Raw genomic sequence first — 72,089 nt, 5'->3', positions numbered from 1 at the left:
AAATAAATAATAAATAAATAAATAAAACCTGTATTCAAAGGTGCTTTTGGTCCTTTCCATCATTTCATGATCCTCCTAAAAGACACCGTATTCTAGGATTTTTTCCATGCTTGTGAAATTTCCAGATACTGCATCAGCGTTAAGCAATTAACTGTGGAAATAAGTGAATAGTCATAGTTAAAGACACAATTGACAAAGAAATTCGGTTATTTCTGTGGCCTGAAATAACTTAACCATAACTATGTTTGATAGCATATACTTGGATGTATTAGAATTTTAGACATTCCATTCAGCTTGGAACATGTATTAATAACATTCACTAAAATGTAACCTAAAGAGGATTAAACATTATTTTTTATTTTGACAATGCTTCTCATGTAACTTAACATGTCAAATAATCCTGTTTACCTCCCTTTGGGGATGCTTCAGGGGCCCTCTGTTGCATCCCAAAGTTAGAGGTCAGGAAAGATCATTTTGAAACTGAAATTTGATTTTATGAAGCATGTCAAACATGTTAAAACTTTAAAACACTTGCTATTATAAAATAGAATTCCAGGCCACCACAGGTCTTTCATTTAGTCAAAATGGTTACCTGAAATTTTTAAAAAGGCAAAAACATGTACTCATTGATAGAGGGAAGACTTAACTTTCCAAACAATCTGTCTCTTTTTTTTTCCTTCTTTTTCCTGTGGTTTATTCAAAAGGCAAACAAAAATCTTTCATCATTCTTTAATATTCTATGAAAATCTTGTTCAAGAGAGAAAGCCAAATTTCACCTTTGCATTAGTGTACTATTAGTGTCAACCCCAATTTTTAATAGCATCTTATAGACAAATCTATCCTATTTTAATCAGTTTGACCGTAAGGTGAGATTCTCATAAACCTTTAATAACCCTTTATAAATTTTTATTAAAGAGATCAGTGCTCTAAGAGAACCCTGTTGTGCTTTTATTGCAATGTTCAATTTATGGAAAAACTGAATAATACCCCTTTAAATTTAGCCAATATGTTCACACACAGAATTTCTTTTACAAGATTAATTTTTCACAAACTTTCCACAACTTGCTCAAACCTTCAGCTTTATCCTTTGTAACTTAAAACAATCCCTTAGCCCTTTAATCTAGGCAAACAATAAAACAAACAACAAAAAGAAAACACACACATTCCCATACTTTCTTATTATCTTTCGTCAAAAGCACATTTCACCTGCTTGTAAAATTTTTTTTTACAATTTTTGCATGTAAAACTGTTTTTTCAGTGTCTTAATTACATGTTGCAATGTTAACTCTTAGTGATTTTTATTTCTGGTGAAAAACCTGCTAAGTAAGTGGATTTTAATGATGTACTAGGTGTGAAGCCTGGGGCCCAAGACAGATAAGTCTGACTGTTTTTTAGCATAGCCAGGGGCTTGGCTAACTCCACATGTCTCCAGACCTTACCTGGAATCTAATGGCTCCAAAGCAGGTAAGTTGAACAACTTTCAAAAGTTAAAGAAGCAGTTTATTACCTTAAAGAATTTAGCAAACCTAATATCTGACCTACCTAATTTAGACCAACTATCTTTATTTTACCAATAGTCTTTAAAACTCTTTATTTCCCAAAGCTTACTACAGTCACATAAAGTAAAAGACATTACAGTTTTTATTTTTCTGAAACAAAATTTGATTTAAGTGCTTATTATTGTTAAGCCAATTAACCCGAGCTCTTTTATTTATGAATGTCACACACACAACACATATAAATACACAGAAAAACAGAAGATGCAGTATTGGTAAGATTTTTCATTTGCCAGTTTTCAAGTTTCTTAATTGGATTACTGGCTTCAGAGTGGAGTCCTCGGAAAAGCAGGGCTAGGAAGACAGAGTTTCTAGGGTCTCATAAGCAGGCACATCCTGAAGGCAAAAGAGATCCCCCAAAATTAAGGGTCTTGTTTTTATACCAGATCCTGGATCCTTCCCCACACCCAAAAAAGAGGGAATCAACCCACGTCCCATGGGAGTCATCTCTCAGTGGGGATGAGGTGAATGGGGACATAGCCATATCTTCTAGGCCAAGAGCATGCTTCTCTGATCCAAATGTGCAAAGAGCCATGTATTGCCCCATAAGTGCCATTAACTATCCCCAAAAGTACATTTAGCATTTAGCTTTAATTCCTGGGGTTTCATGAGGAAAACAGAGATTTTTCCCAAAACAGTTGTGTGGCACTTCCTGTTTTCCCCAAGGAGTCCCAGGCTTTCTGAAGTTATCTTAGGTCCTCTCGTGTGTGCATCAAGCATGGCAAGGAGACAAATAAAGTAAAACAATTCAAATGACCGAAAAGAAATTAAAAAAAAAAAGTTTTTCTAAAAAAACCAAGATCCAAGAATAGAAAAAAAACCATGAAGGCCTTTCAAATATACCTATAGCTTGAATATCTGCTTTTAATGAAACTGACTTGTAACCAAATATCTTATTTCCGGACTCTAGCCAGAACAAACAAAAAATATTTCTGACTTTTGAACTTACCAAAGGTAACCCCCCACGTGCTCAGAGAAAGGAAAATTCAAGATGGGAAGTCAGAAGTTGTTCATAAAGAGGAAGAGAATCAATAAATGGCAAAAGTCACAGAGATAATGAACCAGAAAGGACTCATTCCCTAAACCAGGAATTGAGCCCTGGCCACCACTGTGAAAAGATAAAGCCTGAGGCACCAAGCTACAGCATTGGGCAGTTTCCATTGCTTTTCCCAGAAGGAGCTGAAAGCAGTCACTTCTGAGCTTGCAAAAGTGATTAAGATAATTTTAACTGATTAAGATAATTTTTAGAACTAACTATGATATGAACCCCAAAATTCCTGTTTCCTGAATGGCAGAGACCAAGAGAAAGTACCACCATGTAGTTACAGGGTGAAGCTCCCAAGGACGTAAAACAAGATGGGAGGGAAATCTCAATGAGTTTTTTTTTTTTGTTTCAGGCACCTGCAGCAAAGTGCGTACCTGACCAGTTTGCTGGGCTGGCTTGAACAGTGAGCCTATGGGGGTCCTAGGCCCGCAGTCTATCCTAAGGACCTCTTTTTATGACAGAACAACACAGAAAGACAAATTCTTAGCACAAAGTACACCAGATTCACTACAGCTTAAGACTACCCTCATGAATCCTTTTTCTTATTAATTAAAACTTTGCAGAGGAGACAGTGATTTTTTTACCATTCCTACAACTGGTTTGCAAAGAAACAGAGAGGCCAGAAGTCTGACTGCTAAGAAATCCTTACCATTTTTGTTTGCATGCCACGTTTCTGGGTTCCCTTTCCTTGAGCGGCCCTAGTGACCCTGCTGGCTTCACCACAGTCCTGGGGGTCAAACCGCAATACAAAGGAAAATCATCTTTTTTGGTTTCATGGACCCACAGGCAGAAGCCTCTCAATTTTGTATGACGCCACATGAGGGATTGCATGGGGGAACCGAATTAATGTTTTCCATTCTGGCCAGAGTAAAATACATGTGGCAAAACATGGACATTAGCCACTCTGCCTAGTACCAAATATCAAACTGGCAACGTTCAAACTTGCCCCCAGTTGGGCCCTGTCTGTCATCTTTGATCCACTCAGAGTCAGGTGTAATGATTTTCTGACCATCAAACAAAACTTAATAAATTTAAAAGAATAGAAATCATACAAAGTTGTTTTCTGACCATAAAAATACACTAAATATTAATAACATAAAATTATCTTAAACACTTCAAATATTTGGAAAATTAAATAATACGTTTCTAAAAATCACCATGGGTCAAAGAGGGTGTCTTAAGGGTTATCTAAAAAATATTTTGAATTAAATGAAAGTAAAAAATACAAGATATCAAAATGTGTGTGATGCAGCTAAAGCAGTACTTAAGTGAAAATATATAGCAGTAAATGCTTATATAAGAAAAGAAGAAAAATCTCAAGTCAGTAACTTAAGCTTCCAGCTTAAGAAACAAGAGAAAAAAAGGAACAAATTAAACTTAAAGCAAGTAGAAGGAAGGAAATAAATATTAGGACAAAAATAAATAAAATTGAAAACCAAAAAATAATGGGAAAAAATAAATGGAACCAAAAGCTTAAAAAAATCAATAGTATTAATAAACCTGTTTCCAGGCCAAGAGAAAAAAAGAGAGAAGATGCAAATTTTAGTATCAGAAACAGAAGAAAGAATATTATTACTAATACTGAGACATCAAAGAGAGAATGGGGAATGCTACAAACAGCCCTATATATATAAATTCAACAACTTAGATGAAATAGGCAAACCTCTTAAAAGAAACAAACTACCGAAACTCACTCAAGAAGAGATAGATCAATTGAATGGTCCTACATCTAATGAATGTGCTGTATAGTTAAAAATCTTTAAAAACATACAAACTAAGGCCCTTGTGGTTTCACTGGTGAATCCTACTGATATTTAAGGACAAAATAATACCAATCCTACAAAATCTTTTTCAGAAAATAGAAAAGGAGGGGACACATTCCACTTACATGAGATCAGCATTGCCATGATGCTGAAACCAGGCAAAAACATTACAAGTGAAAAACAAGCAAAAACTATAGACAATAGCCCTCAAAAATACAAATACAAGCATTTTCAACAATATGTTAGCAAATAAAATCCAGCAATGTATAATAAGAATAATATATCACCACCAAGTGGGATTAATCCTAGGAATGCAAGGCTGGCTCAATATTTGAAAATCAATTACTATCTCTTTACTATATTAACAGACTAAAAAGTAAAAGTATGTAATCAATAGGTGGAGAAAAAGCATTTGACAAAACTTAGCATTAATTAATGATTAAAATTCTCAGCAAACTAGAAGTAGAAGAAAACATCCTTAATCTAGGAAAAGAAATCTTAAAAAATCTACAGCAAACATCATGCTGTTCATCCTGCTTAGTAGTGAGAAACTGAATGCTTTCCTCCTAAGATCAGAAACCCAGCATGGATGACCTCTCTTATTAGTACTATTCAGTGTCATAATGGAAGTTCTAATTAGTTTGACAGAGCAAGAAAAAGAAATAAAATGCATACAGAATAAGAAAAAAATAAAACTATATTCACAGATTATATTTGTTTTTGTGGGGAAAAGAGTGACTTTATTTTAAATGCTAATCTGCCATGCGACTTCTGACTCACCCCAAGTCCAGGAATGCTGCCAAAATGTCTTGCTGATGTATTACTTTTTATTTAGAAATGCCTATTTATTGTAAGTTTTTCTCCAAAACCTCCCTTGATGCTGTTACAGAAATCTTAGGCCCTGATGCTCATAGCCACCTACATATTCCTTCCAGAGCACATATACTTTTCCCTCAAGATATATGCCCTGGATCTCGAGGGTTGCAGTGCAGAGATCTATTTGTCTTGTGGCCACCCAAGACCATGCTGCTGTCTGTAAGTTCCCTCTAATAAGTCACTCAATATCAATGAACTAGGTTTGTCTGCCTCCTTTTTTGGTTTCTTGCCTTTTTTGGCATTTGGGGGTCACTTTTTATATATACCCTTTCACAGAACAACTGTCTATGTAGAAATTCTAAAGAATACACAAAAAGCTCATAAAACTAATACATTCATTTAGTAAGGTCACAGAATACAAGGATGTTATACAAAAACCAATAATATTTCCATATTTCAGCAAAGAAGAAGTAAAAATTAAAATTTAAAAATACATTCACAATAGTACCCAAATGAATAAATTACATATGACTCACAAGATATGTGCAGAATCTGTATATTGTAAATTACAAAACACTGATGAAAAACAATATAAGAAAATCTAAATAGATATGGAGATATACTATGTTTATGAATTGAAAGTCTCAATATTAAGATGTCAGTTCTTCCCAATGTGTTCTGTAGAGTCAGAACAATCCCAATCAAATTCCAGCATGATTTTGTAGATATTGACTAACTGCTTCTAAAATCTCTATAGAAAAGCCAAGAAACTGAAATGATCAAAAATTCTGGAAAACAAAAAAGTCAGAGGACTCATATTATACAATTTCAAAACTTACTCTAGAGAGCTTCAGTAATCAAGACAGCATGATGTTGGAGAAAATATAAACATAGATTAATAGAACAGCATATGAAAAATAGAGACAGGTTCACAAAAATATAGTCAACTGAGTTTTTGGCAAAAATGCGAAGGCAATTCAATGGAGAAAAGATAGACTTTTCAACAAAGGTACTGAAATAATTGGACATTCACATGCAAAAAAACAAACGAAATAAACCTTAACAGATACCTGATACATTCCACAAAAATTAACTGAAAATGAATTGTAAACCTATATGTAAAATGTAAAACCATAAAACTTTGAGAATAAACTACAGGAAAAATCCGTATAACTTTGGGTTTGGTGATGAGCTTTTAAATTAATCACTAAAGGCATAATTTATAAAACAAAAATATGGCCACCTGAAATTTATCAAAATTAAAGATTTATTTCTCCATGAAAGACACCATTAAGAGAATGAGCAGGGTGTGGTGGCATGTGCCTATAGTCCTAGCTACTCGGGAGGCTGAGAAGAAAGGATTGCTTGAGCCCAGAAGTTTAAAAAGTTGTATGTCCAATGATCTGGCCTATGTATAGCCACTGCATTCTAGCCTGGGCAACATAGCCAGATCCCAGATCTTTTCTGAAAGAAAATTTTAGAAATTTTAAAAGAAGAGAATGAAAAGATAAGCTACAGAGCTACAGACTAGGAGAAAATGCATGCAAATGATAAATTTGATAAAGTACCAGAATACAAAAATAATTCCTAAAACTCAACAGTGGGAAGACAACCTAATAAAAAATAGGCAAAAGATTTGAATTAACATTTCACTAAAGAAGACATATGGATTTCAAATAAGCATGCATAAAATCACAATGAGATGTCACTACACACCCATGAGAATATGAGAATGAAAAAATTTTTTCAATTCAACAATATTAAAAGGTGACAAAGAAGTAGAGTAACAGAGATCTTCAATCATTGCTGATGGGAATGCAAAATGATATAGCCACCTTGGAAAACAATTTGGAAGAATTTTGTAAAATTAAATGTAGAACCAGAATTGACATCTTCCAGTAATTTGCCAAAATGATGAACACAAATGGAAAGAGGAGAGGCACCTGATACATGTTCTCTAGGCCTTTTAGAAAACATGGAGTTGTTCTTTTGGCCACATACATGCGAATCTACAAGAAAGGTGATATTGTAGTCATCAAGAGGATGGGTGCTGTTCAAAAATGAATGCCCCACAAGTGTCACCATGGAAAAACTGGAAGAGTCTACAGTGTTACCTAGCATACTGTTGGCATTGCTGTAAACAAACAAGTTAAGGGCATGATTCTTGCCAAGATAATTAATGTGCATATTGAGCATATTAAGTACGCTAAGTGCCGAGACAGCTTCTTGAAACAAGTGAAGGAAAATGATCAGAAAAAGATGGATCTCAAGGAGAAAGTCACCTGAGTGCAATTAAAGCAGCAGCCTGCTCCATCCAGAGAAACACACTTTGTGAGAACCAATAGGAAGGAGCCTGTCTGCTAGAACTTATTTCCTATGAATTCATGCCATAATAGGTGTAAAAAAATTACCTCTAGATTGTAAAAACATTTCTCTTCATTGAGTAGAAGTGTGGTGGCCCCTCCCCCAGAGTAATATTTAAAGCAAAAATAAATGAATAAATATACACTTATACAGCCCAACAAACCTACTTCTAGATATTCACTCAAGTGATTGAAAATTTCTATTGTTACCAAAATCTGTATTTAAGTATTTATAGAAGTTTTATTCATAATTGCCAAAAAATTGGAAACAATGAAGAGGTGAATGGATAAATAAGCCATGTTATAGCCGAACAATGGAATATTATTCAGCCACAAAAAAACAAACTATAGATTTATACAACAATGTGTATGTATCTTAAATGCATTCTGCTAAGTGAAAGAAATCAGACCCAAAAGGTTATACATCGTATGATCGAATTTATAGGACATTCTAGAAAAGGCAAAACTCTGGTGATAGAAAACATAAGTGGTTGCCATGGAAGGGAGGAGGGGGATGGGTTGAATAAAGGTTGTCGTGAAAGGGAATTTTCAGTATGATAGAACTGTTCTCTATGGTGTTGGCGTTATGGATATATTACTCTATGCATCTGTCAAAAATCTACAGAACTATATACCACAAACAATGAGCTTTATACAATTTTTGAGAAAATCAATCAGTATATTTGTGGATCATAGAATAGAATGCAGATCTATGAGAAATGAATTTAACTGCAAAGCAAACACAACCTAATTTCACTGAAGGGGATAGGTAAAGAGCCGACCATGGTGATTTTTAAGAAAACATTGTTTTGACTCAATACTGTAAGACTAAAGACAAGAAGAACTACACATAAACACTGCACTAAAGATTTTTTTCCCACACAGAGTAGGAGTTAGCAATTTTGAAGCTATTAGGTTGGTGCAAAGGTAATTGCGGTATAATGGCAAAAAGCACAATTACCTTTGTAACAACCTAATTTTTTACATTGTACAAATAAGAACATAAATTGTAGATAATGGGAGCTAGGTTTCTCACTTCTAGAGAAAGAAGCTAAAAATTAGGATGAGGGAAGGTTAGAATGACCCCTATAATGTTGGATTACAGTTGGGAATGCCTAGATGAATTCATGTTTTTATGTATATAGATAAAATCTGATACAGTTATGGATATGTAAAACAATTGGAAAACAATTTGGCAGTTTCATATAAAATTAAATATATAGACATATTTTTTATAAGGCTTATACTGCATATAATTTATACTACATACATTTCTCTATGGACCAGTTCCCTGATTCCCTGCCCCAACTCACACAAACCCTACCTCTGCCCAGTCCAAGCACTTTTATTTTTACGAAATATATTTTGGGGCATGCAGCAAACATGAGGATGGCATGACGCCTGGAGTAAATATCCTACATACATGAATTAGTATATATACATTTATTTCCTAGCTCTGTCCATTGAGGGGAGCATAGAAGCATTAACACCCTAGTAACAATGAGAAGGCTAGTGCCTTGATCTTGATTTCTCTTCTTTTCTTTTTTTGGTAGGGTGGGGGACAGGGTCTCACTCTGTTGCCTAGGCTGCAGTGCAGTGGCATGATCTTGACACACTGCAGCCTTGACCTCTTGGGCTCAGGCAATCCTCCCACCTCAGCCTCCTGAGTAGTTGGGACTACAGCTACTGTGCACATCACCACACCCAGCTAATTTTTGTAGAAATGGGTGTATTAGCCAAGGTTCTCTAGAGGAACAGAATTATACATATATATGAGTTATACACATATATACATACATATATATACAATTATATATATATGAGTTTATTAAATATTAACTCACATGATCACAAGGTCCCACAATAGGCTGTCTGCAGGCTAAGGAGCAAGGAAAGCCAGTCTGAGTTCCAAAGCTGAAGAACTTGGATGTTCGGGGGCAGGAAGCATCCAGCCTGGGAGAAAGATGTAGGCTGGGAGGCTAGGCTAGTTTAGCCTTTTCACGTTTTTCTGCCTGCTTTATATTTGCTGGCAGCTGATTAGATGGTGCCCACCAGATTAAGGGTGGGTCTGTGTTTTCCAGCCCACTGACTCAAATGTTAATCTCTGTTGGTGACACCCTCACAGACATACCCAAGATCAATACTTTGCATCCTTCAATTGAATCAAGTTGATACTCAGTATTAACCATCACAAGGGGGTTTTGCCCCATTGCCTAGGTTGGTCTCGAACTCCTGGGCTCAAAAGATGTGCCTGCCTTCGCCTTCCAAAGTGCTGGGTTTACAGGTGTGAGCCATGCTACTGTGCCTGGTGGTCCTGGCCCTTGATTTCTAAACAACATTTTCCAATGAAAGGAAGAAGAGCTCAATAGCAAAATAACTGCTTCTAGAGCTGGAGCAGGGAAAATACAAGCTAGTTTAGTTGGTACTGCTATACCAATGCTAATTTCTTAGTTTTGACAAGTGGACCATGGTTATGTAAGATGTTAACATTAGGGGAACATTAGGGGAACATTAGGGGAAGCTGGGTGAAGTATATATAGGAGTGCTCTACTATTTTTGCAGGTCTTCTATAAATCTAAAGTTATTTCAAAATAAAGAATTATTTAAAACATGGGGGAGAAGAGAAAATGTATTCTAGCTAATGGGAACTACGTGAGCGAAGCAAAGAAATAAGAAAACCCCTGGTTTGTGATTGGGGAGCTAGCTGCTGGGAGGGAGGGGTGAGCAGACAGATATAGAGAAGTTATTTAAGCCAACATATTTCAAGCATAAATTTTGATGTTTGGAAAGGCAGGATTGAGACCACGTGGTCCTTATATGTGTAGGGACCATATGATGCATCATCTGAACTGAAGTACGTTTCAGAATGAAAGGGCATGTCAGAAGACAGGTGGCCAGGACAACAAGCATTAACTAGGACTGTCCTAGCAAACTAAATGTGTGGTCACCCTGCGCATATGCGAGGGGCTTGAACTTGATTTTGAGAGCAGTGTTTTCCATTATGCATATTTAAAAGTTTTACAGACAAGTTCCACCGTCAAATACACTCATAAAATACCAGGTAAAAGAAATTTATACATGTTTCTTTTCTGAACCACTTCTCAGTGCCTTTAATTTACAAATATGTTCTGTGAATCTTCAAGAATGTAATATAATATGTTTCCCAAACATTTCTTTGTAGACCAAGTCCCTGATTCCTTACTTCAACCCACATAATTCCCCGGCTCTCCCCAATTTAATCATTTTGGGTTTTTTTCTTAAGATTTACAGTTCAGGGAATGCTGCAATCATGGAAATGGCATGAAGCCTGGAGCAAAATTCTCAGATTGGAGCTTCAAATATTCAGTGGTGGCTTTGACAATAATAAAGTTGAGTAGACCCGGGGATAGAAGATCCAACAAGGAGGCTATTGCAGTGGATCAGGATGTCAACTGTGACGGACAGAGAGAAGAGGGCACATACGAATAACACTTAGGAGGTAAAATTAGAAACGAAAATACCAGTCACCAGGAGGTAAAATTAGAAACAAATATACCAGTCACCATGCTATAATGCTCCATGTAAGATTTCCATGGGATACCTGTTTATTACCTCCATGTTCAAAAGCTAGGGCAAAATCGATCCTGTACTTGGCATATGACTAGGCACTTGTGTGATCTTAAACAGAAAACAAGTTAGACTGTAGAGAGACATGGAAGGTGCTTAAAAATAAGGTACAACTGCACTAACTCTTGTTTATTAAGTATTAATTTAAGCTTCCTTTTAATCTAGCACAGATTTTTTAAACTAGTTGTGGTTTTCCCATTGTATTATAAATAAAAAACAAACTTTCATAAGTCAGTTTGTACTTCTCACTTACCAATAAGTCCCTGTCTTGCTCTATTCACCTTTTTGCGTCTTTTACTTCTTTGGCTTTCCCAGAGAATCATACAGTGGTCATGTAAAAAATATTTTTAGTTTAGTAACTATTAAATGAACCAGCAATTATCTCCTTCTATTCCCTGGAATTGCTATCCCAGACACTGGAGATACAGCAGTGGACAGTTCTCCATCCTAGGAGGTATTTATATTAATAAGGACACAACAAGAATGCAGATAACATTCTCCACTCAAGAACTTCTGGTTTCCTTCAAAATCTCTCCAAGAAGGCTCAAATCTCCAAATTACTATTTCTGAAAATCCAAATTACAAACCTTCAGTCGCAGGTAACTTCTGCACATGGAAAGGATTTATTTGAGGAGATGTGACATTATCACTCATCAAATTAGGAGACTTTTAAAGCCCTACCAGGTTCAAGACACCTGGCTGAATTTAACTTGGTAGCAGCCAGATTCACAGATGAAATATTATAAGTGTCAGGAACTCTTTGTAATTCATTTATCCTAATACTTCTAAATTTTGCAAGGTTGTCTAGACATATTTATTTTTTTCCATTTAAATACCAAAGGATGAAATCTTATTCTTAAGTTTTCAAAAGACCTGGAAGGAATCCATTCATAACATATTTTAAAGCAAGAAATTGCAATAAGCCCAGAATGAGGGCTCAGACAGCTAAGTTTTGGTCCCAGCATAGTCAGTAACTATCAGGGCAACTTGAAGAGGCCAGTTAATCTCAGGTTCTTCTGTAGTGCATTGTACCTTCCCCTCCCAGAGCCCAGAGGTCTATCAAAGATAATATGAATGGTATTTGGAAAGTGCACTAAACCTCACACAGATGTAAGATCCTTTCATGAGTTCCTTCAACGACTGAAATGTCTCTTCCTACGTTCACCAGCCACTTCCTAATTCTCAAGTACAATGCACTACTTTCAGTTCTTTATTTACTTGAACTTTCTGTGACAGATGACATGATGGACCATTCCCTCTTTTTTCCCTTCATTCTCTAGTTTGCCTTTTCCTGGTTTATTTCCTATCTTGTGGGTTACTCCTTTTCTGGGTTATTCTTTCTCTGTCCATCTCTCTTAAACAGATAACATTCCACAGTTAGTGTTGGTGAGTTTCAACCAGAATTCTATACTAGGTTTTGCTTTTTTCCACCTAAGTGCATCTGGACTTTTGATATCACATATCCGGGTAATCATTTTAGAAAATAGTGTTTCCTTAATATAGGCGAAGGCTAAGCCAATCTATCTTCTAATTAATTTGGTGAGGGCTTTCTTTCATTTGTAGCAATTGATGCTTTTCATCTAACAATTATATTATATTTGCATATTTATCATTGGAACAGTCTCTGCTTGTTTTAAACCCTGTGAAAACTACGCCCTGCTTTTCAGGAATGCTTCGAATGACTTGTACGTACTAGGAAAACTTGTTTACTAAGTGAGGACCCAGAGATGACTCTTCACTTATTCCTTCATTGTTCCCGCTAGGATTGTGTATTCGCCTTTGCATTTTTCGATAGAGCTGTGAACGCGATCTACTGCAGTTAAAGGTTAGCAAACAAGATAGGCAGGAGCTAAAGGGGCGGGGTGAAGACCTGCGTGCAAGAAGGCTTCACCAGATAAAGAAGACAACTGTCCTCCATTCTGTCCTCTGCTTTTTTGCACGCAGGCTAAGAGGCGTTCACCATCTCTACGTCAGGCTTCAAAGAACAGCTCCCTTGCAATTTTGCTGATACTCCCATTCCTTAGCTTGGAACCGAAGGGGCGGTGAGGGCCGCTGTCACTCAGCCCCGCGGGCCAATAGAAAAGGGGTGAACCCCGCCTTCTTCCTTGAATTGTGCTGCGGGCATGCGCATTGGGCGTCCCCACGCCACCGCCCATCAGCTGAGAATTGCAGCTGAAGGCTCGGGGGTCGGTGGGTGACGGTGGTCGGAGGTGTAGGAGGGAGCCACCGAGGTCCAGGTAAGAGGACCCTGGGGAGGGGGGTTTCCTGGCCGTGCGACAGGGAGGCGCGGTGCCCCTGCGGCGCCGCTCCTCCTTGTTTGTGCGCGTGGTCAGGTGGCCGCCGCCCTGCGCTCTGCAGCAGGCACTCGGTAGGTGAGGAAGGGCCGGACTGCCCCGGCTCCCGGAGCGCCTGCGGCTCCCCATACCCCCAGGCCGGGTGCAGGGGCGCGGCGCGTTCCGCATTCCTGGAGTGCGCGGCTGTGGTTAGGTGGGCCTGGCCAGCCACGCACCCGCCGCGGTCCCATGGGCAGCGCTCCCGAGGCGCACGGCGTGGCCGGCGCCAGACCCGGCTGGGGCCCAGCTCAGGAATCCAGACACGACCAAATGACCTCTTCCTCTTTTCAACTCATGGATTGAAAAACACACTTTAAACTTCCCGAATATAGAGGAACTGAAAAATGTATGGCTGTAGCAGACAAACCGTGTATGTTTGTTTATTCAGTGGCTCGTAGTATTTGTTTTATTTGGCTTGATGACTTAACATACTTTCTTTGACATTCTTAGTATACACGTTTAATTAATTTACATAAAAACCTTTAAACATACATAAAGTATTTCTAGTATTTCCTCCACCTTGTTTTTTAGTTACTTACTTTCTTTAAATTCAGACAAAGAAAAAAAAGTTGCATTTCTGATCAAATGCTGTGTGTTTTTTTCCCACAAATTTCTCACATTTGCTTGACTCTTATCTATATACGTTAATTTTTGTTTACCTCAGATCGTTGTATTCTAACTATAATTATATATAGTATATAAAACTTGCCCAGAATCTGGAAGAAAAGAAAGTAATTATGAAATGCTGTGCTATTTAATAATGTTGGAAGTGAGCGTTTCTTCTGCAGGTTCTCTGAGCACACCTGGGCAGAGGCTGATAATGGTGTTAAACTGTGTTTGTGATGTGGCCAGGCCTTATAGGCCACTTTGAGAAGTTGGCCTCAGACTTGTGACTAGTTAAGAATTATGCTCTTAACTTCACAGTGTCTGCAGAGGTTAATATGATACCATATTAAGTCATTAACATCATCATTTTTCCTCGGATATGTTACTTATGTTGCTCTTGATAACAAAATCAATTCTCATTTTGATTATGACCCCAAACTTTAAGTGCTGATGATTGAAAAGTAAATTATAGAAAATATCCACAGTAAGTCTGAGTAAAGTTTACTGTGATTCCATTTAATTTGCAAGTTTCGTGTGTGAAAGTTTGAAAAAAATAATCCTTGATATTGTGAACTAAAACCAAGTAGTACAAGAGTTCAGTGATGGAAGATCTAAGGCCAAAGAATGCAGTTAATGTAGTTTGTGCAGAGGATACTTATGTAGACAGTTCCTTGAGCATTTAGTATGCACCAGGCACTGTAGATTACACAGAATGACAAGGTCATCTATCCCCTGTTTATATTCCAGAAGTAGCTCCTGTTTGTATTCCAGAGGTATAGGGATCAATAATAAAGGTTTGTATTCCAGAGGTGTAGGGATCAATAATAAACAGTAACTAATTAGACTATTGAGTATTGTGAAGCAGTAAGTTAGATTGACAAAGAGTGGCCTGTGGTGAGTTCTCACTTTCAGATCAGAGTGGTCACAAAGGTTTCTCTAGCATGTGATGAGGCCTTGCTGGGGAGAAGGAGCCAGTCACATGGAGATCATGAGAAGAGCCTTCTAGAAATAGGAAATGGCACCCAGCAAAGGCCTAAGGCAGCAAGGAGCCTGCGACCTTCGGGATCTGAAAGAAGGCACTGGAATTTTATGTTTTAGAAATGGTAATATTTACCCTCACGCTGGGTGTGTGTTCTTAGGAAGTGGGTACATTCATTCATTCTACAAATATTTGTTAAGCACTTATGATGTAGCCAGGCACTGAGAATAGTGCAATCCACAAAACAGGCAAAAAAATGCTCACCCCCCACCCGTCAGAACTTATTTGGGGTAGAGGGTAGAGAGAAGTCCAGTTGTTTATGCTGATGTTAATGATTAAGAAAGTGAAATTGACCCCTTCTTTGCCCAGAGTAGATTTATAGAGCATGAGATATATGCTAAATGGAAATCTTAAGGATTCTACAGTGTATCTGATTTTAACTGGGAGTAGTCTTTGACACTTTAAGATTACATTTTAACGTTCCCTTTGTTCATTCTTTTGTGTTCTTTAGAAGCAGTCTTGAGAAGACGCTTATCTGAGTGTTGCACTTTGATTCTCCCTTCCTGTTTTTCTCTTTATGGTGTTTGTGTATCTTCATAGAAAGATGATTATTGAGATGTGGAGATTGGCACTGTGCAATAGCTCTTTCTGTGATGATGGACGTGGTCTGTGAATGAGCTGTCCAAGCTGCTGGCCACTAGGAACACAGAATTTTTGAACGTTTGAAAGGTGTCTAGTATGACCGAGGAACTGAATTTTTCATTTAACTTAATTTTAATTTTTAATTTTTTAAAAACAAGAGCTACAATGTAATTTAAGTGATATACAATATAAAACGGTGTAAATTGTCACATCAGAAAATGAAATGTAGAGTAAAAGTGTAGTTTCTTAATGCAGTTACCTTGTTAACAGCTTATAATAAGATATTTTTTGCTTTTATTTTAATTGACAGATAATGATTATACACATTTGTGGGGTACATGTGATACCTCAGTAGATGTATACAATGTGTAATGATCAAATCAGGATAATTAGCATATCCATTACCTCAAACATTTAACATTTCTTTGTGTTAAGAGGATTCACAATTCATTCTTCTAGCTATTTGAAAATATGCAATAAATTGTAATTAATTATAGTCACGTTTTAGGGGTATAGAACACTAGACTTCATTCCTCCTACCTAGCTGTATTTTAGTGTTAGTTAACCAACCTTTGGCTATCCCCCCTCCCGCCATCCTTCCCTGCTTCTAGTAACCACTATAATTTAAGTTTTAACAGCCCGTTTAGTTAGTGGCTACTCTATTAGTGCAGGTCTAGGTAATGAATTCTATAATTATTATTCTGAGCAATGAAATAGGAATTCTGAGTGGGTTTTCAAAAGTATTCAACAAGAGTACTTTAGTGCATAGCTGCTCTGGGCTAGGTAATGGAGACTGATGTGGAAAAGCAGACATCTGAATCAGCACCCATTTAGCCTATACGCAGAGATCATAAGCTTTTAATGAATTTGTAGTTACCTATCATATCTGTCTCTGCATGTATTTGTATACGTATATTTTAAAGACAACCATTTGGTTCCTTTCCTTTGTGTGTCTCATTATCAAAAGAGCCACCTGTTGTTGCCTTTTGGATACCACGTATTAGAATAATAATAGAGAAAAGGAGTAAGCTGTTCCTCTCTGTTACCTTGATCAACTCCTGTAGTTATCCCAGGCATGTTCCTTCATCTTAGGAGTGGAGGAATAGCAAAACTTCATACGGGGCTTGCAGAAAAGTGGTAAATCTGGTTTTTCTTTTTTCTTTCTTTTTTTGAGATGAGTCTCACTCTGTTGCCAGGCTGGAGTGCAGTGGTGTGATCTCGGCTCACTGCAACCTCCGCCTCCTGGATTCAAGCGATTCTCCTGCCTCAGCCTCCTGAGTAGCTGGCACTACAGGTGCATGCCACCATACCCAGTTAATTTTTGTATTTTTAGTAGAGACGAGATTTCACCATGTTGGCCAGGATGGTTTCGATCTCTTGACCTTGTGATCTGCCTGCCTCGGCCTTCCAAAGTTCTGGGATTACAGGCGTGAGCCACTGCACCCAGCCCAAATTTGGTTTTTGGTTTTTCTAACTGAGTGAGTTCATCTGCTCTTAATTTTGTTGTACGAGGAAGCAGTATGGTTTAGTGTTTAAAAAATGTCAGCTCTATGGTTATTTTCAAATTTTAGCTCCTTTGCTTAAGCAGATTATTTATTCTCATTATGCCTCAATTTCTTCATGTAAAAAAATCACATTAGTAATTATACCCACATCATAGGCTTGTAAGAATTAACTGAGAAAATAAATTTAAAAGTCGTAAGCACAATGTTTAGGAAATATGAGTACTAGATGAGTGTTGGCCATTGTTAACTTTGTTTTATTTTACATATCTTTCTATCTTTCGCAAATTGCTTTTCATTCTTCACTCATGATACCTGGCTAGATACAGTGGCTCAAACCTGTAATCACAGCACTTTGGGAGGCTGAGACCAGAGGATCGCATGAGCCCAGGAGTTCAAGACCAGCCTGGGCATCAAAGTGAGACCCCCATCTCTATAAAAAAAATCAAAAAATTAGTGGGATGTGGTGGCAGGTGCCTGTGGTCCCAGCTACTCGGGATGCTGAGATGGGAGGATTGCCTGTGCCCGGAAGTCAGGGCTTTAGTGAGTCGTGATCACACCACTGCACTCCAGCCTGGGTGCTCTTGTCTCAAACAACAATGACAGCAACAACAGCCAAACAAAGAAAAAGTAAAACAAAACTTACGATTCCAGTCAATCTAAGTGGCACCACTTTGGGTGAATGAAGCCAGTTGCCAATTGTCTCACCAGCAGGAACTTTCTTGCGTTTAGTAGCTTGAGGAAAGTGATGAAGAAAATTGATTGTGTTTGTGACTAAGTGGTTGATTTTCCAGAGAGGAAAAAAGGTGGCCTTGAAAGAAAACAGTGAGAAGACTTGGAGTTCACTGGTGTGAGTTTCGGGGGTAAGGAAGATGCTGTAGAATACTATCCTTGACTTGATAGAGCTGTTTATGGGAGAGAGAGTAGGCCTCAGGTGTGATTGCATGGTTTTGAGACAGGTGAGTTTCTGATGGTCTTATGCTGATGTTGGTCCTGTAGCTGCAAGAACAGATCATAACTTTCCTCTGTGTAGGGTGGAAAAGCAATTGTCTCTGGATGTGCATTATCTCATTTTGATCCTGGCAATGGGCCCAAATGCAAAGTGTCTTGCCCAAAGTAGAGGTTTCTTGTTGCTACTTCCATTGTGTGCTGCACAGGAAATGGCTGAGTTCTTGTAGCTTCACAGACATGTAGACACGAGAGAAAGCCAAGGGTATGAACTGGATACATGGATGTGTGACTCATTCAGGTATCATTAAAATGGAACCATGTGTATGGAGGAGCGTCCCCAGAGAGTACAGGAATAACAAACTGAACAATTTTTCACTCAATGTGTTTGTTTTGGCTTGTAAGCCAGTTTTTCCAGAGATCTACCTGATAGAGGGAAAGGAGAAAGGAAGATGTCATTGAACCAAGAGAAAATTGTCTTTATCCATACCTTGGAATATTGTTTGGCAGTAACAAGGAATGAAGTACTGATATATGATACAGCACAGATGGACCTTGGAAGCATGTTAAGAGAAAGAAGCTAGTCTCGAAGAACACATTGTATGATTCCATTCCTATGAAATGTCCAGAATAGGCAAACCTATAAAGATACAAAGTAGATTAGGAGTTGCCTTTGGCCAGTGAGGTTGGGGAGAAGTGGAGAGTGATTGCTAATGATGACAAACTTTCCTTTTAGAGTAATAGAAATGTTCTAAAAGTAATGATTGTACAATGTTGCGAGTATATTAAAAACCATTGGATTGTGTTCTTCAAGTAGGTGTATTGTATTGCCATATCTCAATAAAATCACTTTATTTATATGAATTTAAGGGGTGCACATGCGGTTTTGTTACGTGGAAATATTGCATAGCGGTGAAGTCTGGGCTTTTAGTGTAACCATCACCTGAATAATGCACATTGTACCCATTAAGTAATTTCTCATCCCTCATGCTCCCATTCTTTTGAGTCTCCAGGGTCTTATTATTCCACACTCTGTCCATGTGTACACATTATTTAGCTTCCGCTTACAAGTGAGAACATGCAGCGTTTGACTTTTTTCTGAGTCATTTCATTTAAGATAATGGCCTCCAGTTCCATCTGTGTTGCTGCAAAAGACATCAGTCTTTTTTAAGGCTGAATAGTATTCCGTTGCATTTATATACACTACATTTTCTTTATCCTTTCAGGAATGTTAATAGACACCTGATGGGCACTTAGGTTGATTCCAAATCTTTACTATTGTGAATAATGCTACAATAGGCATACAAGTGCAGATACCTTTTTGGTATAATTTTTTTTTTCTTTTTGGGTAATAATGAGGTTACTGGATCAACTATTAGTTCTATTTTTAGTTCTTTGATGACTTGCCATGCTGTTTTCTATAGAGGCTGTACTACTTTACACTCTCACCAACAGTGTGTTCCTTTTTCTCTGCATCCTTACCAACATCTCTACTTGTTTGACTTTTTTTTTCTTTTTTCTTTTTTTTCTGCTCAAGATGTGTTTGTGGATGACTTTTTGATAGCCATTCTGACTGTTGTGAGATGATGTCTCATTGTGGTTTTAATTTGCATTTATCTGATGCTTATTGATGTTAAGCATTTTTCATATGCTTCTTGGCCATTTGTATGTCTTCTTTTGAAAAATGTCTATTCATGGCTTTGGCCCCTTTTTAATGGGGTTATTTGTGGGTTTTTTTTTTTTTTTTTTTTTTTGTTGAGTTTCTTGTAAATTCTGGATATTAATCTCATTGGATGTATAGTTTGCAGATATTTTTCCCCCATTCTGCAGGTTGTCTGTTCATTCTGTTTATTATTTATTTTGCTGTGCGGAAGCTTTTTAGTTTAATTAAATCTCATTTGTCTATTTTTTGTTTTGTTGCCTGTGCTTTTGAGGTCTTAGTCATAAATTCTTTGCCTAAACCAATGTCCAGAAGAGTTTTCTCTAGATTTTCTTTTAGTATTTTAATCGTTTTAGGTATTACTTTTAAGTCTTTAATCCATCTTGAGTTGATTTTTTTTTTTATATGATGACAGATAAGGGTCCAGTTTCACTCTTCCGCATGTGGCGATCCAATTTTCCCAGCACCATGTATTGAAAAGGGTGTCCTTTCCTCAGTGTATGTTTATGTCAACTTTGCCAAAAAGATCAATTGACTGTAGATGTGTGACTTGACTTCTGACTTCTCTATTCCATTCCATTGTTCTATCTGTCTGTTTTTATATGAATATCGTGCTGTTTTAGTTACTATATCCTTTTAGTATAATTTGAGGTCAGGTAATGTGATGCCTCCAGCTTTGTTCTTTTTGCTTAAAATTGTTTTGGCTATTCAAAACCTGTATTTGTTTTTTAAGTGACTTGGAGATGCATTTAAAATTGCATGGTTTCAAGGATGTCCCGGATGGTGTTGGTGTCAGTGAATCCCCATGTCTGCTCTTGTTCTGCCTGGGCCCAAGTCCAAGGCTACCTGGAAGGAAGTTTATTCCTGTCTCCCTACTGTAGTGGTCCAGCTGTCTGACTTTAGGTTTGAATTTATCCTTTTATGAAATTGCTTTTGGATCTATCTCTAGGATTTGGTGCGACCCAAAGAGCGCAGAATGGATCAACTGTACCTGAGAGGGAAATTGGAGAATATCTAAAAGCAGCCAGGGCTCTCAGGGTGGCCAGACACATTCAAAGTGCACCAGAGTTCCAGGCATGGAACCAGTACTGTTCTAACGGTCTCAACAGTACAGCTGTTGTACTTCCTGCCAACACTGTTTCTTAGAGCAAAGACACATTTCACTGTGGCTTCTCTCCCAGAAATCTTCTGTGGCCTTAGTTCTATGTGGTAGCAAGCATGGATAGCCTTGGCATCAGAATCCTGGGACTGAATCCCACCTCCACCTGTGGGTGGGTTGGGTTGCCATTACTTAATCATAATAAGCCTGCTGTTTGCTCATCATTAAAACAAGAATATGCCACTTAATTTAAGGAGGAGGAGGAGGTTGTGAAAATTAAATTAGTCTATGTGAAATACTTTTCATGTCGCAAATGTGTGAGAAATGTTAGGCCATTCCTCTCTTTCCCTTTCTGTTGTTTCCCCTTTGTCCCAGCTGTGAATCGTCTGATCCAGGGTTGACCAGGAACCTTCCCTTCCTTTAGTAAATACCATACTGCGTGTGGCCTTTCCATGTGCTCTGGGTCTCTCCACCCCAGCCTTCGTGTCGTTGCCTTTGTTGTTCTGCATACTGGTCATAACCAAGCATCCAGATCTTATGTTTCTATTTCATAAATTCTTTCTAGACAAGGGTGATGGTCATTCTTTTTGTAGCCCTTCTCATTTTAGCCTAGCACGTGATCTTTTATGGATTTGTGGGTTTTTTTTGTTGGTTTGCATTATTAGCTTTATCCTTCCTCCTAAATGACAAACTTGATTTAAGCAGATACTGTGTCAGTGTGTTTTGTTTTGTTTTGTTTTGTTTGCACCCCCACATGCTTAGTTTAATGCTGGGCATGTAGCGGGCTCTTAGTAGAGAGCTGGCTTACAAATTGACCACCAACAACTTTGCGGTATTCCAGTGCATATTCATGGAAAAGATGGAGTGGCAGTAGTTGAAATTCTTTGCTGTGCACAGTTCAGTACGCAGGGACATTCCTTTTCAACCTTCTTTCCAAACCCTGATTGGAGTGGTGTGGATTGAAGAGGCAGAGAATGTCATCTCACCTGCCTCCTGTGGCAGTATCTCAGTGTCTCTTCCATTCTGAGATGCTGGCTGCTGAAAGGGGAGAGTCATTCGTTCTCCTTCCTCTGTCAGGAAGGTTTGATAAACATTTTATATGACATTTGCTTCTCAGTAGTTGGCTCTGCTATTTCAAATTTAACCTTTTCCATTAAAATTAGAGCCCTATTACCCATACATTCCTGAGCAGGTCCTGTGTGTTTGTTAAATTAGATATTGAGGTTGGTGCAAATGTTATCGCCATTTTTACCGTTACTTTTAATGGCAAAAACCACGATTAAAAGTAATGGTAAAAACCGTGATTACTTTTGCACCAACCTAATACAGTGAAATTTCTGGGGATAGCCTGGAGTCTGTGTTCCATTTAATCAATATTTAAATGCCTGTTTGTGCTAAGAGTTGTTTTTAATATTGGAGAAAGATAAACAGCATATGGGCCCTGCCTTATAATTGTTTGGAGTTTAGTTAAGGAAAAAATATGTAAACAACTAAAATTATATACAGGAAAGGGATTTAGTAATTTTTTTCTTTAAGAGATCAAAGACGTTTTCAAAGGGAATATGCAATTTGAACCTTATTTTAATTGTTTGATGTGTTTAACATGACTCTGTCCTTTGAAGTCCAGTTTTTTTTAATAGACATGAGAGTTTTGCTATTTGATGTGTCACTTTGCCAGATTTCAACTCTATTAGATTAATCAAGTTTGTCCTTGTAACCTTACAGTTTGTTAATTTGGAAAATGTAAGCCAGTAACTTTAAAAATGTAATTGTGTGCCTTTTATATTATTTAGGTGACTGCTTAGAAAACTGCACAGCCTACCAACATCTGATGAAATTAGCGAATAAGTGCATCAGCCATGTCTTACACTCCAGGAGTTGGTGGTGACCCCGCCCAACTGGCCCAGAGGATCTCTTCCAACATCCAGAAGATCACACAATGTTGTGAGTTGAGTTTTAAATGGACTTCACTGTTTGTATCCACTCTTAACTGAACTTGGTGGAGGTTCATAAAAGGACAACTCTGACAGAGGGAGGAACATTCCTCTAACAACAGGTTTTAAAGGGCTCACACTGTTTAGAATGAATACAAGAGAATTATATTTGAGATAACACTTACTGCATTTTTCCATAGGAAGTCAGGGCCAGGCATATAATACATTATTTCATTAAATGAAATAAAGATTTAAAAGGATAATGGATTCTTATATCTACTTTAAAGCTATCTAGTTCTAGATGAGATGATGAGACCTGATGACTCAGTCTCGTAGGTTTGGAACCAGATAGCACTACCAAGGGCTTAAGGAACATAAAGCTTATTAAAAGTAAAATCTAACTGGATATGGGTTAGGTTAATCTTACGATGGGCAAGTATGTGGTACCTTATTAAGGAGCAAGAAGAACTAAAGAGGGGGAGTTTTAGTCTATTGAGGAAGAAATTATAGAAAATCAGACCTGCATTCCCCACAAATTATTCTTTGCTATACTTGTCAGAGATAGAATACCAGTAGACTGATGCAGTGTGACACTTCATTCAGAACGATTCATCGTCAGGATATGTATTAAAAAAAAATCATTATAGCAGATTTGAGCAGATAAGTTTTTTTTTTTTCGTTAACTTTGTTTTTTGTTTCTAAATTATGGCTAATCAGATACCTTGGGTAATTCAAGTCATCTTGCTCTCAGTGTTTGGCCCTCGGGGCATTACCTGAACTCTTTCATCCTTCAGAGTATGTTAATACAGTTTTATTCTTCAGCCTACTTCCTTACAAGGCTATTCTTTTTTACAGAATGTTAACACATGTCAGAAATAATGTTTTCAAATGACCATACTGTGTTTCTTTACCTAATCATTAACTCCCCAACAGCTGTTCCTCTACCTGAATGATTTAAATGAGATGCCAGTGTGTTTTAGGAGCAAAGAGAATAAAACTAGACTCTAAAAAGGTGCTGCTGTGTACAATGGTAGAAAATAACCCTTATTCTGATTTGGGTGATTTCTGGGTTTTTTACCTATTCCTGGAAGAACAAGGAAGTGCACAGTGCCAGGCACCATGTTGTCCACAGCAGGGAATATAGGAATGGTACATTGAGAACTGCTGCAGTTTGTCACAGGCCACCAGCATTGGCTCTGCTTTGCTCCTCTGGCATCAGATCTGTGCTGATGGTGGCCACAGAAGAGCCTCTTTTCTTATCTTTTCTTTTCTTTTCTTTCTTTTTTTAATGGCTCCCTTGCTGCTGGTTAGAAATAGCACTGATCTGCCCCAAGTGTATATGGCTACCTGTGCAAAAATTAAGGAAGTTTATAATTCTAATTACATATGTGGAAAATTAGGACCTTTATGCAAGAAAGGAGGCCAAGAGGCCTTCCTCCAAAGAATAGAATAAGCATCCTGTGTTGGGAAAGCTAAACAGTGTCAGGAATTGAGGATGAGGAATGACTGTCCTGTACCGAGATTGTAGAAGTAGCAAGCAGTAGGTAGTATGAAAGATACATGGATTGAAGATTGTGTGTGAACATGAACTGGAAGGAGAAAAGCATTGACTTAAATCAGGCCATGTTACCTAAGAAAGAGATCAGTTGATTCAGTGGATGAGAAGTGACAAATTGGGCCAGAGTTGAATATTTATGGCACAGTTGGTAGCTAAGTGTGTGAGTACATTTGGGGCAGTTGGAACATGTGAAGGGCTGGCGATGATACTCCACAGTCTATGTGAAGAGCTGTTAAGAAGACTGGGACTATTCATACAGGTGAAGGTACAGTTACCATCTCCAGATATTTGAATCACTGTCATGTGTGAAACAGAAGCCATATGTTCTGCGTGAACGTAGGAGCCTCCACAAATGTACAGAAGCTACAGGTAGTCAGATTTCAACTCGAGAAGGAGGAAGCGCTTTTGAATAATCCAAGTTGTTAAGGGAGAATTGCCTCCCTCAGGAAGAATGAGATTCCTTATCAATGACCAGAAAAAGGATGGTCAGATATTTCCCAGATTTGTTAATAAGAATTTTAAACATAGGAATAATGGTTCAGACTAAGAGGGTTTTAATTTTGATACTCTGTTGGGATTCATTCCACAAATAAGTTTGGGGGCACATAGTACTTGCTAGATACTGTTCCAAACTGTAGGAATGTAGCAGTAAACAATCTATAAGTTCCTGTTCTCATTGTAGTTTACACGTGTAGTAAGGAGAAATAATGAGCAACTTAATTTTCTGTAAAGAAAGTACAGTGAAAGTGAGGTGAGAGCAAGTGACCGGGGAAGCTGCCTTGACTTTAGATGGTCTTTGAGGATGAAGAGAGACTGGTAGTGAGAAGATTCAGAGAAAGGGCGTTTCAGACCGAAGGAATAACTAGTATTAAAAATTCGAAAGCAGACCTGGGCTTGAAATACTCAGAAAATAAGGAAAAGGGAAAAAGCCAGCATGGCTGAAGCACAGCATCTGGGGTAAGAGTGCCAGGAGATGAAACCAGAGGAGTCTGGTAGGTCAGCTGGGGCCTTGCAGGTCATTCAGGGAGTTTAGATTTCATTTTAAGAGGCAGTGGAAATCACTGGAGGCATTTAAGCAGGGGAGCAACATAATCAGATCTACATTGTGAAAAAATTACTTTGGCTGCTGCTTAAAAAATAGACATTGGGAGAATAGCAGGGAGGTATGCTGGTCATCACAGAGGTCTGGGGAGAGAGATGCTGGCTCGCACCAGGGTGATGGCAGTGGGGATGGAGAGAAGCAATGAGTGTATTTTGGAGGTAGAGCCAGCGGGACTTGCCGATGCATGTGGGTAGGGATGGTAGAGAAAGGAAGGAGTTAAAGATGACTCCATAGTTTTTGCATTGAGCAACCAACTAGTTGGTGGCAAGTGTGTACTGAGATGGGAGGGACTACAGTTCAGGACAAGTAGGGGAGAGTTTTGTTTTGACTAAGTATATTTTGAGATATCATTTAGATATCTAAGTGGAGATATCAAACATCTACTTTAGATACAGGAATTTGGAAGTCAGAGTGTCGTCAGAGTATAAATGGTATTTAAAACCGTGGGTGTAAAGTAATCACGTAAGAGTGAGCAAAGAGAAGAGGCCTGGAACATTAAAAAATGTTGAAATCAGGAAAGTAGCATAAAGAATCTAAGGAGTGACCTGTGAGGTAAGATAAAAATCAAGATGTGGTAGATTTCTAGAAATTAAACAAAGAATGTTTCAAGAATGAATGAGGCATTATCTGTCTCTAACGCCACTGGGAGACTAAGATAAAAGCAGATAATTGGATTTGGTAAACTGGTGACTTTGAAAATAATGTTCTCATAGCCATATTGCAAGTGTAGATGGAGGAAGGGAAGGAGAAGCACCCACTCCTTCCATTTTAAAGAGACTTTCCAGATTTCCTCCTCACCTCTGCTTATGTAATTGATCATGTGGCTATACCTAGCTGCCAGAGAGGCTGAAAACATCTTAGCAGGATTTCAGTGTGCTCACTAAAATTGGGGATTATTCTATTTGAGAAAGAAGGGTGAGAGAATCAATATTTAGTAGGCAACTAGCAGACTCTGCCGTGAAAGTAGGAAGAGGATCAAAGAAAGGGTTCCGTTTTACACTGCAACAGAGAAATTCTCGTAAGAGTATAATTGCAAAGGAAATGTTTTGAAAGTGAGAGGGCATGGGAATGGACCACTAGAAAGTGGTTCACATTTCATCCACTGTATAGAGGCGAGGCTACGTGTGGAACAGATGGAAACGTGGTGGGCAAACATAGATTTCCTGTTTGAGTGGTCTGTTCTTAAATGAAATGGGAAACAAGGTCATCAGATAGAGAATGGGAGGGAAAGAAGGGGGTTTAGCATATGTGTTGAGTATACATTTAGGATTTGGGGTAATGAATTTAGTGAAACCAGTCATCACTGTACTTTCTCTAATTTTGAGATTCAATGTCTAAATGAAGGGGAATTTAGATTAGATAAAATATTGTTAAAAATCTAACTACTGGCAAGAATGTGTACTGATAAGGGCTATGCAGAAATCACGTGGAAGTGAAAGGCAGAAGTGTGAAATTTCAGTTCAGTTTTTTCCCCATTTGGTAATGCTAATAATACTGGGTGCGACTGAATAAAATGATACTTTGCACCGCATTTAGGTTCTCTTCACACTACATTTGCAACTTTTGAAATTGTGTCAGTACAATTATCTGATTTTACAAAAGAAACCTAAAGAGGAGATGCTGTAAGGTAACCTGTAATTAGAATATGAGCAGCATCTGTTAAACTAAAGCTAAAGTCTTCTTGAGTGTTGTGGTGGGAAAGTTTATTTTCACATTAGTTTTGATGAAATAAATAAACACTTATAAAATATTAAGTTATATGTTTAGTTTATACCAAAAAAAAAAAAGAACATGGCAGTCAAGAATATTTTAAACCATTTTTTGTTAAAGATCATCTGTAGTCTTTTGAATTTGTTTCACTAGTAAAGCAGTTAAACTATATTATAAAGATAGAATTTATATTAAGCATAAAATGTTTGAATATTATAAATGTTTACATGTAAAATAGATTAGAAATGTAATTGTATTAAAATAATAAAACTGTTAAATAGTTATAACAAACTATGACTTTATTACAGGTTCTGTAGACAGTTTAAAATGATTCAGAAAATATTTTTGTCCTATGAGAGAAAGTGTTGACTCCATAACAGCCAGCAAGGCCCTCGTACCACCCACTCTCCGTCTTTTGCCCATGGCATAGACAGTCTTCTCTGTTGCTGGCCTAGCATGCCATCCAGTCTTTTTCAACCCGACGCTCCAGGCAACCATTCCAAGTAGACTGGAGTTGGCAGGCAAACAAAACTGTTTGTTATCACAGGTCTAGAAGATCATCATGCCTCTTAGAAATGCTTAGATTTAGTTTTCAAACTCTGGATTGAGATGTTCAAAAGTGACATTTTTATTAGCAACATCTATGCCCATTTACCTTCTATCATTTCTCCATATTTTCTGTCAGACATATTCCTAGCTGTGATGTATAGTATAAGGATAAGCAAGCCTTTGTGGGTTTACCTGTATGATAGGCTCGGTCGTCATATAGGTATAAGGTACCTATCATATAGGTAAACCCAGAGTAGGCGTTTTCATGGGGGCCATTCATCCTTCCCCAAACACAAACAATGTAGAAAAATATCTTAAGAACACACAGAGAAACTCCGGTTTTTAAAAGCAGCAGAATCAATATATCAAAATACATCACATAAGTAAACACGGGCTTGTTTTTTCAGACTTTTAAAAAATGGAAGTATAATGTATACATTGAGTACTAGACAAATTATTTTTGTATAGCCCAATGAATTCTCTATCATACTACCACAAATGTCAAGAAATAGGACATTATTTAGCCCCCTAAAACCCTTCTTGTGCTTACACCCCTCCATGCCCTTCAGAGATAACCAGTGTCCTGACTGTTAGCATCATTGACTAATTTTCCTTTTCTTAGTCTAATAGAATGAATAATCAAGTAGAATTATTTTTTGTTGGGCTTCTTTCATTATGTTTGTGGAATTCATCCATGTAGCTGCAGGTCATTTGTTTTCATTACTGTATAGTATTCCACATTTAAACATACCACACTTTATTTATTCTTTCTACTGTTTGTAGTGTTTCCGTTTTTTAATTTTGTTTTTATTTTTTGCTAGGATGAACAGTGCTTCCCTGAACATTGTTATATGTTCTTTTGGTGCATGTATGTGAAGGAATTGGGTTACTGGCTGATAGGATATGTGTATGTTCAGCTTTTGTGGATAACAGCTAAGCAGTGTCCTAAAGTGGTTGTACCAGATATGAGTACAGCCAGCGTATCAGAGATTTTGCTGCTCAAAGTCCTTGCCAACATTTGATGTTTACAGCTTTTTATTCATTTTAGTCATAGGTTTCTCATGATTTGCTTTTGCAATTCTCTGATTAGAATCAGAGTTTTTAGAATGTAGCTGAGTTAAAGAAATCGGTGAGATGATAGGAAACGTTTCTAATCAGGCAAGCTGTATGTGATTGCATGTACATTTCCTGAAATCGTTCAAATAGCAGTGTAAGCAGTGTAAGACCTTGAGTAATCTCTGGAGCCTTCCAGGACATGGTTTTCTCATGTGTATTTTCTGTGGGCTAGATTATGGTCTCTTCAAACTTTAACAGGCAATAATTCTAACCAAAATTTTTTAGGAGTCCCGAAACTCTTCTAACAGGTACAAGATTATTCTATGTATTGTTAAGAGGCCAATTGCCGTATCTGAATCCATCTGCATTCATGCTCATAAAACCCCATAATAGAAGAAGCCATCACACTCAAGACTAGCTAGAGTTCCACCAAGGCTTATGTATTATTTTTAAGTGTTAGGAGATGGTAAAGTTGGGGCACAGAGGTTTGAATCCTGTCAGAATTAATTTTGTATTGAAGGAAACTGGTGAATAGAAATGAGAATAGCTGACTGTGAAACACAGTCCTTGAGATAAAAATTTCCCTAACCCCTAAATAACATAGTAAGCCTTTCCACTTGTGCTAATGTGAATTCTTGCATGTATTTCTTTTTAAAATAATAACCTGAAAGAGGAAGATGTAGTGTGACTAAAGTTGGAAAGTGAATAAAACGGATATATTGGAAACATAAAATCTACTCATCAGAGTTTATGAGTATAGAAGGTTCTGCTAAAATATGCATCATGTATCACATGGGCTTGTGTATGTGTGTTTTTTCCAGAAAATTTGGAAAGACAGAACCTTCTGGGGCACATAAAGTATGAACGTAAGCTTATAAGTGCTAAGAGAAGGTGACTGAAAAATATTTTTGTTGAATCTTCACTTGTATCATTTTTAATCATATCTCTCCTACAGATCACAGACTTCAGTTTAAAATCGAAACAGATGCTGTTGGTTTCTCTGTGTTGTAATTAGCTTCCCATGCTGCGAGTGTACATTTCAAACTTGTTTATTAAGAATTGGTGCATGGCTCCTGTCCCCATAAGGTTCTTATGACTTTGAGATGAAATTAAAAGTCTATATAAAAGTGTGAGCCCTTTTGTTACTTTTGAGAATGATCACAGTTCTTTTAATTAGTTAGGGTCTGGTGAAGGGGACACTTGTTTTTGCATTTTAACACATGACTGCACAAAAGGGAAACTAATATTATCAGCCTTTTTTTTTTTTTTTTTTTTTTTGTGCCAGAGCAAATATTTTTTAAAAAAAGGAGCTCTAGTTCTGAGAAATTAATAAATTTATTGGAACCATATATTTACTCAGGAATTAAGAATGTTTCCTTTTTTTCGGGGTAGTCTGTTGGTGGGATGGAAAGGCAGCTTATTAGAGGAAAAAGAGTTGAAAAATTGTCTCTTCCCCCTTCCTAAAATGCTGTTTGAGGTATTTATGTCTGAGATCGCACATCTGAAAATATGTGGTGGGTGATTTTTTTCCCCGCCTTAGAGGAGAAAAACTTCAGTAGTTTTTATTTCATTGTGATTTTCTTCATGCCTAAGATGCTGACATAAAGCAGAGATAGATGTGAAGGTTAATATCTTATCCAAGGAAATTTTAACAGTGTGACAACTTTTCTTCTCTTCAGTGACTTTTCCTATATGACTCAACATGGTGTTTATGGCCAGATATGAGTGAATTCTTTGTTTTATGAACTAAATCTTTAAGACGTGGCTCCAGGATGCTTCAGGGAGCTTTATCCCTCACTCTCCTGTCTGTGAACCATACACATGCTTCTGCCCTTGGTTCCAACCCCAAACCATAGTAGTGGATGTCTTCCTTCCCCGTATTCAATGTAAGTGTAAATCTTAGTGGTTCTACTGGTCAAATCTGTGTCTCTCCATCTCTGCCATTATCACATATGCCCAAGCTGCTGCTATTTCTTTGAATGACTGCAGTCTCCAAATTGTTCTCCTCACTTCCATTCCCGCCTATTTCAGTCTTCTCCAAATAGTTGCCAAGGTAAACTTGTAAAACTATAAATCAAATCATGTCATCCTATAGCTTGAAAGGCAACAGTTACTTCTGTGGCTTTTATAATCAGATATAAATCCCCACCGTGCCCCACAATATCCCCAAGATCTGATCCCTGCCCCCACTTGTCAACTACCACTCTGTCCCATGGTGCTGCTCTACTGCTCCACATTCCACCAGGTAGATCTTCTTTCTGCTTAGTGAACAGTCAGCTCATCCTCACCTCAGGGCCTTTGCACTTGCTCCTCTTCTGCTTCAGACATCTTCCCAGATCTGCATGTAACTGGTTCCTTTCTGGCATTCAGGTCTCGGGGCCCAAAGCTCACTTCCTTAGCAGTGTCTTCCTTGCCTTATCGTTTTGCTTCCTCCAGTCATTCTTTTTCTCATTAACCTGTTTTGTTTTTATAATGCCTTTTACCAGTAAATTAAAGTACTGTTAGTGTTTACTTATTTTTTGACTTTCCTGCTAAAATCTTGGCCCCCAGAGATAAAAAGCTTAATATATCTTGGCTACAAAAGTATTTACACATAATTTTATTCTTTCATTTTTTTAATGAAATTGAGATCACACTATACAGGTTTTTTGGTGCTTACTTTTTTTTCTCTTCTTATTGGTTGCTTACTTTTTTTATGTGGTTATGCCATGCGTCATTTAATTAATTCTCCATTAACAGACATTTTGTCCTAGGTGTATATGTTTAAAAACCTGAGAACTTAACCATTTGTGTTGCCTCCACAAATGACTCCTCTGAGTTCTCTGTAGATAAAGTGTCATGGTGACCATGTGATAAAAATCCCCATACGTCTGTTTTGATACTACATTTATTTAAGAATTTCTGTAATAATTATTAGTTTTTTTCCAGCATAATCTATGCTCAGTAATTGTGTGACAGGGTAGCTTCTCTTTGATTACACATATTCGTTACTTGTGTAGTGGCTACTCAACTGCCCTGTGAGGCTATCCCTCTGTACATTTTGGTTGATTTGGTGCTGAAGTAGGAATCGAACAGTATGAGTTAGGCTTGGCATTTAGTTTTGGTTTCCTGTAGTGATTTTGGCAATCGTCACCCTCATCTCTTTGATCCCTTTTTGTTGTTTTGACCAATTACTGAACAGTGTTTTTATTAAACAGTGTATTAGTCCATTCTCACGTTGCTAATAAAGACATACCTGAGACTGGGTAGCTTATAAAGAAAAAGAGGTTTAATGGAGTCACATTTCCACGTGGCTGGGGAGGCCTCACAATCATGGCGTAAGACGAAGGAAGAGCATAGGGACTTCTTACATGGCTGCGGGCAAGAGAGGACTTGTGAAGGGGAACTGCCCTTTATAAATCCATCAGATCTCATGAGACTTATTCACTATCTTGAGAACAGCACAGGAAAGACCTGCCCTCATCATCCAATTACCTCCCACTGGGTCCCTCTCACAACATGTGGGAATTGTGGGAGCTACAATTCAAGATGTGGTTTGGGTGGGGACATAGCCAAACCATGTCAAACAGTGATTGCCCTTTATACTTAATCCAAACTGGGTGTTTTTTTTTAAGAAGCAATTATTAATTTGTTTGCCTATTAGTTGTTTAGGAGAAACTAAAAGTCATACAAGGTATTATTCTGCAAGTCTTGGTACATTTATTTTTCCTACTCTTCTTTCTCATTATAGTATCATTATCATGATCATTATTTGAAGTTATGTATTAATGATATTGAGTATGGCCACCCACTTCTTTAAGATAGTTTGCCTTTTATTCCATATAAAGTCAAAGTAAATGCCCACAGACATCACCAAGATCCTGTCCTAGTCTACTGCTTGGGAGCCTTCAACAAATATCCAGCCAAGGCCGCTTATTTGTGAATACCCAGTTCACTACCTTGCTGCTGGGCATGGGAGGAGAGTGGGGGCAGGGTGGCCCAAGTACATCCAGTGATTTTAGTTGTATGGTATTTCCTATATACCCTGCTTTGTTCAGTAATCTCTTTCTGGAAGATATGTAAGCTAGTATTTTTAAACTATTTTTAATTGTTTACTCTGTGCCTTGTATTAGGTATCTTTTATTCCTTTCTTTGTGCGTTGTTTTTGATCTTCCAGTCACCCTGGTCAGGTGAGAAAATTTAGGTTTGGAGTGGTTGTCACTTGCTCAAGTTTGTACAGCTGTTAAGTGGCAAGGCTGGTATTTGAGCCCAGGAGAGTCTGGTTCATATAACACGGTGCATTTGGATCATGCTGTATATTTTACCAGGGTGTTACTTGTGCATTTATGTTCATTCCTGCATGAGTATTTATTAAACACCTGTGACGTGCTAGGGACTGTCTGGATGCTAAAGGTATGTCATTGAATAAAATAAAAATATCTGCCTTTATGGAGTGAATCTTTAGTGAGAGAAGACAGACATAAGATAAATAAATAAGTAAATTATGTAGTATGTCAGAAGGAGATGTTAAGTGTTACGAAAAGAAACAATGACAAAAAACATACCGGCAAGGATCCAGTGTGCTGGAGAGGGGTTTGCATTTGACAGATAGGGTGCATGGGGAGTCGGGATGGACTGTACTGAGGAGTTCCTTGTTGAGCACACGTTTGAAGGAAGGAAGGGAATGTGTCCCACAGTATCTAGGGAAAGAGTATTTTCGATGGGGAAATAGCATATCCTTGGGCTGTCAGATGTAAGCACCCCTGGCCTTCAGAGGAATGGAGAGGAGGAAGGAGAGAGAGTTGGGACCAGGTCAGGTAGGGCCTTGCAGGCTGGTGTAAGGACTTTTACTCTGGGTGGAGCCAGGGTTGCGGGGAGGGGAGTGCAGTGCTGGTGCAGAGGCAGTGCAATGTTGGACTCAACCAGAGTTTTAGATTTTGTCAAGTGGTTAAGAAGGGAGAGAGGGGCTTAAGATACATGCAAGAGACTGGGTATGATGACTGACTCCAGAGTTTAAGTTGGGTAAGGAGTGAGTGAAGACATTGGAGGTGAGGAAGCATGGCAAAGTGGCAGGATCAATGGATGGCAGGTTGGAGTTGGGGCCAGGAGAGTGAGCTGGACATGCAGGTGATTTGTAAGTAGATTGCCTGAAACCAAGATTATGAAAGAGTGACAGTTCCTAGTAATGAGAAGGTGTTTGATGGGATCTTGGAGTGTGTGGCTCAGGGAGGGTGGAGGACAGAATCATTTCAATAGGAGACATGTGCAAAGAATGGAGGCCAGCCAGGATGGTGGAAGGATCGTCAACCTGTGGATTGAAATCACAAAAAAATTAAGACAGGAGTCATATTGGACAGAATGGCAGCGAGCCAGGAACTACAACCAGTGAAGAGTGAGGGGTGGCCCGAGGAACCAGGAATGACTAACCGTGCAGTGGGTGGTGATCATGGGGACTGACGTGTTCTGTGTGTCTGTCTGTTGTTGTGCTCCTTTTCATGGGGCCTTTATTTTTGAATTTGTCCTTCTTTTGTGAGTTCCTCCAGTCTCTAGTTTGTCAGTGCATGCATGTTATCTGGCCGTCTCTGAGGAGTTCTTTTGTGATCTTCCTTTACACTGTGATTGCTTCATTGAGTTGTTTTTTTTTTTTTTTTTTTTTTAAATCCTGTGGGTATTTTGGGGTATAATTTTTACCATATTCACTTTGTGGCAACATGTTTTCCTGCTGCGAGTTCTCTTAGGGAGTTTTACTGTTCTTTTCCACATTTTAAAATAGTCTTTTGTGTGGTTACTCTCCCCATTTTTTTTTTTTTTTTGTTTTTCAGTGGAATGAGTTTGATTTTCCTGGCAGGAGATTACAGTGGAGGGAGAGGGAAGTGCCAGTTTCTCTGCTCAAGGGCTCCATTCTCTCTGCTGTGCTGTGCTGTGCTGCCCTGGCGGGACTGTTTCTTTCCTCCTCTGCCTCTCAGCACCTAGCCTGGTGTAGGAGGGCTTCCTGCTCCATCCCTGATGTCATCCCAATCACTTCATCAGCCCCAAGATGCACAGACACCTCTTTCCAAGGTGTTCCCCTGGTTTTTGAGAAGGGTCGGCAGCCCACGGCCGCATGAATCTGTTCTGTGTCTCCTTTTCCCACCTCCAGCACAGTCCCGGGTGCTTCTCAGCCCTGCTTCTGCCCATTCCCAGCTCCGGGTGGGATCGACTCTTCTGATGATTTGCTGGTGACAGTGTGGAGCTCTGCAACCCCGGTTATTCTCCGCCGCACCCATACGGCTTCCTGCTCAGGACCTGCTATTTTCTGTTGCTTTTGGCCATATTTACACGTTTTCGAGAATTTGACCGTATTTACACATTTTGTGTTAATTTCTCTGAAATGTAATTTTTGTGGCTTTTCTCCCTGCTCCCCCATTCTATAATATGCCTTGAGGAGGGAAGAAGGAGGAATATTCAGAAACATGCTTCTACTGTGTTTCTATAAGAAGCAGAAATCGATTTTCAGTGTTTTAGATACAGCTGTCAGCATGTGTTGGCAGTTAGAACTGATCAGAAATGACTGAAGTAAAAGGTTTGGGAATCGTGCTTGTAAACTGAGGGGAACTCGCGACAAGAGTTCAGCTGCTTTTGCAGCAGTCGGAGAATTATTGGGCCCTCGAGTGGGTGACAGGAAGGAAGCTCATCATGATGGGCAAAAGATGTGTCAGCGGGGTTGGGGAACTGCAAGGCGCAGGGCCTCACCACTGCGCAATCCTTACCTGTTTGCTTCTTACACAAATCACATTTTCATGGAACCGTTGTTGCTTCTGATTCCAGACTACCTCAGAGCAGGTAAACTGAGCAGGTCCATGTGAAAAATGTTAGGGTGAATAAATTTGCTAAAAGACCCAGCCTGTAATGTTCCAGCCATCTAGAAGTCCACATTGTTGTTTACATACAATTTTAGATGACTTGTTTTTGTACTTTATTTTTAAGAACTGTGCCCTCAGATTTAACCCTTTATTAATCTACAGTAGCTTTAAAATGCCCCAAATTTCCACTGATTTGACCTTTATGCCTTTCTACCTTTAAAGTATCTGGGAAGAAAACCAATGACAAAGTGAAAATTAAATGTGTTGTAAATTTGAGATTGCTTTGTGGAAGCGGGCTATGCCTTCGGATATTCTGTGCTGGGAAGGGGAGCACAGGAAGCCAGTGTAGTTGGGCCCTGCGGGTGGACACTCTCCATTGAGCTTCCAGCCTCGAGACTCATCCTTTAGAAGATCCTTCTCCATCTCCCTTCCCACCCCTTCTTGTCTCTGCAGTTTGGATCAGTGCTTTTGCTCACAAAGAAGACACGTGTTCTCTTCAGGTCATAAGACAGACCATGAGATATGCTGATGCTAGAGGGGAGAAGCCAAAATTGTTTTAGTAGCCATCCTTCAGATTCTCCAGGAAATTTTTCCACTTGTGATATGCTTTTTAGAGTTTTAATACACTTTTCTTGTTTTTTTCTTGATACAAGAAATAGATAGATGTGGATATTTCTAATGATACATTTTTCTCTGCACATTGTACCGTATAACGAACCCGGATCCTAACTCTAATTGTCCAAGACTTATTAGTAATAACATCTTGTACTTTTATTCTTAGATCTTTATCTATGCTATTTCTAAAATGTTTATATATATATATTTATATATATATATTTGTGTGTGTGTATATATATATATATATTTTTTAAGAAAGAGTCTCCCTCTGTCACCTAGGCTGGAGTGCAGCAGCACAATCTTGGCTCACTGCAACCTCCTCCTCTGGGTTCAAGCTGTTCTTGTACTTCAGCCTCTCGAGCAGCTTGGACTACAGGGATGTGCCACCATGCTTGGCTAATTTTTGTATCTTTAGAAGAGATGGGTTTTCGCCATGTTGGCCAGGCTGGTCTCAAACTCCTGGCCTCAAGTGATCTGCTTACCTTGGCTTCCCAAAGAGCTGGGATTACAGGCATCAGCCACTGTGCCTGGCCTATATCATCTTGTTTAATACTCCAAACCAAAGATGGAGGGCTTGATAGATGAGGAAAGATTGGAGTCTAAAACAGAGTTTGTTTCTTTTAATATTTAGGGGTTTTTTTCTAGTCCTGTTTTAAATATGTCACTTACATGCAACTACTAGATACATGTCACTGTCACGTAGTAGCTGACTCCTCCCTCCCAATTATGGGCTATAACTATCTTGTGTCAATTGATATTTATCATCTCTACAGTTCTTATAATTATATCATAGATTATTAAGTATTAGCACTCAAGTATGGTTCACATTAGATAGTTAAGCAATGTAAATAAGAAGCTGAACACTTAAAAAAGGTGACAGGACTCCCCCATAAGACAGCTTCAAAATACATGGAGCAGAAGCTGACAAAACTGCAAGGAAAAATAGACAAAGCTGCAATTATGGCTTTCAATACCCCTGTCTGAATAATTGATAGAACAAGTAGATACCAAATCAGGATACAGAAGATTGAAAGTACTAATCAACCTTGATAGTGACAGCCATTTATACAACAGTCTATTCAACAACAGCAGAACACACATTTTTCTCAAGTGCACCCAGAACATTTATTAAGAGAGACTATATTCCTGGCGTTAAGCAAGAGTTTCAGCAAACTTTAAAGATTCAAGTCATACAAGATCTATTCCTTGACTACAGTGAAATTAAATTAGAACTCAGTAACAGAAAGATCCCTGGAAAATCCCCAAATGTTTGAAAACTAAACACATTTCAGATAAGCTGTGGATCAAAGAGAAGGCCAAACAGAGGAATTGGAAAATATTCTGAAGTGAATGTAAATGAAAGCATCATATATCAAAATTTGTTGGATAGTATTAACTCAATACTTAAGGGAGCACTAAACACCTGCATTAGAAAAGAAGACAGGTCTCAAATCATGACCTCAGTTTTCACACTAAGAAATTTAGTAAAAACAACTGAAATTACAAAGTCAGCAGGAAAAAGGAAATTCAAATCATAGTGGAAATCGAAGGGGGAAAAAAATCAATGAAACCAAAAGCTATTTCTTTGAGATCAATAGAACTGATAAACCTCTAACCAGACTGAATATGAAAAAAATAGAAGAAACAAATTACTGATATCAGGAATGAGAGAGATGATCTATTACAAATTCTACATATTTTTATATGTAAAAATCTATACATATTTACATCTATTCCATACATTACAGAATCTGTCATTTATTTAAAGGATTTTTTTTCCTTTGAAATGGTTTTTATTTTTTTTTTTTACTTTAAGTTCTGGGACAGATGTGCAGAATGTACAGGTTTGTTACATAGGTATACATGTGCCTTGGTGGTTTGCTGCATCTACTAACCCGTCATCTCGGTTTTAAGCCCCACATGCATTCAGCATTTGTCCTAAGGCTCTCCTTCCCGTGCTGTCCATCCCCCTACAGGCTCCGATGTGTGATGTTCCCCTTCCTGTGTCCATGTGTTCTCATTGTTCAACTCCCACTTATGAATGAGAACATGCAGTGTTTGCTTTTCTGTTCCTGTGTTAGTTTGCTGAGAGTGATGGTTTCCAGCTTCATCCATATCCCTGCAAAGGACGTGAACTCGGTTGTTTTTTTTTTTTTTTTTTTTTGTGGCTGCAGTTAAGGGAATATTATAAACAACTTTATGACAATAAAGTTGACATCTTAGATGAAATGGATAAATTCCTTGATAGACACAAATTATCAAAGTTCACTCAAAATAAGTCAGTAACCTGCCTGGCTCTATATCAAGCAAATTGAAATTACAACTTAAAACTTTCTCACAAAGAACCAGACTCAAATATCTTCACTAGTGTATTCTATCAAATATTTAGCTAATTGTACACAAACTGTTTCAAAAAATTGAAGACTTCATTTTATCAGGTCAGTATAATCCTTATATTGAAACCAGATAAAGACAGTAAAAGAAGAGAACACTAGGCTGGGTGCAGTGGCTCATGCTTGTAATCCCAGCACTTTGAGAGGCCAAGGCTGGTGAATCACCTGATGTCGGGAGTTCAAGACCAGTCTGGCCAATATGGTGAAACTGTCTCTACTAAAAACACAAAAAATTAGCCGGCAGTGGTGGTGGGCACCAGCTACTTGGGAGACTGAGGCAGGAGAATCGCTTGAATCCGGAGTGGGAGGTTGCAGTGAGCTGAGGTCACGCCACTGCACTCCAGGCTGGGTGTGACAGAGTGAGACTGTGTCTCAAAAAAACAAAACAAAAAACAGAAAAAAAAAAAAAAACTACATATCAATTTCATCTCATGACATAAATGCAAAAAATTTAAACAATTTAATCAAATCCACCAATATTTTAAAAGGATATAACAAGTGGAGTATATCCCAGGAATTCAGGGTTGGTTTAATATTCAAAGAGCAATCATTGTTGTTCATTATATTAACAAACTTAAAAAGAAAACCTATATAATCATCTCATTAGATGCAGAAAAAGTATTTGAGAAATTCTACTTCTATTCCTAACAAAAATTATCAGTAAACTAGGAGTAGAAGTGAACTCTTTAACGTGACAAAAGAGCATCTATGAAAACTTACAGTGTCACACTTAATGGTGAAAGACGAATGCTTTCCTTTATAAGATCAGGAACAAGACAGGGATGTCTGCCCTCACCACTTCTATTCAGAATTGTACTGGAGGATCCAGCTAGTGCAGATGGATAATATAAACAAATAAAAGGTCTTCACATTGGGAAAAGAATTAAAACCATTTGTGTTCACAGACATAAATGTCTAGAATATCTGATGGAATCTACAATTTAAAAAAAATTACTAGAACAAAAAGTCAATTTAGTAAGGTTGCAAAATATATGATCAATGTACAAAAATAAATTGTATTTCTCTATACTGACAATGAGCAATCAAAATACAAATTTGAAATTTAAAAAGCTGGCATTTACAATAACATCAAACATTATGAAATACTTGGGGGCAAAATAAGTGAAATACGTGAACACTGAACAATACAAAATATTGCTGAAATTAAAGAAAACCTATACGATTGGGAAGATATACCTTGATCATGCATCAGAAGACAGTATTGTGATTTGAACGGACACTTCAACAAAGAAGATATTCAGATGGCAAATAGCACATATTTGCCATCTCAACTAAGGATGTTTGGATACTCAACATCCTTAGTTATTAGGAAAATACAAATTAAACACACAGATACCACTATTAACCTATTTGGCAAAATTTAAAAGACTGAGCGTACCAAGTACTGGAGAGGATGTTGAGGAACAGAAGCTTTCATACACTGCTGGTGGAAGTGTAAAATGGAACTGCTTTGTCAAATAGTTTGGCTGTTTTAAGAAAGCTAAATGTAACATCTATTGTACCATCCAGCCATTCTACTCCTGTTTATTCACACATAAAAATTAAATATATGCTGATATAAAGACTTGTAGACAGATACTACTAGGAGCTTTATTTGTAATGGACAAAAACGGGAAACAACACAAAGGTCCATCAATAGGTGAATAAACAAATTGTGTTGTATCATCCAGTGGAATACTCAGCAATAAAAGGAATGCACTATTGATATACAGAGCATGGATGAATCGTAAAATAAGTAGGCTAACTTAAGCCAGACGCCACACTTTTTCAAAAAAGAGTAAATACTTTGTGATTTCGTTTATATAAAACTTCAGAAAATGCAAAATAACGTAAAGCAACAGAAAGCATGTTAGTGATTGCTTGGTGATGAAGGGAGGAAGCAACAGATATATGCAGGAGGGAGGAAATTACAAACTACAACAAGGAAACTTTTTGAGGGTGAAGAATCTAATAACTGTCTTAAGTGTGATGATGGTTTTACAGATGTACACATATGTGCAAACTTGTAAAACTGTAGTTTATATATTTGCAGTTTGTCAGTTGTACCTCAATAAAGTGGCATTTTATTAAAACAATGTTAATAAGAATATTCTTATTAATTCATTTCTGACCTTCAAGAGAACAACAGACTCTGTTGAACTCTTGCTATATCCGGTACACGGTGCCTACCTGTATTGTTCTTGGTTAAAGTTTATGACAACTGAGAAATAGGTGCTTTCTCACTGTTGAAGCAATTGTAGCTTGGGGACATTAGGTAAATTGTCCAGGGTCAGCCCAGGAAGAAGTGAGATAAGGTTTCCAAATCAGGCTTTCTGGCTCCAACTGTGCCTGCTGGTCAGCCTTCAATTGTACTTCTTCCTCAGTGTGATGTGGCTAAGTCTGTGTTGGAATCTCAAAGTCACTTGTCCAGGGATTTTACTAACCATTATTTTTTTCTATGTTTGGCTGTTACAAGTTGGTTATTTTATGTTGAAAACATGTTTTCTGCTAAAATTGAAGACAGCTATTCTTAGTTATTTGGAGACAGTTCTTTGAAGGTACTCTGTGTGTGTGTTAGGTTGATCTGCCATGCCGCCACAGCCTGGCCAGTCTCATTTGTCAGACAGCATCCATTCGCTGGTGAACTCTGACAGGTGGTAACATTATGTATTAATAGCCTCTGATACCAAATTCAGCCTACAATTTTATGACAAACTATTCTTTACTGTAAAGCTTTTTTTCTTAAATAGTCCACTAGATGGCAGCAGATCCATGTGGAATAGAATGGGTCTTCATTGCTGTAGATGAAGAGCCAGAAATGGGACACTGTTTTGTTTTTGATGACCCAGTAGTGCCTCATTTTCGGATGTGTAGGAAATGGTATTCTTTTTCTGTTATGAAAAAGTGTAACATACTCTTTGAAGTCACGTCTGTGGAAGTGAGTAGTGGTACAGATAGTTCAAAATTGTAGATAATGCAAAAATAATTTTTTCTTTGTATTCTCATAGAGACACATGTTGATTTAATCCTATCTGTATGCATTAGATGAACTTTTCTTCAAGAAACTGTTTATGCTTAAATAATTCTTTTTATGGTTGGAAAAACTGCAGCTTGTTTCATGAGTTTTTTTCTTTAATTGGACCTAGGCCGATCAAAATAGAAGATGACTGTCCTATAAATTCATAGCACCTAAGGCTAGATAATGAAGTGAAATCCTACAGACTGGACTTGGGAGAAAATAGGAGGATTATTTATTTTTCCAGATCACCATACTGCTTGTCATCTGACTAGAAACCTCTTATCTCCCTTTCTCTAAGCTTATTTTTCTCAAGCATTTTTGAATATGGTCAATTGGGGCGTGGCAGAAGATCCTGTGAACCCACATATCCTACTATCCATGCCTTCTAGAAGAGGAAGAACTTAGGAGATAGCCAAAAACCAGAGAGTCATAAAATAATAGAGTGCTAACAATATTTTTGCAGCAAATATGCTATAAAAATGCTTATCCAAAGCAATGAAAACGTATTTTGTTTCTAAATTAGTATAAGAGCAACAGATGAAAATGAAGTACTCAAGCCAACACCTATGATGGGTGAATAACATATTCTGAGAATTAAAGAAATTCAACTCAGTGTACATGCATGCATGTTCAATGGAAATTTTGTAACATTGTTAAATATTTTACTAGATAGACTTAACAATATAGTGACTACAGCAGATCCTCCATTTCCGTGGGTTCTGCATGGATTCAACCAACCATGGAACAAAAATATTCAGAAAAATTTAAAAAATAAAAAATACAAATAAAACCCAGCACACTATAACAATTTACATATCATTTATTTTATATTAGGTATTGTAAGTAATGTAGAGATGATATTCAGGAGGATGCGCATAGGTTATATGCAAATACTCTGCCATTTTGTATTAGAAACTTGAGCATCTGTGGATTTTGTTATCTGTAGGAGGTGGATGGAGGGAGGCATGGAACCAATCCTCTAGGGATAGTGAAGGATGACAGTACATTCAAATAACATGCCAAGTTGAGTTTTTAAATACAAGGTTTTAGTAATTTTTAATAATTGAGGACAAGGACCGGCCAACTTTCCCTGTAAAGGGCGGACACTTTTAGACTTTCTTGCATTTTCTTTTTTTTTTTGTTAACCCTTTCAAACTGTAGCAACAGTTCTTAGCTTGGAAGTCTATACGAAACTAGGTTTCAGGCTCTACGGGCCATAATTTGTTGACCCTGGTGTAGGAGGGTAATGCTAGTTGTATATAAAATGAAGTCTCTGGAATCTTGGCAGTTCATAAAACCCGGAGAAAGAGCAGGCATTTCTTTCTTGATCACTTTCAGCTGGAAGAAGGACCCTTGTGATCCACTGCCGGACCTAAACTTACTTTGAGCGCTGCTGGAAACCTCTAAACATCTCAGTTCAACTCCTTCAGTTTACTTTTTCAATCTAGACACACTTATTTTTTCTTTGTTTGCTTTGTCAACTGTCACACACCTGGATTATGAAATAATGTGTTTTAACGTCTTTTACTTTCAGTTCTTTTAATACACTGAAAAAAGTTTTTTGAAAACCAAGAAATCTACATTCTAACCCTAGCTCTTCTAATAAATAGCTATAGTTGTTGGAACAAGTTAGTTATTCTGTCTGGTTCTCAGCTTCTTTGTTTATAAAATAGGATTGAACTAATACCATATAATATTTCTTCCAAATTTGATTTAGTAGTTTCAGATTTATGTTTCTGTAATCCCTTTATCACCTGATCAGATGATGCCTTTAATTGATCCTCAAGTGTAGACCTGCTCAATTTAAAGGAACACAACAAATTAATGTTGATGTTCAACAGCCCTCCCATTGTGCCTGGTACATAGTAGATGCCCAGTAAATGTGTGTCGAATGAATCAATGAGTGAATAATAAATGGGCATAACTACCTTTCTTAACTCTCCATTTATTTATGCTTTATGTTTTAGAAATACATATTATTATATAAGTTTTGGTCTTTCCAGTATTCTTTTTATGGTTCACTCATAAAACTATTCATTGAGGGTCAACAATATGATAAATTCTGGAAATACCAAAATGAATAAAACTTAGTCTTTGCCTTTAAGAAGTTTGCCTTCTAGTTAGGGTGACTAATAGGTATTCTGATCATTTCAGTGTATGTCTGAGTATGACATTAGAGGTTTGAATCTCCAAACTGAAATGTCCTGTTTCTTACCCTTCAAACCATTACAAATGCCACCTTCATTACAGCTTTTTGGATTGTTCTCCAATAGAACACATATATTATAATATAGGTCATTGTTTGAAACATTGTTATAGCATTTGTTGCTGCTGCTCCCTCTGAGTTTATATGGTGTTTGTACTTTCTTTTTGTCCTTTTCTAGATTGTATGCTGCATAAGTGTAGGGGGACTTGTCTTCCATTTCTATTCATGAGAGGCAACTCGCTCTCATTAGTTAAATGCATTCTATTAGGCAATAACATAATGGTTGTTTTCTAAGAGGCTTCATTTTATGAGACATTGTATTATCTTAAAAAATTGTTTCAGAGTGACAAGGAGGTTGTTAGCGAGATCATTTGATTTTTAAGAAATTTCAGTATCTATAAAACCTAAATCTACAAAGCCAAAAGCACAGAGTAAATGTAGCTTTTGATTGTAACTAGATTGTTAGTAATAGTGACTAATACTTTCATTATTAATCACTTGAATTATAATGAAGGTAAGCAATGTTCAAAGAATCTTAAAACAGTTTTGTTGCTTTGACCATCAGTTTTTTTCCCCCTCCAAAGACTGGCTCTGTGATGCTGCTTCTCAGTGGTCATAATATTATAACCGAAAAGATCCCAGTGTAATAGTAGCTTTGGGTATTAGGTGACCCAAAATAAATTTCACTGTAATTTATCCCTTTTGTTTTCTACAGTGAATACACTTCCTTTTTTTGTACCTAAGCTTAAAAACAAAAGCTCCTGCCTGACATACTGCTGCTATCCCTCATACAACGAGAACTCCTTTCCCATTTCCACAGAAAGGATAAAACAGGTCTATTCAGTTCCTGTAGCCAATGCCAAATCTAGGGGGTGATTTCCTGTGCGCTCCTCTCTTTCAGCAAAACTGAGCAGCAGTATCCCTTAGCCTGTGGAACAGTGTCTCTGTAACCACAAACAGTACGTTCTATATATAACAGTGGAGGAAATAGATAGGGAAGGAGACAGACAGTTAATATATCTAAATATATACATTGCAGAACAAGAGAAAGAATATTGGCAGGTCCTCAGTTGCCACTCTACAGCTGATCACAGGCTGCAGTTTGTATTACTATTTTCCTGTTATAATAACCATTCCACGTTCCTCTTGCTTTCTTTCAGTATCTCAGCTGTTTGGGATAACCCAGATTTTCATCCCTGGGTCCTTGTTGCTCCTGCTCACAGGCTATGCGGTACTCACTTTTATGATTGTAGATGGCATTATTATCAGGTCCCCTCCAGTTCATCTCCCTTTTACTTGGGTATGAGCATACCCAACTTCTGCTTAATAATTACCTCAATCAACATACTACCTTGTCCCTAAATGACCAGTTGTAGTCTTGAAAACGTGATTGTTTTCCTCACTTGGATATTGTCTCTAAATCATCTTGAGAGATGGAAAAAATTGTACAAATGGATAATTAGATGTAATTGTGAAATACTGCACTTTGTCCCCTTACTTCCCAAATCCAAGTTTCTTTCTGGCTGTAGGTGAAACAGCACCCTGGAGTGCTGGTTCTTTGAGACCATAAAGATCCTATAGGACAGCACTTCAGTTTCCCAAGATGCTTGTCTCCCAGGTGGTGCCAGGATTGAGTCTCAGTAGGCCATAAACATTCTAGAAGTCCAGCAGCTTCTAGATAACAGAATGCATGGCAGAGCAGTGAATCCCATTGTCCTTGATTTTTTTTTCTCTGTAATTTCTTGATCAGAAGCATCAGTGTGTGGAACACCTTGATTGTGACTAATAGGTGGACTAGGAGTCTGGTAGAAGCATGGGGTGGGGTGAGTGGGGACGGGCGGCAAGGGGCGCAGTGGGTGCTTAGAGGATGCATAACAGAACCCAGAGTAGTACCATTGAAGTGAATATAAAATTCTGCCTCCTCCAAGACGGAAGGAGCACAGTTATCTTGTCACCAGCTAGCTGGGTAAACCCTCAACAACGTCACATCACTAGTTTGCTTTTTATTTTTAAATTAGCGCATTATTCAAAGTGTTTGTAAAGGTAATTAGCCATAGGAAATAAAATCGGTAAAATCATCTCTGTAGGGCATATGGATATGCATCTGGGAAGACCAAAGGATGAATGAAAACATTAATACAAAAAATCAAAAATAATTTACTAGGGTATAACATGAGATTGCTATTGTTGCAAATTGGTATATGGCAATGCCCATGGTCACGTCCACCTGAGTAAGGGGAAATCCGTATTGGTGAACCTCCCTCTGGCTTTTGTTCTGACAACCATTTATTGCTAGTTTATTATTTCACTGAACAAGTGCTTCAGGAGTCGGGGTGAGGGATAGGCTGACTGACATACGTAGAACAAAATGTAGAAAGGCTGTACCAACAAGAGAACACCCAATTCATGGTGAACAGCTTGGCTCACTTGGTTACCTTGTACCGTTGTGTACTCTATCCAGGGCTCAGTAGCAAGGCCAGAATGAGTCCTCGAAAGGATGGTTTTGCTCCAATATTCTAAGGGACCCCTATGTTTTTCCTATTGGGATTTGCTACTAGTTTCCTTCAGTGCCCTGAAATTACACAGGCTTGGTGTACCATTGGATTAGCTGAGTCATTAAAGCCAAGTTGTAGATCTGCTTATACCACCACTTGAACTCTCTGGATGGCCTTTTCTTTTTGGGAGTTGAAGCTGAAGCTGGTAACCTTTGGGTCATTCAGTAAAGGGTGGAAGCAGCATTAAAAAGTCTGTTTCTCATTTGTACTTGAGTCTACAAAGAAAAGCACTTTGCAGAAGTATGTCAGTTATCTACAGATTAATTCACGAAGATTTTTCACTGAGGAAACACTGCCCTGTATTTTCATGGCTTTATTTTCTACCTGCTGGCTTACTTATGCTTTGCAGACATCTAAGAGTACATGTTGCTTCCTGCTTTTCTGGTCCTAAAAGCAGATGTAACAAGTCTATTGGACTAATGTAGTGTCCTGTAGGAGGAGATGATCCATATCCTTGACAACAAAATTGTAGTACAGAGATTGACAGTGTACATAACCATGAGATAAACCTGTGAAGGCTTGCTGATGTCCCATCCCATTGATAGCAAATCCTTCCTCATGTTCTCTTTTAGAATAGAGCAAAAAGTGTTTGCCGTATCAGCAGGTATATACAAGTAGCTAGAGATTGTGATGCTCTGTTGTAGTACATCCATCACATTTTGAGGAACATTGCAGTTGGAGTCACCACCTGAATAGCTTTTGCTAGTTGTCATGAGCATTAGCCTTCTGCATCCTCCAGATAGACCAGTTAAATGGGAATGAGAGGCATGTCCACTCCCTGCTCTTTCTGTCCTTTGTGGTGGCATTTCTGAGTAATTCCCAGGGAACAGATAATGCCCTTGGTTTTATTGTTTCATTAGAGTGGGTCCCCAAGGAGTTCCAGTGATTTCTTTCTTCCATAAGAACCCTTACTTAGGGAGTATGAGTGAGAACTGGGGGTTGCTGAGTATATCTGTTATCTGTTCAGAAACCGGAAATTACCACATGGTGGAACTAGGCACCCACTGGGCCTGTCAGAATCTATTTCTACTCAATTCTTTCATTGGCTGAGTAATTTTATATAGCATTCATGTAGTGTACTTGTTTGTACTTTGCAAGATTGATATGCATTTCAGTCCTTTTTGTGCTATTCGGTTTATTCATGAATATTAAAGTTCCTATTCTTGGCCCATTTTTCTTTTTTTTTTTTTTTGTTATGCTTTAAGTTCTGGGATACATGTGCAGAATGTGCAGGTTTGTTACATAGGTATACACGTGTCTTGGCCCATTTTTCTACTGGATTGTCTGGCATTTTCTAAATTATTTCTAGTTATTGACTATTGCTCCTTCTTTCTTATATATTATGTAGTCTATACCTTTTGTTTTTAAGGCTTTTGATTGAAATTATATCCTCAACTGCTTTTCATAATTTTTACCAATCAGAAATGTGGAAGTTTAATTATCAGTGAAGTTGAAATTTTGTTATATATACATTTGGCTTTTGTAAATTGCAAGATTATAACCTTTGTCCATTTTTTATTGGGCTGTTTTTCTGTTACTAAAAATAACTACCACTGTAGTTTAACCTTTTTCCTCTTCATATCCTGCAGTTACTGTCTCCCATGTGTATACAAACACACACTTACATAAGTACTTGTGATATATGTACACATTTTTTATATAACATTTAACAAAGTTCTTTTATGTAGTCAAATTTGTCAATATTTTCCTCTGTGGGTTTTAGTTTTGTATCATCCTTAGCTAATATTTTATATCTCTTACTCCAAGATCATATATAAGATCATATGATAAAAACATTAATATTTCTTATAGCAGTTTAATATTTTCAATTTTACTATTTAAATTAATGGTTTATTAAAAATATATTTTGCTATGCTGGGAGGTAGGGTTCTTTCTCCCCCGCCCAAATGGTTAGTCAGTTTTCCTGGTGTCATTTATTAAATAATTTATTTTTTCTCACTTGCTATGGTTTTTTCCTAAAGACAATAACCCTTTAGAGTTGAGATAAACACCTGCCAGTAGTCTATCGATGCCCATACTACAGTTTGTATTATCAATACACTTAAGAAAATAAAGCCCCTATAAGGCAGTTCAAGAAAATCTGTTGAGGTTGAGAGGGAATATATAGCTAATCACAAGCAGCCATAAGTTAAACACAGCAAACAAAATTTGTTCATCTTATGAAAGGAAAAATCAACTCCCAAAAAGCAAAAATAAATTCCTGTTAAATTAACCAAATGCTAACAGTTACTATATGCTTTGATTCCTCTCTAGTCTTTCTGTTTTTCAGCTTTGACTTAAAAGCAGTGTTTATTACTTCATTCCCAGTGACCAAAACTTATCCTGCATTTTGTAATACTTTATCGTTCCCTTGAGCGTGTAAATAATGAATATTTTTAAAGCATTTAAGCTATATAAGTAAACCACTCATTTAAATAAAAAGAGTGGGAGGGGGTTAGATTGTTAAGAGTTCTTTGGATTTTCAGATTATTTCCACTTGACGTTTTATTTATGTACCATGACATTTTATTTATGTCCCCACACACATAAAACTATATAGATCCTCCCCTTTTGTGTAGAGCCTTTAAAAAAAAAATTGCAATAGTCGTAGACTTCCGGATTGTGAGTTTAACATGACTTTTAAGCCCTGCACTTCTTATTGAAAAATTTTTAAGTATTCTAAACCTCACAAAATATATATAAAAGTGTAGTACAATGAACCTTTCATCCGGATTCACCAGTTGTGGGCAGTTTTCAACTTCTGTTTAATGTGTTTTTTACTTTCTGTATTCAAATTTCTCCAATTGTCCCTACGATTTTTTTTATAGTACTTGCTTTTTCCTGATTCGGAATCCAGTCAAAACTCATACAGTGTCTTTCGGGTATTTTAATTCTTTAATTTAGAAAGCATCCCTGTCTTGGTCAACTTTTTTCTTCCCTTTTTTGACATTGACTTCTTCAAATGCTCAGGCATATTATCTTGTAGATTGTCCCACAATCTAAACTGGTCTAATTTCTTTTTGTGATTAGATTCATGTTAAATATTTTGGCAAGAAAAATCCATAGATCATATTGTGACTTTCTCACTGCAGCATGTCACAAGGTTCATAATGTCAGTTTTTTCCATTCTCACTGCTAAATTTGGTCATTTGTTTTCAGACAACAGATTTATATATGATAAAGTTATGTCTTTTATAATTAATGTCATCTGTGTGGTGGTAATTTAAGTTGTGTGAATGTCCTGTGATTTTAGCATTTTTTGATGATCTTGCTAAAATCAGTTATTACATGGATAATTGAAAAATGATTTTTTCTAATTCTATTATTCCTTTCTCATTTATTAACTATAACTTATTTACATTATATTCTAATGAAATGTGTAATCATTACTTATTTTCCTCACAATTTTTATGCTAGTAGCATTGAAGTCTGTGTGCCATTGTATTTAATATCCTAATGGGATAAGGAAGAAGATGGTATTTTGGGGTCATAAGTGCATTTTCACAAGTTAACGTTCCCACACAATTTCCTCTTGAAAATTAATTCATTTTTGTTACTAATTAGATTTAAGTAAACCGTTTATTCTTTTTCCCAGTTAATATTTTCTATTTTCATCTTTGTTTTTCTGTCTGTTTTCAACTGCCCAATTGCTTGTACATATTTTTAACTCATTGTTTCTGTTGCCTTAACTTTTGTGACAATTAATACATGAATTTTCTATTATAATAGCTGTAGAAATACAAAGAACTCTGAATCAACTTGGAACACCTCAAGATTCACCCGAATTGAGGCAACAGCTGTAAGTAGTTAAACAAATAAAAGAGAAAGGAAAAACTCTATTGCTATTATTCTGTTGCTTTTACAATATGTAGTGTTATGTTTATTGGAGGAAAAAAATGGAAAAACAATGGAGTTTTTCTCCTACCTTATCCATACATTTGTTCCGAGCTTTTGTGTAGATTTTTCCCTGTCTGGAGTAGGAAGGTGTTTTTATTTTAAAAATCTGGCAGGCCGAGGCAGGCGGATCATTAAGTTCAGGAGTTTGAGAACAGCCTGGCCAATATGGTGCAACCCCATCTCTACTAAAAATACAAAAATTAGCCAGGCATGGTGTCAGGCTTCTGTAGTCCCAGCTACTCAGGAGGCTGAGGCAGGAGAATCTCTTGAACCCAGGAGGTGGAGTTTGCAGTGAGCCAAGATCACACCACTGCACTGCAGCCTGGGCAACTGAGCAAGACTCTGTCTCAAAAAAAAAAAGAAAAGAAAAGAAAATTCTTTGATAGGCTTACCCTATCAAAGCAGAATTTCTTTAGTTGCATTTCTTATAGTTTTTAGGTAGGTTGTTTTTGACAGCTGTTGAAAAATTATACTCTAGTATCTCAATTTATGTGATTTACTTTCCATAGCTAACAATCCCTGCAGTCACCAGAGTTTTATTTGGTTTAGATCCAATACATATCCAGCTACGTGAGCTGTTTCCCCACAAGTTTATACCTACATCCTTGAATTTCAGAGAGCATTAGCTTCCCTTTAAAAAAAAAGTTATAATGAATTATGTAGTACATATTCCAGTAAATTAATATGCTGTTAGAAGACCAGCAGTCATAGCAATAATATCTTGTCTGTGGTATGTTATGGATTTTACAGAGTATTTTTACATATTTTCTCATTTAAACCTTACAGAATTGGAGTAAGAGAAATAGACCAAAAGAACTGTTTCCATTTTGTTCATGTCTCTTATGGGTTTAATGAGTTGCCCAATGTCATTTAAAACTTAAGTCTTAAATTTTATTTCAGTACTGTTACAGCTGTAAATTTCAAGTCACATATATCTAGTAAGCAATACTTCTAAACAACATTAAGTGTAGAGGGAAAATTGCAAAGAGAATGATATTAAAAGATAGGTAATAGGAATTCATATTTTTAGGAAGTACAATTTGAAGAACTTACAATTATCTCTAATTTATATTTTATTTTTCCACAGTGGGTAAGTGTCAGAATGGTAAAAATGCTCCAAGCCACAATTCATCAAACTAAATTAAAATGGAATAGAAGTACATAATTCATAATAGTTCTAATATTTTGATAGAGTTAATAGTGAAGATTCTGAATATATATCCATAGTCACTCAGAATTTTTTTTTTTTTTTTTTTTTTTTGAGGCAGGATCTCATGCTGTCACCCAGGCTGGAGTACAGTGACTTGATCACAGTTCACTGCAGCCTGGACCTCCCAGGCTCAATCGATTCTCCCACCTCAGCCTCCTGTGTTGCTGGGAATACAGGCATGTCCACCATGCCTGGCTAATTTTTGTATTTTTTGTGGAGATGGTGTTTTGCCATGTTGCCTGGACTGGTCTTCAATTCTGGACTCAGACAGTCCCCCCACCTCAACCTCCCAGAGTGCTGTGATTACAGACATGAGCCACCATGTCCGGCCTAAGGTCTTCTTTTTAAAACTTTGACTATATTATGATTTCCAAAGATTTACAAAAATGCATTAAAGATAGGGTATTTGGTAAATAGAGATAGAAATAGATTTTAATTACCCTTTGTCAGCCAAATACAGATCCCTATTCTTAAGCATATTCTTATACAGTATCTCGTTATTTTAAAGGACCCTAAGTGTGACCAGACCATATTTAAAATGAGATGAAATATATGAGAGGTACTGATGTTGTAATTTGTAAAACATCACAATATGAGCTTTTTCTTTAGTGTCATGTTTTCAAATTGGAAATCTTTTCCATTTATAAGCTAGCTAGATAAAATATGGATATGTAGTCAGCACTCTGTATCCATAGATTGTATGTCTCCAGATTCAACCAACTGCAGGTCAAAAATATTCAAGAAAAAATAACAATACAATGATAAAAAAACAAAAACTGAACTATAAAATATGGCAACTATTACATAGCATTTACATTATTGTATTGGGTATTACAAATAATCTAGAGATGATTTAAAGATATGGGAAGATATGCATAGATTATATGCAAATGCTATACCTTTTTATATCAGGGACTTGAGCATCAACGGATTTAGGTATCCACAGGGGTCCTGGAAGCAATCCCCTGCAGATACTGAGGGATAACTATAATTTACTTCTTTTATTTATTGTGTTCCTTCCCTTTACAAGGAAATGCTATTTTTCCAGCGCAAACTTAAATAATAGTAAATTTGTACCAATATTGTCTCTTTCCTTTTTATTTTTATTTTTATTTTTTGAGACAAGAGTTTTCCTCTGTTGCTCAGGCTGAAGTGCAGTGGTGCAATCTCAGCTCACTGCAACCTCCACCTCTCATGTTCAAGTGATTCTCCTGCCTCAGCCTCCCAAGTAGCTGGGATTATAGGCATGCACCACTGCACCTGGCTAATTTTTTTAATTTTTGGTAGAGATGGGGTTTCGCCATGTTGGCCAAGTTGGTCTCAAATTCCTGGCCTCAAGTGATCCTCCTGCCTCAGCCTCTCAAAGTATTGGGATGACAAGTGTGAGCCAGTGTGCCTGCCGCCACCTTTTTTTTTCTTTTTTTAAGTATCTATAGCATATAGAGAATAGCATCTATTCACATAGAGAAATAAGAGAGGCCAGTTATAACTAGATCTGGGAACTGGGCAAAGTCTAAGGCAACAAATGTTTTCTTGCTCACCTGACCTTCCAGGTGTGAGATGCAGATTAAGGGCTGCCACATCCCCAGTATCTCAAACAAAGGATCAGACATCCAACAGTCTCTCCTTCAAGTTCCCTCTGATTTGAGTCATCTGTGTTTCTAAATGGTCATTGATACTGGTTTCTCTAAGCTCACCTACCCTGTGTCAGTGAAGAACCTGACATGTAATATTTGCTCAATATTTATCAAAGAATAGGATATGAAATTTTTTTGATAGAGAAAGTTGAGAGCCAGTTTATGAAAAGGCAATTTTTGTACAACTCTTTGTCAGTGTTGATTCAAATGACAGAGTTGTAGCTTAAAGAAGTGTATTAGTCCTTTGGTTGTAATGCGTGCTTTCTCACTTTAGGCAACAGAAGCAGCAGTATACTAACCAGCTTGCCAAAGAAACAGATAAGTACATTAAAGAGTTTGGATCTCTGCCCACCACCCCCAGTGAACAGGTATCAAGCTTTAAGACACATTGTTGATGCATTGAATGTGAAAAAAACCAAATACGTTGTAGGATCTTTGAACTGTTACGCTAGAAAGGAAATTATGCTAGAAAGGAAATCAAAAATAATTCTGTTTGAGATTAGTTCATAGAACACAAAACTATATTTAATTGCTCAGGTAGTATCCTGTGGTTCAATAAAGCAAAAATTATTTCCATGCATTTGCCCTGACCCATAATTAAGTAAGTTCTCAGAAAATGCTTCCTGAGTAATTATTTCCTGGCCTTCCGGGGCTGAGTGCGTGGAACATGCAGGCTCATTCAAGATGTGAGGTGTCCTGGGGGCATATATTTATTTCCCTGCTTATTTAATGGAAGTTATTACTTAGCTAAAAGTATAAAGCTTTATTTGCCTGAAAAGGAATTACTTTAAAATAGCCTCAAAATAATGAGCTAGTTTTTAGCAGCATGAAAACTTGAGGTGAGAAATCCAGCATAATGGGTCTTTTGCCTCCAGTTAAATATGCTCGGTATTTGACATACTGTCAGAATGTTGTTGAGAGTTAATCCGTAAGGCCCTGTAATTGGGGAGCAAGTGAAAACTTCAGGATTAAATAAAGAACCAACTACTGCAAACTGTTTTACTTCACAGCTAGATTCTAGTTGGCTTTTTCTTCTCTTTCCTCTAGCGTCAAAGGAAAATACAGAAGGATCGCTTAGTGGCAGAGTTCACAGCATCACTGACAAACTTCCAGAAGGTTCAGAGGCAAGCGGCTGAGCGAGAGAAAGAGTTTGTTGCTCGAGTAAGAGCCAGTTCCAGAGTGTCTGTGAGTATTTTAAAAGACATTCTAGAAACGACCCTTACTTCCTAAGGGTCCTATCAAAGTCTATAGTAGCATAATTTTTTAAGTCATAAAGATCTGTGACTAACTTGGAAATCAGCACTTGAATATTCATTTTTATGCTTTTCTGCTCCATTTTTGGAGAAGATGATAATTATGTATTACTGTGGTTTTTTTTCTGTGTCATTGTACAGAAGATTACAGACTATATAAAAATATAGAGACGTATTTTGTCAAAAAAGATGAGGGATCAAACCCTGAGTAGTATTCTCACATCGTCTTGGTACGGAGGCTTTCTGCTTGTGGACACACTAGTATAGAAAGCACTTTCCTCCTGGATTACACCAAGATGACGGAGATGAATGGCGCAACTATGTTGTCTGAATATTGAAAATGAACATGAGCCTGGAGAAAATAAATGAAAGGAAGCTTTACAATAGAATTTTGAATTAATTTAATTTTAAATTCCCTTACAAACTATCACGAGTTTTCTTATTTATTAACATATGGATTCCAAGACTACATTAAGCTTTAACTAAATAATACTTATTTGACCCTTGAGAATGTTTAGTGTTTGTCTACTTAGAATATAAAATTACTTATAATTATGTTATTACTTGAAGCAGTTGACCTGAAAAATTAGAACAAGAACTTCTTTCTCTCTCTCTCTACACACACCACACACACACACACACACACACACACACACACACACACACACACACAGACATGTACATAAATCGTTTAGATTATTAGGGAAAATATGAGTGTTTATTTTTTCTCATTTTTGCTTTCTTTGCCACTTCTCATTCCATCCTGTTACTAAATCATTCAGGGCGGTTTTCCTGAGGACAGCTCAAAAGAAAGGAATCTTGTATCCTGGGAAAGGTAAGAAATACAAAACATTTTTCAGATCAAAAGGTAATTTTTCAAAGTTTATACATTAAGGCCCCTGGAACAGAATTAAAGCTTTCAATATAAGTTGTTTATATGTTGAAAACAGAGTAAATTTGAAAAAAAAATTTAATTATAAAGTATTTATCATAAAATATATAAAATTTTCCAAATAAATGTTTATGGACTTAATTAATAATATAGACTTTCCCTTATATGAGGTTTAAATCAACTAAGAAGAAATACCCAGTTGACAAATATAGCTTCCAATAATTAAGTAATAACTCTAAACTCACGTTAGATAAAATGATATAAGTGAAATGAAAAATGAATAAAATTTTATTCATATATCTGTTATATTCTTAGAATTTTTTAAGTGAGTAGTTCTGCGACTTTGAAGAGTAAAACGTCCTATTTAATGAATATATCTTAAATAGGAAATGAATCTCATTGTTTTGAATACCAATCTTTGTTTTTTTCCACATTCATTTTTTTCTGTTAGCCAAACTCAACCTCAAGTGCAGGTGCAGGATGAAGAAATTACAGAGGATGACCTCCGCCTTATTCATGAGAGAGAATCTTCTATCAGGCAACTTGAAGTAAGGCTTACATTGTAGACTTGGGCTGCTACCCTGTTCTTAGTGAGTTTGTTCTCAAAATGCTTAGGTAATGCCGGCAGAGCGTACGAGAAAGAAATTTTATTTTTTTCTTTTTGAGACAGTCTCCCTCTGTCGCCCAGGCTGGAGTGCAATGGCATGATCTCGGCTCATTGCAATCTCCATCTCCCAGATTCAAGCGATTCTCATGCCTCAGCTTCCTGAGTAGCTGGGATTACAGGCATGTGCCACCCCAACCGGCCAATTTTTTGTACTTTTAGCAGAGACAGGGTTTCACCATGTTGTCCAGGCTGGTCTCAAACTCCTGGTCTCAAGTAATCTGCCTGCCTTGGCCTCCTAAAGTACTAGGATTATAGGTGTGAGCCACCATGTCTGGCCCAGAGAAAGAAAATTAATGTATCAGTTTGGTAGCATTTGTAATGTATAAATTAGAATAATTCCTTTTTGAAAAAAATAATATTGTCCTTACTGTTTGTGCTAGGATGAGGGAACATACTCCCTCCTACTGCAGCTTTTAAAAAATTATGATTCTATTAAGCCATCTATGGACTACCTTAGTATTGAGAAAATACCAGTGTAGAGATAAATGTCTGTCCGAGAGTCTGGATGTCTTCCCAGGATACATGATACACATCATACGTGCATGAGTAAGACCTTTTATAAAGCCTTCAAAGAATTTTATTTCTCTTCACTATGTTTAGACATCAAAGAGATCTAAAAGATTTATTAAGTCATAGCTCTTATGGAGCCTATTTAGTTCCTAGAAAGAAGGCTAATAATAGCTAATAATGGCTACAATTTATTGAAGACCTTACATGTGCCAGGCACTGTGGGATGAATTCTTTATGTTAATTATCTCATTTAATCCTTATAAAAACTTTATGAAGTAGTTAATTGTGTCATTGAAGAAAAGTAAATTTATATTTTCTTTATTCACTAAATTTATAACTTTTTTATTCAGTAGTGACATTTCACTAACCTGTTGCATGTTCAAATTATTAATGTGAGACTTTAAATTTACATCTAGTGTTTTCTTATTTTAAATTGTCAAATTGATATGTAAATTTTTACTAGAAATACGTGCCAAGAATATGTTATACCCTTGTAAGTAGATACTGCTTGTGGTAACAAAACTATCAGATTGTATAAAATGAACTCAGCAATCCATGGCACTTCTCTATTATAGATCCTTTATTTCCATCCTGCCTCACTCACTTGGTATTTTTAATGCCACAAACTTATTTTAGAGAGCTGGTGGCTGTTGCTCAAATTCTTCTTAATTATTGTCAAGTATTTTCCTGATATTTCCAAAGTTTATGTATTATATTTATGTATTATAGATGCATGCTCAACCATGTGTGAGTAGTGGTTTGGATTTTTAAAATTTTTCCTCTTTTGTGGAATGGGGACTGAATTTCTGATTCTAATAATATATGCCTTCTTCTCTTAGGCTGATATTATGGATATTAATGAAATATTTAAAGATTTGGGAATGATGATTCATGAACAAGGAGATGTAATAGGTAAGACCTGCTGACTTAGATTTTGGAGGTGAGAGCAAGGTACATGCAGTTTGCCTGCTGTAACTTTCTCACACAAGGGTAACCACTTTCCGTCCCTTTTTTGGTTTCCCTGGAACCAAAAGCATGTCTATAAAACACAGTAAGCATCACCCTTGGCATTATCTAAAACAGATCTCATTTTTGACTCCTGCTGGTTGAAATAACCAGCTTGATTTATTTCAGAAGCCCAAATTTAATCAGGGCTTACTGCTGCCAAGACCATGGAAGGCACCATGAAACATTATTCCAGCTTATTTCCAGGGCCTCCGATTTTAGTCTTACTCCAATTTAATTGTCATCGTGCTAAGCACTTTTGGGGAAACTTGTGGTATATGTAACTGTGCATGACATCTTGTCTTTTAGGTATTAGGGAATAGGTAGCCATTTGCCTAGTCATTCATTTTAATAGCTTTTTGGTAGATGAATTTAGTAGTATTACATAGAATTTAGGAATTCTTTTTAGAAGTGATTTTTTTTAAGTTGCTAAGAATCCCTTAAATATTGAATGTAGTAGCATTTCAGTTAGGGGGTAGTTGTTAGCATTCATCAGGATCTTGACCATCTTGAAATCTGGAGCTTTCTATTGGTATGTCTAAAGATGCTTTTAGTTTATTTTCTGAATTTGGTCCAACTGAAATATTTGCATCTTTACTTCAGTGTAACTGTTTTTTGTCCATTCTTACCCTCCTCTGTATCCCCATTAGATCACAGGGTAAAATTTCAAAAACTAATTTATTCATCACCCAAAACACGTTGAGTGGCTACTATGTCCAGACATAAATCTAGGCATTGGGGATTCAGCTGAAATTAGATAACAGATGAAATACCCTATCTCAATTGGTCTTATAATGGGAGGAAAGATGATTTTTTAAAAAGGTGAGAAAAGCAAGTAAATAGTGCTAAGTGATGGAGAAAATAAGGCCAGGGTAGATGGGACTGCTAGGGGTGGAAATTGTTGCTGCTTGACACAGGCTAGTCAGATATGGCCTTACTGATAGGTGACATTTTAGTGAAGCCTTGGTATATGTAAGGGAGTAAGTAAGAGAAAGTGTTCCAGGCAGAGAGAACAGCAAGTACAAAGGCCTTGAGGCAGAAGTGTAGCTGACATTTTTAATGAGCAAGAAGGAGATGGAGATCATGTCCAAGGGCAGGGGATGACATCATTTAGGACCCTGAGCCGATGTAAAGACTTCAGGTTTTACAAATAAATGAGAAGCCAAGGAGGATTTGAGCAGAGGAGTGCTATAACCCTGCTTAGGTTTCAGAAGACTCACTTGGCTGCTGGAAAAAGACCAAAAGCAAGGAGATCACCTAAAAAGCTGTTGCAGTCATCCAGATGCACAATCTTGTTGGCTTGGATCAGGATGGAACTAGAGGGATGGTGAGAAATTAATGGATTTCAGATATTTTTAAAGTGGAGAGCCAAAAAGGTTTACTGACTGCCTGGGTATGAGTGTGAAAGAAAGAGTTAATTTAAGGGTGATGCTAAGGTTTTAGCTTGGCCCACTATGATGGTGGAGTTACTGTTTTCTGAGATGAGGAAATCTGTAAATGGAACAGGCTTAGATGGGTATAAGTCAGTCATTTTTGAATATGTTAAGTTTGAAGTGCCCCTTTACACCCAGTGAAGGTTTTCTAGACATTATTAAAGTGAATATGGAGTTCAGGGGAGAAGCCTGGGCAGGGAGTCTAAATTTAGGAGTGATCTGTGTACACATAGTATTTAACACCACAAGATTGGGTTAGATAATCCAGGAATTAAGTCTGGATAGAGAATAGAAGGGGTCTGAGAACTTAGCCCTGGATCCTCTAAATGTTTAGAACAGTGTCTTCAAACTACGTGTATGCATTTATGTATTGTTTATGTTTGCTTTTGCACAGTGAAGGCATAGTTGAATACTTGTAACAGAGATCGTACAACCCACAAAGCTTATTCATTCTCTGGCTCTTTGTAGACAAAGCTTCTTAACCTCTGATTTAGAGCCTAGACAATTGAAGGAGAATGAATAAAAAAGACTAAAGAATAGCCAGTGATGTGGAGGAAATCCAAATGAATGTATCATCCTAGAAGGGAAGGGAAAAGAAGTGCTTCAAGAACAATGGCTGGTCAGCTGTTTCAAATGCTACTGTGTCAGGTCAAGTAAAATGAGGATTAAGATTTGACTACTGGATTTAACAATGTGTAGGGATAGGTGACCTCAGTAAGAGCTGCGTTGGTGAAATAGTGTAGGTGAAAGCATGATAAAAGTAGGCCCAAGAGAGAGTGGGAGGAGAACAGTGGTGGATACCAAGTATAGACGACTCTTTCGAGGAGTAAAGAGGGAAAGTGAAACAGAGAATGCAGGCATAGCTGCAAAAATGGATGTGAAATAAACGAGAGGTTTTTGGTTTGCTTGTTTGTAAGGTAGGATTGATGGAGGTGATCTACCAGGGAAGAAATATTGATGATAAGTAAGAGAGGGAGGGAGTTTGCTGGACTGAGGTTTTTGAGTTAAATGATGGGAAATGTGATAAAGTGCACAAGTGGAAAAGTTGGCTCTTGCTCGAGGTATGATATTCTTCTTGGCGACAAGAAAGTTGTCAGGGCACACAGATATTGCATGTAGATAGGGTTGTGAAAACGTGTGGAAATGTCTTCTGATGGTTCCTGTTGCCTCAAAGAACTAGAAATCAAAGTCATGGGCTGAGAATGATAATGCCGGAGGAGGCTTGAGAAGCTTGAGGAGAGAAGAGAAAGTATGACATAGTCTTTCAGGAATCAGGGAAATGAAGTAGACCTGCTGGGCAGTCATGACTTTAAAGTGAAACATGGTTAATCCCTTTTACATCCATTATCAGCTGCATGGGTACTGGTTGGGGTTTTGTCATATGACTAAAGTGGAGGGGCAAGGAGCTGGGGATGAGTGTAAGCTGAGGCTAAGTGATTGTCCAAGGACTGTAAGGCTAGGGTAAGGAGGGAAGTGAGGACATGCCATATGTGAGGGACAGTGAAAAAGTGGTAGGATCAATGAAAGTTGAAAATTGTTGGTGCCAGGGAATTAGAAGGAGTGAGCTCTAGAGATAGAAGGTGGTGATCAGAGAGTGAGACCCTTCAAATTGAGATTGTGGAACAGCTGCAGTTATTGGAATGTCAGGGTTTGGGATGTGACCATGGAAATGGGTGGGTGAGGAAAGGTGTTCGTCTTTGGAGAAAGTATGGTCAGTGAACTGAGGCCAGGGTGTTAGAACGGTCAGCAGTTGGATCTTGAAGTCACCAGTATGTATAAGAGACGTATTTGAGAGAGCATCAGTGAGTCAGAGGCTAAAATATTCAAGGAATGAGAAGAAAAGGCCATGCAATTTATAGATGTCTGCAACAAGGAGGGTTGGCTGAGTTTGATAGCATGAGCTTTAAAGCTGAGAGTTGGTAGGGAGGAAGAGACGAGGGTCTCATGCTTCAAAATGATACCCGTTCCACCTCCAGGCCCCTGGAGGGTGGGAAGAAAAACTGCCACCAATTGAGAAGCCTGCATGGGCCCTTGGTGAGGGCTAGATTTTAGCACAGAAGTATGTTGATGACCACAGAGTAAATGGTTTTCAGCACTCTGTATTTACCCTAAATAAATATTGTCACATGCTTGCTACTGAGTCGGCCATTATAGAACACAAACTAGGTAGAGCGTGGGTATTATGCTCCAATAACTTAAAGTACACTCCATTTACAAAGACGTAGAGGGAAAAGAAATTGAGAAACATTAATGACTAACATAATGAGTGAGGGATCAAGTTGTAGCATTTGGGTTTTTCTGTTTGTTTCCCTCTAAGGAGATAATATTCTTTGAAATATCAAGGTACCAGTTTTTATCATGATGAACAAAATCTTCAGCAGTAGAAAGAAGAGAGTTGATCTCTTGTGCCTTGGTCTTGACATAGAACAAGCTGTGAAGTTTGACACTGAGATATCCCTTGTGCTGACACTGATTTGATAATGTCAGGGTGACAATACTCTTCAGGGGTTGCCAGGTAGAGCCAGAGTTGCTCTGTAATGAAGATGATCAAAGTTCTGTTCTACAAATGCTTGTGTACTGTTTGGATCACCTGAAAAATAGTATAGGTGTATACTGTAATTTTTATAGCCATCTTAAAAAAAATTCAACTTTACGATATACTACGATTGACCTTTGAATAATGAGCATATTTAATCTTACCTTGAATGAAATCTAGTGATTTGTTACTACAGCATCAATACATGTTTAACACATTGGTGTGTGTGTATTTTATTTTACAGATAGCATAGAAGCCAACGTGGAAAATGCAGAGGTGCACGTTCAGCAAGCAAATCAGCAGCTGTCAAGGGCAGCAGATTATCAGGTAATTTAACTGTGATCGATTTTCTTATAACTTAGCCTTTTCATGTGTGTGTATGTGTGTTTGTGTTGGGGAAGCAGGGAAAGATTAGGTTTAAAGTGGCTGAAGATGTTAAAAATTAAAATCCCATGGAAGAGAAGTCTGTTTAAATAATACCAGTCAGTTTAGAACTGGTTTTAGCCTTTGTTCTTCTCAGGGTTGAACCAGAATTGTTGGCCCACAGGGAGAGAAAGTTTAGTGTTTGGGCCGCAGAGACAATTGCAGGCTTTTCTGATGGCCGGGGATCTCTGATGTCATTGTGACATTTCTACTCAGAAACCTCTTTGTAATAGGCCCCTCCTTCCATTTCTTGCTGCTCCCTTTTACTTTTTCTTTCTGTCAGTGACACTCTGGACTAAAGAGGTAAATTTCCTTGTCCTAGAGAGATTGCTTCAGGTCTTGTGGAAATCATATTAGCTTTGAGTGTCACCGTTCATCATATAGTCTGTCCACATGCAGCAGACCCTTCACCAGGAATGAATTTATTTCTTGAGTCAGGTTAATATGGGGAGCCCACATGCATGTGTCAAATATAAATTATGTGTCAAGTACTATACAAATATTAGAACTATCAACTATTAATACATCATACAATATGCAGACCTTTGATGTTCAGCATGGATAAGGCCAGGCTCTTTGGAAACCCCTAAATACCACGTAGCATTTGATTTCCTTTTTAAAACTCCATTCCATTGTTGCTGTCATTCATAATTATCGTTTTCTTTACCTTATTAACTTTATTTTTTTGACACAGAGTCTGGCTCTGATGCCCAGACTGGAGTGCAGTGGTGTCATCTCGCCTCACTGCCACCGCTGCCATCTGGGCTGCAGACATCCTCCTGCCTCAGCCTCCCGAATAGCGTGTACCCCCACGCCTGGCTAATTTTTGTATTTTTTGTAGAGACAGAGTTTTGCTGTGTTGCCCAGGCTGGTCTGGAACTCCTGGGCTCACGCGATCCACCCATCTCAGTCTCCCAAAGTGCTGACATTACAGATGGGAGCCACCATGCCCAGCCGCTGTTAACTTCTTATAAACTATCTAAGATATTGTCACCTTCTCAGACATTCTCAATTGCTTTTTGCTTTTCTCACTAACCTTAGAAGTTGCCTTTCATTTCACAGTCCATCTTTTACTGGACAAATTACTGCATATTCAGTGATAAGTAAATAATAATGAAGCTGTGTGGAGTTTGCTGAGTTATAACCAATGGTATTCACCGACAGTCACTCCTGTTTATTATCTTTGTGCATATCATTCGGATATGCAGCTCAGTGGAATTAATATCACTATATCACTGTGTCATGGACTTTAGGTATCCCTCATGAATAATTGAAAACACACACACACAGACACACACACACACACACACACACAGATCTGCAAATGCCGGAAGTCTTATGGAGCTGTTAGCATATAACTGCCGAAACTTAACAGGATCCATCAGTGACTAGGTTCACGTGGTATTTTATTTTGCTTTTGGATTTGGGGGGAATGTGCATATATTGCCAAGTTTTACTCTTTCTCTTCCTTGTGGAAGGCCAAGCCTACAGGAAAAAGCGCATGTCCCAAGCTACACCCCAGGACTGGAAGCTGCCCCCAGGCTTAATTCCCCAAGCTCCCAAAGGGGGCTGAGATGGCTAAGCAGCACAAGTGCTGAGAAAAGAGGCAGCTTTCCAATAGTTCTGTTTGGAAGCCTTGATACGAAGGTGATACATTCACTTATCCCCACATTGCCCCAGAGTCTCATTACCCCACACTAGGGAAGAACCCCAGGCATCAAATACACCATTGTGGGATACCCGTGATGACTCACAGGTACATTACATGTGTGTTTGTGGTAACCAAGTGGAGTCTGGGAAAAATATTTATGCATGATATTGAAATTTTAGAGAAATTGTGTTTGATACATGAGGAGTATTCACTGGAAAAATAGATGAATATGTGGAATATTCAAACTATGGTGTTCAGGGTAATTTCAGACTCAGAAATGTATCTTTTTATAAATATTTTGGTACTTCTACTTGACACAAAGTAAATTTACAAATTTTTCTACTTCGTAAGAAAAAGGATTCCTGCATGTTGATGTGAGACACAAACGCCATTAAAGAAATACAGGAAATCTACAACTGGACCAGGAATGAAGAATGAAACAAAATTCTTAACCATTCGGTTTTCAGTGACAGCATTATGATTTTATTTGCTCTGTGGTTTTTACTTGTTTGTTGAGATTTTGAATTTAGTTTCCCATTAGTATTAAAGAATGAGAATGATTTTGGAAATTCATTCCAAAATCATTGTATTTTGGAAACAAGAAATGTGTGTGAGGGGCCGGGCACGGTGTCTCAGGCTTGTAATCCCAGCACTGTGGGAGCCTGAGGTGGGTGGATCACGAGGTCAGGAGATGGAGACCATCCTGGCCAACATGGTGAAACTCCGTCTCTACTAAAAATTAAAAAAAAAAATTGTCTGGGTGTGGTGGCAGGTGCCTGTAATCCCAGCTACTCAGGAGGCTGAGGCAAGATAATCAATTGAACCTGGGAGGTGGAGATTCCAGTGAGCCGAGATTGTGCCACTGCACTCCAGCCTAGGCGACAGAGTAAGACTCCGTCTCAAAAAAAAAGAAAAAGAAAGAAAGAAATACACGTGAAGAAAAGTTGCCAATTTATACTTAGTGATATCTTCCGAGAACTCATTTTTAAGAAAAACTGTAATAAAAGGTAAAGAATGTTGAAGCTCTTAAGCTGTTCTGTTTTCATACATAGGTAACCTCAGTCTCTTGTTTAAGTCAGTAACTTATTTCGTGGTGTCTTCTTTCTTAAGCTCAGCCATACCCTTAGAAAAATTACCAATGAAAGTTGAAAAATTGCTCCCTTAATTGTAGCATTAGTTCAGTCATTTTTTTTGAAAGAATATTGCCATATATATTAAAGAGATTTTTGAGAAGCAAAAAACACAGTCAAAAATTTGAGGGCAATATACTACTACTGATTTTACTCTAGAAATGAACCAAATTATGTTTAGTTGCTATGGAGATACTCCACTAAATCTGTAAACATGTTTTTTTGTTTTTGTGTCTGCAGCGCAAATCCAGAAAAACCCTGTGCATCATCATTCTTATCCTTGTCATTGGAGCTGTGATCATTGGTCTCATCATATGGGGACTGAACCGCTGAAGTTATGAAGGAGCACACTGTTGCACTATATTGTCTAAATTATGTAGGAAGGTTCCTGTAATCATGTTTTTTTAAATTATTATTTTAAAGCTATTGTATAAGGGATGGTTCCCATACTTTGTTATTTTTATTGGGGGGTTGGAGTGGTTCCTTTGGATTAAATCTGATATTTTCTAATACTGAAAGATTTTCTAAATATCACTGCTGACATAACTTCCATGGTCTTCAATTTAATAGTTGTTAAGTTTTTGCCCACATTGCGTATGCCTTTCATTTGTAATTTATTTACCCTGCTTGACTTAGCTTTGGGAATTCGTAAATTTAAAGGTGTGTGTATTCTGTCTGCATCTCCCTGTCACTGTGACACACCTAGATTTGTGTTACTTCAATTAAAATTCTCAAATTTAATTTTGATTTGCTTCAGCAGGGAAAATATTCTCAATAATGTAAAATAATTAAGGTCTATTCATGGGGTGTATTTTTCTGGTTCACAACAGCACAAAGTGTCTTTCATTTTTCTGTTGGTTTTCTTTTAAGATCCTTTTTACTCTGAAGTCGGTGAATACTTTTCTAGTTTATTTGATACTCCTTCTGTGTATATATTAAGCTTTTGCTGTAGATTGCCTAGTAAAATTACTAAGGACAGGTTGTTTTTACATATGGCCTATTTAAGTCTGATGTTTACTGGGGAAAGTGTAGTTACTATAAATGTTTAACATCATTTGGAAGAAGAGTATGAAAAACCAATACCAATTCCTATCGTGTTTGGATTCTAAAGATCCCAGTTTGTTATTCCACTAACCTAGTTATCTTAACCATATCATTTGGTTTTGTGGGCCATTATTTACCTTCCCTTATGTCTTATAGAATAATGGCTACTATTTTTAGGTCAAAATTACTTTTGGAAAGTAACTTTCCCACAATTAACTGTTTTTGCGTGCCTGACACTTAAAATTTAGTGTTTACCTTTTGTGCCATCCTTCATTAGAAAAGCAATTGGATGTTTGCCAGTTATCTCACTTCCCTTTTGAAATCAATGTTGTTTTAATGCACTAATCTGAATTCTGTAAAGAGGATTATCTTAGTTTATACTTTGTATTTTATAATGTTCTTGTATAGCAGTTCAGTACTGAAGGCAATGCTTAACTTAGCAAGCTCTGAGACTTCAAATGGGAACAAATAGTAAGTAGCTAAGTAAACCATATCTTTGCAACCAAAATAAAGATGAGTTAAAAGGTATCTGGTTAGGCCTATTTCATGAGAATTATGCTCTGGTGGGACCACAGGTCACCTGATACTTAGTGCTGCGCTGCCTGAAACCTCAGCATGGAGACGTCACCACATGCACTGTGGCCATTCAGCATCTTTCTGGAGCACCAGTTCACTCCAGGTTTTTATTTTAGGGTGTCACCGATTTTACCTACTTTGTCAGACTGATAGAAGTTTCTTTGCATGTCAGAAAACTCCATTTTTTTCCACAAAAGGGATTACAGAAAACTCTTTTGTGAGTAAGTGATTGGAACCCAGAGACTCCTGTTGCCAGAATCAGAATGCCCTAGAACAGAATGGACAATGCAGGGAGGAGAATTCACACAAACAGCACCTGTTCTGAGGCCCGGCCAGCCCACCAGGCCTGCTCGAATGTGGTCTTCAAGTGCACAGAGGCACATGAGGTTTCTGGTGATAAACCAGCATCTTACTGCTGTTTTAAAGTCCCGGCCCCATGGCTTTCACCATCAGTTCAGTTTTTTCGCTGTACTTGATAAAATGTTTATTTTCATACAGGTCAAGTACATTTACTTCTATTCATTTCACAGTGAGTACCCAGTAACAACAAAAGCACTTAAAATTGGGGGGGGGGCATGATTTTAGTACCTTTATTTGAAGTGTAATCATTTTAAATTATTATTATTTTAACTGGGGCAGTGATCAGTGGTTTAAACAGGAACTTTAGTGGTTTCAATTCTTTTAAGAAACATTAATTTTGAGGGAAAAACTTCCCACAAAATATTGGGAACGTAAGAGTAGTATTGATTAGAAAAAAATTAAATAAGAAACATAGTGTGGTAGCCAAATTAAAAAAAAAATTTGAATTTTTCTGTAGGTCAGTTTTAGAATTGCTGTGAAAAGTGAAGGTTGCCCTGTGGAGAATATTAGAGTTGTTTTCATAACTGATGGCATGGTGAGTCCATTTGAGTCAAACTGAAGAATTTCCTTATCAAGTGACTATACATTTGTTTTTGTGTGCTCAAAAGAAATTCTCAAACACAGATTGATATTAACCAGCCAGGTAAATTGAATGACAATGTGGCATTAAGTATTTGGCTGTTGTATTTGTCATTAAATACTATGGTCTTGCAATATGATTGATGGTAAAAGAGTGATGTCATATTGATATAGAGTAGCTTGTTTTTTTAGTAGACGTGGGACCATCTCTTTTAGAAGTACAGCTCAGTCCAGGACAGCTGTGGATGCAGTGTCTGGAGTTGGACCCTCTGAGCACGCTGGCTGCCACAGTAGCATCTGCATCGGTGACCAAGGACACTGCACTTTGAAGAGGTCGCCACAGGGTCGTTTAGTGTCTTCACTGCTTTTGTTAAAAATTGTAAAATTTTGTAAACAGAAAAGTTGTGTTTTTGAATATCAATTTTTTAGACACACCTACAATGATAAATAAGTGCCTTTAAAGGCCCCTCTTTCCTTGAAATACATCTGTGGTTTAGCAAGGAAAGTACAAAACAGTTTATGTAGTTGGTGTAATTTTTGTGTCTTCATGTAGAAAAATGAATGTCATAATAAAATATAAAACTTATGTAAAGAAAATAAAGTCATTGTCCACCTTAATAGCTAAGGTTCACAAGGTAACTTATTCAGCATTTATTTTTTTTGAAAGTCAAAATTGAATTTATTTCTTTCACATGGCTGGTTTGCTGCAATATAAAGTTTCAGAATGGGCTGAAGTAAGTTGATTGAGGGATTTGAGTTGAATGACATTTTCAAGTTCATTTAACTATGATAAAAATTCGTTGGTAAATAACATCTGTCTTTCCTGGAAAAAAAAAAAAGTTGTGTATTTTCATGATTCAGTTAAAACGAAAAATAAACCTGTGAATCCCAGGCCTTTTTAGTCCTCCATAACATTTGAACAGTTTGACTCATCAGCAAAGAAATCAAATTTTAAGCCAATGGGAGCCTGAAAGTGTTAACAATATACTGCTTCTTTGACAAAAGTATCTGTTTAACAGCTACCCTAACGTAATTTATAAATCAATTAAGATAAAAACCATTTTTTCTGAGTATTTAGGAATTTGTGTCATCAAAATACTGTGACATGAGAGATAGGACAAGAAATTACTTAGTTGCCAGATATGCACTATTATCTTTCCTCATTTCAGCTGGATTTTCCAAAGTCAGTAGATTGGATGAAGCAGCATCTCATTCACTGAGATCACAAGATAGGTAGGAAACCTTTTTCTTTAATGTGAATTTTGCGTATTTTAACAATTCAGTTAGAAAAAAGGAAACCACTTGATGGATTATAAGTACAAAGTGTTTTAACATAGGGAACTAGACATCAAAATGGTGGGTGAGGGAGGTGTCTGCAGCTGCAAAGTGGGTGGATCTCAGGAGCTGGCCCAGGCACTGCTGTGACTCTTGAGAACATCCAGAAGGCTGTGCTGTCTTGGCATGCGGCACTGACAGTGTGTCTCAGGGAGCTGTCCCCAGCTGTCAGCTGTTAAGCCAGTGCCTTGCAAGAGATTTTGAAACTGCTGTGGAACTCATGTCCGCTGCCTGCCTACACTTCTGCCCGCAGTGGCCTCTGAGGAAAGATGGTCTCTCCTTTTCTCCTGGAAATGCCTGTCACTGGTCAACTCTAACTTAGAACCAGAGACAGAAGGAGTCTGTGGGAAGTGTGGTTTCTGGTCTACCTGCACTGCAGAGGACATTCTAGAAAGAGCAATGAGTTGTCAGTCTAGCATAATTGTGAAACGAGCACTGAGATGTACAGTTCAAACCACATGAAGTGGAAGCCTCAGAATTTTCTTCACTTTCATTAAAGATTATTTGATGGAAAAATGTAGAAGCATTGGCTCTAGATGGTAAGCAAGTCATTTTTTTCCAACCAAAATAAAAAATACGTATACTAAGCTTCTGGGGCCCCAAGACTTAACACAGTTTCCTTCCTTCCCTTCTTCCTTCCCTCCCATAGTAGTTCCTTAATAAATACTTAATTTGGCACTTATTTGGGGCCAGTGTTTTGCCGGGCTACCAAATGCCTGGGCACAGGGTGTTCTAAGAGTGAACCAAAAGAATAACCTTCCTGCCTTCAGGGAGTTTACGTTTTGTTATTTGGCATATGAAAAGCACTTGGTGTGTTAAAAGGAGGGAAGTACCTGTGTGAAAGGAAGGAGGCAAGGAAGAAAGGAAATGTCTAAGTATAAATCTCCCTTTGGACGAGCCTCCTGTTTATCCAGTTTTCCTTACTAAGTAACCGAATTTCATTTTCTTTTCTTAATTGACAGACTACCAGAAAATTACTAGTTTTCTAAAGAGAAACTACTGATTTGAGTGATGATCTGTGTGTAATGGCTCCAAAAAGGAGCCGCTCTCTTGGTGGCAGCAGTTGGATTCAGAGCTTGGGCATCCTGATCATCAGGACAGACATTTACAGGATATTTATAGAATTACTGCCCCAAATAGAGGGCAAAGCACTAGACAAGGGTGAGAGCCAAAGGGAATTTGGAATCTATATTTCATCAGAATACACTCAAAGCAAAAACAGTAAGTATGCTCCATATAAGAAACGTATCTTAAAATGTTTTTAATTTAACCGTACCCCGTCCCTTGACAAATCTTTTTCTTCTAAATCAAATAGGAATAAAGATAAAATCTTCCTATTGGCACATTTTCTCATAATTTAAATACCCTATCAATTTTATTTTATTTCTTTGTTTTGGTAATCATTTGGCTAATATGAATATTACATAATATTTTTCTCCAAATCCTAATTTTAAATGCAGAAATAGAGCTAAATAACACACTAGATAGTTTTTTATAGACACTGTTGCTTCTGGCAGGTTTTTAAGAGGTTGGTCACTTAATTACTCAGAGTGGGATTCCTGTAGGTTTTGTGCAGTGATGGCATTTATGCTTAAAATGTAAGTGGTGGAAGGCAAAACCAGATTTCCTGTGCAGTCGTTACACGCACAACACCTCTACTTGTTGGAGAGGGAGTTTTCTAGAACTGAACTGAATCTTTAAATAAACTTGAAAGGGCATTAATTCCCACTTTGGCCAACCCAAAGTACAGATTTTTAAGTGTTTACTGTAAGTATCGTTAGACAGTAGTTACTAACTCCAACACCTAATAGCATTGGTAGAAAACTTATAAATACAGTTATTTAGCCTAGACTAAGATTTTTCTGATACCTAATTTCACTTTCTAATGCCCTCTGAAAGTTTTTTAATCAGTTGTTTAATGGGAGATCTGAAATATTAAACTCAGAACAGAAAGAAGAGAACCTATTTTCTAGAAATTAGGTTTTTAATCCAAGTAAGATATAAGCTTTTGCTTTTTTAATAACTTGTATAGCTAAAAACTAGATGGTGAAAAGCTCTCAGATCAAAGCTGATCCTTCTGTCAGTAATGATTTTAAAAATAAAACAAGATTTTAATGGGGAATATTTTATTTTATTTTATTCTTATTTCAAACCTAGGTGCTGTGGTCGTTTTGAGTTCATTTTGAGGCATTTTCAATGTGCCTCACCACATCCAACCTCTTTCCAGGGCCACATTTAATGTTCAGCCTCATAAAGGTTATCATAGTTTTAACATTTAAGTACTATTTTATAGTGGGGTATATACCAAAATTTGCTAATAGTAACATAACCTTAGTTATATAACATTCACGTTAGTTCTATCTTGGAGGCAATAAATAAACACTTCTTGTTCAAGAAATTCACGTTAGTTCTATCTTGGAGGCAATACACAAACATTTTTTGTTCAAAATTAGGGCTACCCTATTGTCTTTATGTCTTTTCCTGATCGGCGGTCAAATATTTTTCTTAGTCATTCAGAAATTTTCTATGTTGTTTAAATTTTCTTTAAATCTAGAATGGAGTATGTGACCAATACTTTCCTTTGGAATGGTATGGACATTTGAAATAAAGATCCCATTCTTTATAAGTGTAAAATATGTATAATGCTAGTATTTTTAATTAAACTTTTGAAAACTGGATTCACATGCTGTTGTAAGAAATAATACAGAGACCTGCCGGATGCTGTGGCTCACGGTTGTAATCCCAGCACTTTGGGAGGCTGAGGCAGGTGGATCACGACGTCAGGAGATCGAGACCATCCTGGCTAACACGGTGAAACCCCATCTCTACTAAAAATACAAAAAATTAGCTGGGCGCTGTGGCACACGCCTATAATCCCAGCTACTTAGGAGGCTGAGGCAGGAGAATCACTTGAACCCGGGAGGCGTGGGTTGCAGTGAGCAGAGATCGCGCCACTGCACTCCAGCCTGAGCGACAGAGTGAGACTCTATCTCAAAAAAAAAAAAAAAAAAAGAAAAAAGAAAAGAAAAAAAGAAAAGAAATAAAGAAATAATACAGAGACCTCTTTCGTGTACCTTTTCCCACACAGTGAACATCTTTCAGAACTGTCGTACAATATCATACCCAGGATATTGACACTGGTATAGCTAAGATACAGAACGTTTCCACACAGAACTTCTAGCACAGAGATCCCTCATCTTGCCTTTGATGACCATACCCACTTCACTCCCATCCTTACTCCCTTCTTAACCCTTGGCAACCTTACTCTGTTCTCCATTTTTATAGTTTTTTTTTTTTTTCAATTTCAATAAAGCTATATAACTGGAATCATAATATGTAACCTTTTGGGATTGGCTTTTTTTCATTTAGCATGATTTTCTGGAGGTTAATCCAGCTTATTGTGTGTATCAAGTCTATTGACAGGTACTTTTTAGTGTGAATAGAATCCCTTAGCTTAGATGTACCACCGTTTGTTTAACTGTTCACCTGCTGAGAGACATTGGGCCAGTTTT

At 37.5% G+C, this 72,089-nt stretch overlaps 1 protein-coding gene across 1 annotated transcript; it reads left to right on the top strand.

Annotated features, from left to right (window-relative positions):
- Positions 1-13,282: 13,282 nt before the first annotated feature.
- STX7 (syntaxin 7) lies at positions 13,283-68,180 on the top strand. Its single transcript, NM_001257724.1, is given in 10 exon segments — positions 13,283-13,386; positions 22,712-22,862; positions 50,169-50,238; positions 53,458-53,551; positions 54,231-54,368; positions 55,219-55,271; positions 55,780-55,876; positions 57,345-57,417; positions 61,724-61,806; positions 64,924-68,180. Coding segments are annotated over 9 exon segments (786 nt in total). The 5' UTR covers positions 13,283-13,386; positions 22,712-22,777; the 3' UTR covers positions 65,017-68,180.
- Positions 68,181-72,089: the final 3,909 nt, after the last annotated feature.

The sequence above is a fragment of the Macaca mulatta genome, chromosome 4 (genome assembly GCF_049350105.2).
Source record: "Macaca mulatta isolate MMU2019108-1 chromosome 4, T2T-MMU8v2.0, whole genome shotgun sequence".
In the NCBI taxonomy this organism is placed as follows: Eukaryota; Metazoa; Chordata; class Mammalia; order Primates; family Cercopithecidae; genus Macaca; species Macaca mulatta.
This window is presented reverse-complemented; position numbering and strand designations above follow the sequence as displayed.